The sequence below is a fragment of the Bufo bufo genome, chromosome 6 (assembly GCF_905171765.1).
Source record: "Bufo bufo chromosome 6, aBufBuf1.1, whole genome shotgun sequence".
Taxonomy (NCBI): Eukaryota; Metazoa; Chordata; class Amphibia; order Anura; family Bufonidae; genus Bufo; species Bufo bufo.
Genome location: NC_053394.1, coordinates 109,014,229 through 109,072,658, shown reverse-complemented (window position 1 = coordinate 109,072,658; position 58,430 = coordinate 109,014,229). Strand labels below are relative to the sequence as shown.

The window sequence follows — 58,430 nt, the reverse complement described above, 5'->3', positions numbered from 1 at the left end:
GAGGTAATAAACGATTAATATGGGGGCCCATCAGGGGCCATCAATCCTGAGGGCGTAAAGGATTAAGGGCAAGTTCTGGACGACCAAGTCCCCCCATCCGTTGGCGGTCAAGCAGATGGACGATGCCCTGATGACTGAGGAGACCGCGGGGAAGAGGATGCACTTGGACCAGGCCTTCTTTTCCTGGTTACAGGAGACCAAATGTGTGGTGGCGGAAGCGCTGGAGACTCAAACTCCCAATCCGACATGTCGGGGTAGGAATTCCAAGTGATTCACAAAAAGGGTGAAGATCCGAGAAGGAACGGAGAGTCTCTGTTCTTCCTTGATGACGGACCGTCAGGACAAAGGGGAATCCCCAGCGGTAGGCGATCTGGCGGTCCCCGAGTAATGTGAGGAGAGGCTGAAGAGGACTCCTTTTCTGGAGCGTGAACCAGGATAGGTCAGGAAACAATTGAACTGGAGCGCCATCAAAGTCAAAGTTGCGTAGAGATCTCGCCTTAGCCATGATGGATTCTTTAAGGGTGAAGTCGTGGACACAACAAATTACGTCCCTAGGACGTGCAGCAGAGCCCATAGGCTTGAGTGCTCTATGAGCTCTGTCCAACTTGATCTTATGCGAGGGTGGTTGTCCCAGGATCATGTTAAAAATGGCTTCCAGTGTAGCAAAGAGATCCTTGTCTCCGGAAGTCCCCGTACCCGGATATTATTCCTGCGGCCTCGGTTATACAAGTCCTCTAAATGCCGCCCCATGCCCCTGAGCACTGCCGTTTGGGCAGAAATGGATTCATGAAGAGTGGATATATATTGCCTGGTGTCATCATGGGCATTTTACAGGGAGTCAACCCGGTCCACCACATGTTTAATATCAGTGCGAACTGCCGCAATTTCAGCTCTACAGGCCTCTGTAACTTCAGAAATAAGAACCAGAAAGTCCTCTTTTGTAGGGAAACGGCTAAAATAGCTCGCCCAGGGCTGTGGAGGTTCAGGCAGGGGTGGGGGGTCCATAACAGCAAGTGATGGAGGGCTTGGAGATCTGGCCCAGATGTCAGAAGGGAGAGGAGAGCTGCTGTCCCCTTGGTCCAGCAATGGTGGGGCTGGGGGCTGCTTATTTTGCCAGGGCTCATGCAGGGGGGTCCCAGGAAGGCTAGATGTAGGGTCCCCTGGGGTAATATCTCACCCCCTAAGAGGAGCCACAGTACCTTTACGTGATGCCGCCCCCTGAGAGGTAAGTCCAGGAGCCATCATGGCGGGATCCCTCCTTCCAGCAGCAGGCCGAAAATCCAGGGCAGCCGGTGAGAGCCCCAGCCCAGGGGATCCGTGCGTGGACACTGCCAGCGGCAATACGGTCCCTTGGAGAGTTCCAGCAGGGGTATGTAGCGCTGTATCCCTCTCCCCGCTCAGAGCGCGGGAATCAGGCGGAGGGAGGAATGGCAGGAGGTCCTCTGTGCCTTGGTGCTGCGCGGTGGAAGCACTGGACCCGGAGCGCGATACCAGCACTGTTCAAGGGTCCTGGCAGGTGAGGGGGATCAGGGAGGGAGAGGGGTCTTCTTGGGAGCCACTTTTTTCCCCATATGATCCGGAACAGAGGAGTCGCTGGCCAGTAAGCTGCGGTGCGGGCAGGAGCTGATCTTTCAGGCAGCCATCTCAGCCAGTGTCCGGAACATGCCCCCCGGCCCCAAATGTTTTAACTTGGCAACGCCCCTGCTGTGCAATCCTGTGACAGGAGCAGAGTTCAGAGCGGGAACACTCACTGCCACAAGCTACAAGTTTATCGCTTTGAACTCACTCGTCTGTGTCTGGCCTTACAGAATCCCTGTCCATTTTTGGCCTGGACTAGTAGGGACCACCTGTGAAAATAACAAAACAGTCCTTACAAATTTGGGTCTGACTACGTGTTTTTTCATTGTTTGGGAGTCCATGGGCGGTCCTAGTTAATGAGTGTATAAAAAATAATACAGCACATGCTGTCAATAACTTCAAAGGCCCCCACACTGGACTTCTAATTCCAGAATGAGCATATACAACAAATACAAGTGAAACCATACTTGGCAATTCCCACCGAACACCTATGAAGCATCTGGAGAAAAAAAATAGACCTCCCAGAAAAGTTGGCAAATTTTCCTGGAAAGCAAGCCACTATGAATTTTTAACTGTGTGTGGGACTGGGATGCTGCGTCATCAGGCTCCACCCCAATGCTCAAATGTGCATTGTGGGGCTGTGATTATTTATAAAGGGTGCGTGGTTTGTGTAATAGGGTTAAGTGCTTGCGCCTGTGCCTCTGCTTCGAATAGCAGCGCAAGTGCAGAGGCGGTGTGTCTGGTGCAGCTGCTGTGCATGCGCCACTACACTTCCGGGTCTTCCATTGCCGACAGAACAGTGCAATCAGAAAACCTGTGCAATAATCTGCCTCCCAACCCCACACTGGTCATCTGATCTGAGGTCTGTGGGAAGGGGGGGGGGGGGGGGGGCCACAGGCTTTTATTTTTATTTTTTTCACCATTCAGATACCACCTGGATGAGGGCTTGCTCACATCTGCGTGGGAGGCTCCATTCTAACCTTTGTTGCAGCTTCCGCTTTGTTTTTTCACCATACTCAAGGATGTGGCTAAGCGTTGATGTGCTGCAGATTTCAATATCCATATGGCAGGTCAATTTCAGCACGGAAAAAAAGAAAAGTGTACATGATATTTGTCTAATCTCCTACATTTTGAAACTCGGAGCAGAAAAACGTGTGTAATCCTAAACGTGCAGGTAGTCCAGACAGGCAGTCTGTAGATGTGCCAGATTCAGGGCGGACTGCAAATAAACCATACTGGGAAATTTCCTGGGGGCCTCCCGAGCTCTCCTTACGGGCACCAGCTGTGTACATAGCAATCTGATGCTCTCAGCATTAAAGGGAACCTGTCACCGGGATTTTGTGTATAGAGCTGAGGACATGGGTTGCTAGATGGCTGCTAGCACAATAAAAGCACACAGAGCTATGGGGACTAGATATTGCGGATGTGCTAGAGGCCATCTAGCAACCCATGTCCTCAGCTCTATACACAAAATCCCGGTGACAGGTTCCCTTTAATTAATACTAGGAGCATCAGGCACTTATATACCTGGCCAATGGCCGCAGGTGCCTCCCTGAATTCAGCTGTATCCTCATCCTCATGACGGTGACAAAGTTGAATACTGTGACAAAGGCAGCAGTATTTTGTGCTGCAATATGGTATTGCTGCCCCCCCCCCCCCCCCCCCTACTTGTGTTGCCATGTATTCTGTTTAGACCTGCCTACAACATGGGGCAACTTTTAGTTTTTTTCCAGTGCCACTTTAATTCCTCAGTCTGCCCCTGGACAGATTTATCACATAACCTAAGCCACTGTAATAATTGAGGCACATTTAAAGACTCCCGGTCTATATGTTTACCAGGGGAGGACTGGGAATCTAAAGTGGCCCTAGAAAAACCTAAAAGTGGCTCCATGTTGTTGGTGGGTCCAGATTGACAGAAGGTGGGACAACACAAGTAGACAGGGCCAGCAATATTGTAGAGCAGCACAATACACTGCCCCAGCAGAACCAAACACCACAGTGCAGCACAATACACTGCCCCAGCAGAACCAAACACCACAGTGCAGCACAATACACTGCCCCAGCAGAACCAAACACCACAGTGCAGCACAATACACTGCCCCAGCAGACCTAAATACCACAGTGCAGCACAATATACTGCCCCAGCAGACCTAAATACCACAGTGCAGCACAATATACTGCCCCAGTAGAACCAAATGCCACAGTAAGGCACTACATAATACAGAATATTGGCTTACTGAGATGCAGCAGTTATATTCCGGCTATGGGGACTGCTGAAGATATAGGCAGTCACTCCGAACGATGTGGATCCCCAAAATGGCTGACAATGACCTATTCCCAAACACCCATTTTTATCCCCCCTCAGCCGAGGGGTGGGCTGTGAGGGAACCTCCCTCCTTTCGGTCCGGCCTTCTGAGACGTCTGATATTATTCAGGTTTCTGCCCCACCTTCCCAGAAGACTGAGGTGGCAATATGAATCACGGCGATTCCTTGCTGTATGACACAAACTGAAAAGAATGGCGTGGTATTAAACAGGCAGGAAGTGCTCAAACCCACATGCAGTTGTGCATATATATATAGGGGAGCAAATCCTGCACTTGTGGCCCGTTGCTAATGACGATCCCCAGCAAAAATGCATACAGTGGAGGATGCCCGCAGCGAACCGACAGGTATGATCCCATAATCTGAGTCGCTTGGTCCCGGTCATACAGACACCAAATGTGATTGAGTTATGAATTCCAGAAGGCCAGATCCTGAATACAGAGAAATGCCTCCTGTCCAGAATGGCTCGCATAGACTCTGCCCGAAGCCCATGTCAGGCTGAACACAATTATTAGGGTTCTGAGGCTGTGGGTGCCATGAGGTCGGAGTTATGGCTTCTGATATTATTTCATTCATCTACTGAATGGGTTAGACTACCCACTGGTCTAGCAGCCAACATGTCTAGGGTGGCTGTGCATTTTAAGTATCCCCCCTCCCCCAAGTCTTCATTAGGATGCCCAAATGGTTTTCAATTAGCAGGCCTGTGCTAAATGGGGGCTTCCTCTGAGAATGTGGAGTGTCTCACCTGGTCTTCAGACGGGCTGGCATCTAGAGGCACTATTTGCATTAGCTTAATAGATCAATTAGCCACTGCTACACAATTAGCTATTGATAATGTAAGGCTGCGTTCACACGGGCGAGTATTCCGCGCGGGTGCAATGCGGTAGGTGAACGCATTGCACCCGCACTGAATCCTGACCCATTCATTTCTATGGGGCTGTTCAGATGAGCGGTGATTTTCACGCATCACTTGTGCGTTGCGTGAAAATCGCAGCATGCTCTATATTCTGCGTTTTTCACGCAACGCAGGCCCCATAGAAGTGAATGGGGTTGCGTGAAAATCGCAAGCATCCGCAAGCAAGTGCGGATGCGGTGCGATTTTCACGCATGGTTGCTAGGTGACAGTCTATTCACTATATTATTTTCCCTTATAACATGGTTATAAGGGAAAATAATAGCATTCTGAAAACAGAATGCTTAGTACAAGGTCAATTGAGGGTTAAAAATAATAAAGAAAATTAACTCACCTTCTCCTCTTGTTCGCGTAGTTCTCCCGGTCTTTAGTTCTTTAAAAGATAAACTATGGGCTAAAGGACCTTTGGTGACGTCATCACATGCTCCAATCACATGGTCCATCACCGCGGTGTACATACATTACTTATCTTGCACTGATCCCATAGCTGAAGTCACAATTCTGCAGGCTTCAGAGCTGAAATCTCTCAGCATACCCTGCTCACTGTCTGCACAGAACTTATGGAAAGTGCAGTCTCAACACGGGGGTAGGACAAACTTATGGAACACGAATATTTATTTCCAAATATTAAAATCACAACATATTACAAAACAGCAGTCAGAACAATGACATGATCGGAGGATTACTCTAAAAGGGCTCTTTCACACGACTGTATGGCTTTTACAGTGTTTTGCGGTCCGTTTTTCACAGATCCGTTGTTCAGTTTTTTGTTTGGGCTGGGCATAAAATTTTCAATAGATGGTTCCACAAAAACGGATACGGAAGACATACGGATGCATTTCCGTATGTGCTCTGTTTTTTTTTTTGCGGACTCATTGACTTGAATGGAGCCACGGAACGTGATTTGCAGGCAATAATAGTACATGTTCTATCTTTCAACCGAACAGAAATACGGAAACGGAATGCATACAGAGTACATTTCGTTTTTTTTTGCGGAACCATTTAAATGAATGGTTCCATATACGGACCGTATACGAAACGCAAAAAACGGCCTGTAAACGGGGGGAAAAAAACGGTTGTGTGAAAGAGGCCTAACTGCTATGAAAGGATGAAATGAAGATGAGAGTAACGACCTAGACCAAAATATAATTGCACCCATGTCAGACACATTAAGTTAGGGACTCAAATTTGTAGGTTGCAGCAAGGCCCAGTAGCTTAAAAAGGTAGAAAGAATCAGGTGTGTTAAAGGTGTCATCCACAGGAATGGTGGGGCCTTAGGGGGTGAAATGCTTGCTGATTTCCAAAACTTTGTCCGATGCACAACGAAGTCTTTTTGCAGAATTCGGATATGCTGCCATGGATGCCAGATGCATCTGGGTGGAATTCCACATTAATGAAAAAGTGCATATCATGAACTTCATGGGAGCGTGAAAGGTTTACCTTAAATAATGACATTAAAGATGGTATGTACAGAAAATGTAACAAGGGATGTGAGATCTCATTAGTCTGCAGGAAATTTGGAGCTGATCTCTTACCACTGGGACTAGGTGCTACATCCCATATTGTAATAAGTGCAAAGGTCATGAGGAACCTGAGATATCTACCATTATACAGATGGGGGCACATGAGCATCGCGTGTTCAGCAGACACCCTGGTGCCTTCCTTCCCAACCATTTTCACAATTATACTACACGAGGACGGACAATGGATTCTTGCTTTGATAGCTTATATAGAGAAGACAGCCATCATTAAGAACATCAGAAAGTATGAATATCGAGTCTGAAGCTGACCTTAAAGGGGTTGTCTATGGATACATTGGTGGCATATACCAAGGATATGTCATGGATATCTTCATGATGGAGTGATCCCTGGCCATCGCTAGAATGAACTGGCAGCAGTGCGAGGTGCCACTTCTCTGCCTATTCCAGTAGCCGTCCACGTGGATCCCAGCGCCAACCACAGTCGGACAGTGGTGATATATCCTGGTGATATGCCACCAATGTATCCCAAGACAACCCCTTTAATAATTAATGGCATTGCTCTTTTAATCCATTTGTCTCAACAAATTGCCCACAGCTATGCCAGGGTCCACCACACCTCTCCCACTCATTACCCAGGAAAAATGGCACTGTCAGCAGGTTAGGGCGGGCAACCTAGAAAAGAGTGGCATATGGTGTCGCTGTGGGTCATCTTATGCAGAACCTGACTACATATCAAGTAAATTCTGTGTCTGACACCTCAATAAATATATGCTATGTCACAATTACATTGTGTGCAAGCTGAATTTACACCTCATTATTCCTCATCCCCAAATGTGTGGATTATATACAGATAACATGGAGGATTTGTATATGAGAGCGCCAGCCCTGTGTCTCCTTCTGCTTCTCCGGGTGACGGATGCTGCCTGGTACTGTATGCCTATCCTATGTAGGTAATGCCATTATATTCTCCGTCCTGTCACTCTGGCTGGTCATTGTGGTCGCTTTCCTCTGAGGTCGCGCTCTCTGTAGACTGGGCTCTGACTTTCTTCTTTGTCCTGAGAGATTTCTTGGACGCTGACAAAGAAGAACATTGTCATGTCAGAATGGCTGTGGTTACATTGGGCTATGCAAGCTGCAGTATCAATTCTGTCCAACAGAGGGTGCTATAAAGAGACAAAACATTCATTCATACTTTTCGGATGCCTATGGACATGTGATAGTATCAGCGTGATCGACAGGGACTACACTAATCCTTCTATTCACTCGGTAAGTTTACTTGCCCAAATGTGTACATTATTCCAGTAGTGGAAGATAAACAGCTGTCAGACATGTATGACACCGCTTATCTCTATGCAATAATAGTAGAGATTGTGACCTGTCAGGAGACCTCAGGAAACCATTGACATAACCAATAGACATAAAATTGTAGATTGATCCCGCCTCAAAAAAGTCATATCTTTGGCCTGCCTAAGGGGACTTTCACACTTGCGTTTTTCTTTTCCGGCATTGAGTTCCGTCACAGGGGTTCTATACCGGAAAAGAACTGATCAGTTTTATCCCCATGCATTCTGAATGGAGAGCAATCCGTTCAGGATGCATCAGGATGTCTTCAGTTCAGTCTTTTTGACTTTTCAGGATGGAGATAATACCGCAGCATGCTGCGGTTTTATCTCCGTCCAAAATTCCGGATCAGTTTGTCCGTATGACAAACGGACAGACGGATCCGTTTTTGCAATGCATTTGTGATCCGTATCCGTCTACAAATGCTGTCCGTTTGCATGCAGATTGCCTGATCCGGCAGGCAGTTCTGGTGACGGACCTGCTTGCCGGATCACTCTGCCACAAACTCTTCTTGTATGCTTATAGCTGTCAGAGTCCCTGATAAATATCTAAACGAATTACCGTGAGGCAGGCTCTTCTTCCATCTGGCTTTCTCTGGGCTCCTCTCGTTGGGGTAACTGTTTCTCAGCCTATTTGCTGGGGTTGGTTCTGATCTTTCCATTTCTCCCTGTAAAACAGAGATGAATGATATCCTCCTGTGTTCATGCAGCACATACCACATACATAGATATACATACACTGCACACTATACACAGTATACATAAACACAATACATCTATACCAGGGGCGGATTACCCATCTTGGGCGCCTTCCCTCCATTTTCCCCGACCATCTCCCCTTTCGCATTCTGCTCCATATTTATTTTCTTCTGGTAAATATTAAAGAAAACTATACCACACATACACTACTAACAGTTAGGGATATTCAGCTTGTGGGTGAACCTAAAATGCACTCTAACCTTTACAGGTGAACTTAATGTGACTTTCTCTAAACTTTTGAATGCACATGTCCAACTGTTCAACATTTCAGTACTTTTTGCACAACTTGCTGTTCTCTAACAAGCAAAATTCACAACAGGTGTTTGATCCATGAATCCCCAATAAATTTCCTGGTTCAATTAGAATTGGTATTTAAACAGTCCTCCTCCTCATCATCATGCTGTTCACATTTTGACATCATGATACCAAGACGACACCTAACAATTGATCAACAGTATCTTGCCATTGCAAGGCTTCAAGCAGGATGTTCTCAGACCGAAGAGGCCACTGAGCTTAGGGCTCTTTCACACTTGCGTTGTCCGGATCCGTCGTGTACTCCATTTGCCGGAAGTGCCCGCCGGATTCGTAACACCGCAAGTGAACTGAAAGCATTTGAAGACTGATCCGTCTTCAAAATGCGTTCAGTGTTACTATGGCAGCCAGGACGCTATTAAAGTCCTGGTTGCCATAGTAGTAGTGGGGAGCGGGGGAGCAGTATACTTACCGTCCGTGCGGCTCCCGGGGCGCTCCAGAATGACGTCAGAGCGCCCCATGCGCATGGATGACGTGATCCATGCGATCACGTCATCCATGCGCGTGGGGCGCCCTGACGTCACTCTGAAGCGCCCCGGGAGCCGCACGGACGGTAAGTATACTGCTCCCCCGCTCCCCACTACACTTTACCATGGCAAACAGGACTTTAGCGTCCTGGCAGCCATGGTAACCATTCAGAAAAAGCTAAACGTTGGATCCGGTAATGTGCCGAAACGACGTTTAGCTTAAGGCCGGATCCGGATTAATGCCTTTCAATGGGCATTAATTCCGGATCCGGCCTTGCGGCAAATGTTCAGGATTTTTGGCCGGAGCAAAAAGCGCAGCATGCTGCGGTATTTTCTCCGGCCAAAAAACGTTCCGGTCCTGAACTGAAGACATCCTGATGCATCCTGAACGGAATTCTCTCCATTCAGAATGCATTGGGATAATCCTGATCAGGATTTTTCCGGCATAGAGCCCCTGTGATGGAACTCTATGCCGGAACAGAACAACGCAAGTGTGAAAGAGCCTTACGAGAGTCACAGAGTGTCATCAGCAGGTTGCAACAGAGACAGAGAGAGACTGGAAGAGTCACAGAAAGGCATAGAAGTGGACGTCCTCTGGTGATGCAGGTGACTGCACTGTGTATGGGGCATGGACCTGGCGCTTTGTATAGTGATGCATGTGGATGCACTGTGTATTGGGAATGGACTGGGAGCTTTGTACAGTGATGCATGTGACTGCACTGTGTATGGGGCATGGACTTGGCTCTTTGTATGGTGATGCATGTGACTGCACTGTGTATGGGGCATGAACCTGGCGCTTTGTATGGTGATGCATGTGGATGCACTGTGTATGGGGCATGAACCTGGCGCTTTGTATGGTGATGCATGTGGATGCACTGTGTATTGGGCATGGACTGGGAGCTTTGTACAGTGATGCATGTGGCTTTACTGAATATGGGGCATAGACCGGGAGATTTGTATGGTGATGGAAATGACTGCACTGTGTATGGGGCATGGATCGGGAGCTTTGTATGGTGATGCATGTGGCTGCACTGTGTATGGGGCATGGACCTGGCGCTTTGTATGGTGATGCATGTGGATGCGCTGTGTATGGGGCATGGATCGGGAGCTTTGTATGGTGATGCATGTGTCTGCACTGTGTATGGGGCATAGACCGGGAGCTTTGTATGGTGATGCATGTGTCTGCACTGTGTATGGGGCATGGATCGGGAGCTTTGTATGGTGATGCATGTGTCTGCACTGTGTATGGGGCATGGATCGGGAGCTTTGTACGGTGATGCATGTGTCTGCACTGTGTATGGGGCATGGATCGGGAGCTTTTTAGGGTGATGCATGTGGCTGCACTGTGTATGGGGCATGGATCGGGAGCTTTGTATGGTGATGCATGTGTCTGCACTGTGTATGGGGCATGGATCGGGAGCTTTGTATGGTGATGCATGTGGATGCACTGTGTATGGGGCATGGATCGGGAGCTTTGTAGGGTGATGCAGTGTGTATGGGGCATGGATCGGGAGCTTTGTATGGTGATGCATGTGTCTGCACTGTGTATGGGGCATGGATCGGGAGCTTTGTATGGTGATGCATGTGTCTGCACTGTGTATGGGGCATGGATCGGGAGCTTTGTATGGTGATGCATGTGTCTGCACTGTGTATGGGGCATGGATCGGGAGCTTTGTATGGTGATGCATGTGGCTGCACTGTGTATGAGGCATGGATCGGGAGCTTTGTATGGTGATGCATGTGGCTGCACTGTGTATGAGGCATGGATCGGGAGCTTTGTATGGTGATGCATGTGGCTGCACTGTGTATGGGGCATGGATCGGGAGCTTTGTATGGTGATGCATGTGTCTGCACTGTGTATGGGGCATGGATCGGGAGCTTTGTATGGTGATGCATGTGGCTGCACTGTGTATGAGGCATGGATCGGGAGCTTTGTATGGTGATGCATGTGTCTGCACTGTGTATGGGGCATGGATCGGGAGCTTTGTATGGTGATGCATGTGGCTGCACTGTGTATGGGGCATGGATCGGGAGCTTTGTATGGTGATGCATGTGGCTGCACTGTGTATGGGGCATGGACCTGGCGCTTTGTATGGTGATGCATGTGGATGCGCTGTGTATGGGGCATGGATCGGGAGCTTTGTATGGTGATGCATGTGTCTGCACTGTGTATGGGGCATAGACCGGGAGCTTTGTATGGTGATGCATGTGTCTGCACTGTGTATGGGGCATGGATCGGGAGCTTTGTATGGTGATGCATGTGTCTGCACTGTGTATGGGGCATGGATCGGGAGCTTTGTACGGTGATGCATGTGTCTGCACTGTGTATGGGGCATGGATCGGGAGCTTTGTAGGGTGATGCATGTGGCTGCACTGTGTATGGGGCATGGATCGGGAGCTTTGTATGGTGATGCATGTGTCTGCACTGTGTATGGGGCATGGATCGGGAGCTTTGTATGGTGATGCATGTGGATGCACTGTGTATGGGGCATGGATCGGGAGCTTTGTAGGGTGATGCAGTGTGTATGGGGCATGGATCGGGAGCTTTGTATGGTGATGCATGTGTCTGCACTTTGTATGGGGCATGGATCGGGAGCTTTGTATGGTGATGCATGTGTCTGCACTGTGTATGGGGCATGGACCGGGAGCTTTGTAGGGTGATGCATGTGGCTGCACTGTGTATGAGGCATGGATCGGGAGCTTTGTAGGGTGATGCATGTGGCTGCACTGTGTATGGGGCATGGATCGGGAGCTTTGTATGGTGATGCATGTGTCTGCACTGTGTATGAGGCATGGATCGGGAGCTTTGTATGGTGATGCATGTGTCTGCACTGTGTATGAGGCATGGATCGGGAGCTTTGTAGGGTGATGCATGTGTCTGCACTGTGTATGGGGCATGGATCGGGAGCCTTGTAGGGTGATGCATGTGGCTGCACTGTGTATCGGGCATGGATCGGGAGCTTTGTATGATGTGTAAACAAAGAGGAATAGGGTAGCACTGAGTTCAGGAGGCAACTGCTCAGCTTCTGTCTGGGTGGATTCTTGACAAACCTTACCAAATGCTACCGTAGCACACGAAGTAGTAGGAAATAACACTCCACCAAAATTCAGTAATACAGAAGCTTTATTTACCCATGGCACACAACAGCAATGTTTCAACTTCACAATGGAGTCATTTTCAAACTCCTAAATGACTCCATTGTGGGCGAATAAAGCCTATTCTTGTTACAGTATTTTGGTGGAGTACCATTCCCTGTTATTTTGCACTATTGTATGATGTGTATGTGGCTGCATGGTATATGGGAGCAAGTGACAATGGTCATGCGTGTGGGTGCATTGTATATGGGATACATGTGGCAGGCACCTTCTATGGTCATGCATGTGGGTGCATTGTATATGGGATACACGTGGCAGGCACCTTCTATGGTCATGGATATGGGTGCATTGTATATGGGATACGTGTGGCAGACATCTCCTATGGTCATGCATATGGGGGCATTGTATATGGAATTTGTGGCAGGCACTTTCTATGGTCATGGATATGGGTGACAGGCACTTTATAGGGTGTGTCTATTCATGGTGTATCTGTATGAAGGTTACACACACATCACATATACCACATTATATGTCTTGGTTCCAGACCTCGCTGTCTGATGTGTCTGATTCTTCATCCAAGCCTTGTTGTGGGGATTGCACATCTCCGATTTGTTCTTCATCCTCATCTGATGACACAGAACAGGAAGGTCATACAGTTGACTTTACAGGCAGAACGAGACTCCAGCAGTGACTACGTAACCATTGGATGTTCTGATAATATTACATTATTTGTCATATGGGAAGTAAAAGGATATCTATAGAAAACATGAGCTGTCACATGTGACATCCTCAAGGTGCCCATATACTTTCTAATAGGTGTTTGCTAGATAGCATTTCCCCCCGACTTCTCCCCACATGCATGCTCAGCTGGGGCCAAGTGTGCATGTCTTTTCAGAGAGGAGTGAACCCTTGTCTCCCCTGAGAAGAAAAGGATCGAGCAGTAAAATTCAGCATGCACGATCCTTCTTTCCCCAACATTATCTTCAGGGGTAGTGGTCCAGCCCCACCAGAATTAGTGGGTTCTGACAACTTAGTTTTTTCTTATAGTATGTGTATGAAGGTCTTTTCGTTCAAGAGGGGTGACTTCATTCCAGCATTGATTGCTTGGTTGGTTTTCAGTGGCGGCTAGTGCATCCCTCTCCTGTTCACTCACCTGAGTTCCGGTGTCTTTTGCGTCCCTTCGTTAATTTCTTTGCAATAGACAATTCCTTGTCTGCTTGTGAAACCACATTGAAGTCCTGAAAAGAGATTCAAAGGAGGCCATAAAAAACAAATTCAGTTTTTTTCAGGGGGGGGGGGGGGGGGGGGGGTTGCCTTTCTTGTTCATGGCAGTTTCTGGTATTGTAGTTTCACCAGAAAACTGCTTCTTTAAAAAATGTTCTCTGGTGTTGGAATTTTAGACATTTTCATGTGATATGGATCCAGGGATCTGTGTCATTACCATTAGGGGGCTAGGCAGATTATAGGCTCCTAAGGTGTTAGAGCCTGATGGTGCCATCTGTGACATGGAGGGGGATGAGAAATGTGACATGGAGGGGGATGAGAAATGTGACATGGAGGGGGCTGAGAAATGTGACATGGAGGGGGCTGAGAAATGTGACATGGAGGGGGCTGAGAAATGTGACATGGAGGGGGTTGAGAAATGTGACATGGAGGGGGGAGAAATGTGACATGGAGGGGGGAGAAATGTGACATGGAGGGGGGAGAAATGTGACATAGGGGGGTGATGTGACATGGAGTGGGAGAAATGTGGCATGGAGGGGGAGAAATGTGACATGGGGGGAATGAGAAATGTGACATGGAGGGGGTGAAATGTGACATAGGGGGGTGATGTGACATGGAGGGGGAGAAATGTGACATAGGGGGGTGATGTGACATGGAGGGGGAGAAATGTGACATTTCTCGCCCTCCATGACACATTTCTCCCCCTCCATGTCACATCACCCCCTGCTTTTTACATCACCCCCTTTGTGTCACATTTCAACCCCCTCCATGTCACATTTCAACCCCCTCTATGGCTCATTTCTCCCCCTCTATGGCACATTTCCCCCCTCTATTAATGTTGTGCAAAAATAAACATTATGCTCCTCACCTGGGCCTGTTCCGTCTGCAGCAGCTCCCATTCTCCTCTGTGTGGTCCTGGTATCTTCTCTCTGTGCTCGCGACAAGTTGTTGAGGACCTATCCCACTCAGCCAATCAGTGGCCGCAGCTGTGTCAGTGATTGGCTCAGCGGGAAATCACTGCCCTGACACGTGACACAGCTGCGGCCACTGATTGGCAGAGTGGGAAAGGTCCTCAAACAACTTGTCAGGACTCGAGAGCCCAGAGAGAACATATGAGGACCACCACACAGAGGAGAACAGCCGCAGGAGGCCGGCGGCATGCAAGTGATTAATGAAAAAAATAAAAAAGTTAAATTTTTCCGCTTCCCCTTCTCAGCGCCCTAAGGCGGCCGCTTGGTCTGCCTTATTATAGCACCGGGCCTGCCTGCAGCCAGCAGACAATGCCTGGAATCGGCCAGACAAAAACTGCTGCAACCGGTAGTGGTAGGATCTCTGCAGGACCCCATTATAGTCAATGGGGTTCGGCAGGAAGGCGGTAGTATCCTGCCCTGCTGGATTCGGAGAACTTCAGCAGGCTGTTCTCTGCCGGAAAGCTTTGCTGTAGGTATTAAACTAACCTAACAAATATGTAATACCTATGGCCATCTTGGGATCAATAGCTGGGGAAACAGATCTGGTTATGATGAAAGGCTGTACAAATAACATTTATCAGTGCTAGTCAAGAGACACCAGTCAGGAACAATCTGCACCTTGTGACGGAAGGGTTTAGGCACTAATTGGGCTGTACAATACAGATAAAGGAAGACAATAATGCTACTGATACAATGCTGACTGAACAGTCCATCCTCGTAATAGGATGTTTGCTTGCCACCCTAGTTTTAACATATTCCAGACTGAGAAATAGCGCCTCTCTTAGCCATAGGCTGTGTTTGGTATTGTATTCACTTGAATAGGGCTGAAATGCAATACCAGAGACAACCAAAGAAGAATGGTGCCATTTCTGGTGTAAAAGAGGACCTATTTTTCTAATCTCTCTGACTCTCTCTGTCTCCTATCCCATCAGCATTTCCCAAGCCTTGAATGGCCAGTTATGGAAATGACACACCCAAATCACAGAGCGAAAACCGCCTGGTATGGTGCTGTCCGTTATAGCATCAAATTTATACCCAAAAACTAAGAATCAGGACAGCAATTATATAGCACAAAGTAATACATTTTATTAAACATATAGTTTTTAAAACATTTGTTGAGATCACATATATATCAGCAGCTTTAAATCACACAGGAATAATATCCACAGATCTGTCACTATTAATAAATGTGAATTATTAAATGTGATCCCTTGAGAAAGCGACCGCGAAACACGTGTCGGGATCCAGGACTGTCTTGGTCTGTATACCTTACTGCATTTCCTCCCTTATGTATTTACTTAGGGCTCATTCAGACGGCCGTATGCTGTCCGCAAAAATACTGAATGCTATCCGTTTTTTTGCGGATCCGCAAAAAAAATGAAACATGTCCTATACTTGTCCGTGAAAATCAGGACATGGCCCCATTGAAGTCTATGGGTCCGCAAAAATACTGAATGCTATCCGTTTTTTTGCAGATCCGCTTTTTTGCGGATCCGCAAAAAAACGGATAGCATTCAGTATTTTTGCGGACAGCATACGGCCGTCTGAATGAGCCCTTATTCTGAGGCACTATGCACTTTATTTATTGATCTAGGGCTGGGGCTTATTGACACCCACAGCTTGGGGGAGTAATTGTAATTCACATTTATTAATAGTGACAGATCTGTGGATATTATTCCTTTGTGATTTAAAGCTGCTGATATATATGTGATCTCAACAAATGTTTTAAAAACTATATGTTTAATAAAATGTATTACTTTGTGCTATATAATTGCTGTCCTGATTCTTAGTTTTTGGGTATAAATCAGTTATGGAAATGGATTGATTTCAGTGGTGCCTTGACTATGTGACCTTCACTCCATTGTAATCAATAGGTGGACATAATGGACATGTGAAAACTTACTATAACTTTATCTTTTGCATCTTCTTCTGCATCTTTCATGTGTCCCCCTTTAGCTGCCAATGTGGTATCTTCCAGTCCAGTTCCATATATGTGGTCAGAGCATGATGCCTTGATGGGAGGGGAGGTATTATATTTGGATGTTGGGCTTGGCATTTGACCTTCAGAACTATGCCTTTGTTCTTTCTTAAAATCGTTTTGATAGGTGTGGTGATTTCTTCTGATGTCAGAGAGGTCAAGTGGTTTATCTGGATTCTCCTCTTGTTTCTCAGATATTGACTTGGCCTCTGCACACTTGGATTCTTGTTCTTCCCAGTCTTGCGCCCCCTCTTGGCAATTTATGTGCTTGTTGTTCCTCCAGTGTGCACTTAAAACTTGCATCAGGGACATTTCCTTGTCTTCTTGGCTTTCTCTTTGCGGACATTTTGGGAAATCTCCTCTCGAATTTGGTATCCTAAGTCCTTGGCCGTGCTTGGTTAATAGGTAATGAAGTTTCTCTCTATGGATTGCCTGGTTTATTCTGTTCTTCAGTCCCTGCTCTCTGACATATAACATGGCTCCTTGTATCTCTGCCATTGCCACCTTTTCTTCCAAATTATCTTCAGGTTGTCTCCTTTCTAGAGGAGTCTCTCGATGTTTGTCCAATAACCTATGAGCTGCCCCCTCGTTCTGCAACACAGTACCACATTGTGCCAGATGCTTTTGGACATAGTGTTGTTTCAAAAGGGTAAATTGTTCTTCTGAGAGGACATGTTTTAAGGGTTCAAGCGGGAAAGGGGGACCACATGCTTCCATAGGGAGCTCCTTGGAATGCCTGTGAATGAGAAAAACAAGATACAGTCATCATGAACGAATGATCCTATAAGGAATCTCAATGTATGGGAGCAATCATTAAGTGCTATAGACTGGTAGTCTCCAACCGCTGTGAAATCTCAGCATATTGGGTATTATAGTTTTACAACAGCTGGAGATCACTACTACAGTATATGTATTTAAATGGGGTTCTCTGAGATTTCTATATTGATGGCCTATCATTAGGATAGGTCACCAATATCAGATCAGTAGGGATCTGGTTAATACACCCCGCCAATCAGCTGTTCTGAGGTATCTCCGGTGCCCAAAATAGGAGACTGTGAAACACCCCTGCAGTAACCAGTTGTTTAGTTTCACAGCCTATTTTTGGTGCAGAGCGACTGTGAAACAGATGATCATTGGAGGTGCTGGGAGTTAGACCCTCACCGATCTGTTATTTATGACCTATCCTAAGGACAGGCCATCAATATAAAAAGCCCAGAGAACCACTTTAAGAAATCCATGATATTTAGGCTCATACTTGCACTGTAAAATTTGTTGCACAGTCTTACCTAGTATATGGCTTATACCCCGACTCAGCACCTATATACTTACTGCCGACAAATAGTTTCACAGGCAAGGGTGTGGACCTACTGTGCAAACTAACCAGTTTGGCTTTGGTCTATCCCTAAGGGAGTTGTCCTGTAAACTCCCTGGTTTTCACCCGTTAACCCCTATACAGGGATGTGGACTTCGCTGCAGGTATAAGTTTTTCATAAAAGCCAACAATTTGGTGGTTGGAAAAAGAGGAATGGGTAAGAGGTTTACTTATCTTCCATTTATTGACATTGAGAGAATACATGCTCAGCTACCTCTCCATTGTGTGCAAGGCTCATCCTTGTTATGGCAGTGGGCATGGACTCACTGTACCCACTAACTGGTTTGACTTTGGGTTAAAAGGGAGCTGTCTTGATTGTTCCCTGGTTTTCACCGTTTAACCCCTATACAGGGATATGGACTTAACTGCAGGGAACCAACCAGGCTGCTACCTCCTGGAATATTCCCGGTGTAGTTGACAGCTGAACCACAGTGGTCAGAGACACTGTTGCAAGGCTAAAAAGGGACAGGCAGTATTCATAGTCAAAAACAGGCCAAGGTCAGGGCAGGCATGTATACATGAAAAAGGTCAGAGTTGTCGGCAGGCAGCTGAGGATCAGAATCGGTAAACAGGCAAATGTTCGATACACAGGCAGACAATCTGAATAATACACCTTCACTGCATAAACTAGTAAGCCAGGAACCTAAAGCTCAGGCACCCTTCCACTAGTAAAGCAGCCTTATATACTCAGGGGCAGCAATCCACAAAGAAATGCAGGCCTTACTTGGGAGGAAGGTGAGCGGAATCGGAGCGCTGGCTGGACAGAGAGGTCAGCTGGGTGAGTAGCTCAGCACCTATGCCTGCAAGGAGAAGGCGGGCCAGCGGCGGGCACAAGACACCAGCGTAACAGTAGTCATGCAATGTCACCCCATAATTTACACCTGCCAGCATATAAGAAGCAGGTAACTTACATTTCATGGTTTGGGCTGCACTTATGGATGGGTGGTGGTGGTGGTGGCACATTGGGTCCATTTTTGGCTTCTGGTCTCAGTACAGCAATGGTTCCATGAAGTTGGTTTGATATTCTTTGCTGTTTGTGGGTGCTTAGGAACAGTTTCTGCACCCCAGACATATTCTGGAAAATAACATACAGCGAAATTAGACCCTGGTCCAGACATGTTGAATAATAAGCAGTAAGGCAACCAGGGAGCAGTGTTTGCATAGCCTATCACTACTGAAGGGGGTGTTACTGACCCGGATGCCTGGGCACCCTGACATATTGATAGAAGTGTTACTTGGGAACTGAATGACTGTATTATATGACACTATTTTAGTATATTAGTAACATAGAAACATAGAATGTGTCGGCAGATAAGAACCATTTGGCCCATCTAGTCTGCCCAATATATCTGAATACTATGAATAGCCCCTGGCCCTATCTTATATGAAGGATGGCCTTATGCCTATCACATGCATGCCTAAACTCCTAGTAGAAGTATCAATAGAAAGTACTGTATTATTATCTGCATTATTATGTTCATTTTCTATCAGTATTCACTGTATGGCATGCTGTTCATAAATCAGTCATTCAAAATAAACAGTTCTGAAACTTTTGGCCATATATTAAAGAATATAATTATTGCTTATTAGTGATCACACGTATCATACCATGTCAGACTGGCGAGCTTCGTAATCCAATCCCTTCAACTGCTTCACTGATGGTGACAGTCTTAGGACGGCTGCACAAGCTTCTGACATAAGAATGTAGAATCAAAGCGTTATAACATCATCAAATCTTTATTCTAGTCGACACATTTGTCCTGTTTAATGTGAATAACATAGTAGTTGGTGTATTCCACTGACAATCTAATGTCCATGGTGGTAAATCTATTGCAGCAAGCAGACAGACTGTAGATCGACATTGGACTAGTTCAGTTTCAGGGTAGATCCACATGGCACAGAAACGCTGCAGAGTTGCCACTGTGGATTAGCATGGGGCAATTTCACAGAATTGTATACCAGCCAAGTAGATTCAATTTAAAGATATCTCTTTCAGACACGGTATAAATTGACCTGCGGTATAGGTTCTAAACCAGCCATGTAATGCATCGAGAGGACTCCTCCTGGAGTCCTCTCTTTTATGTGCACACGCTCAGGAGTCCTCTCAATACATTAAACAGCTTGTTTTCGGATGCACAGTGGGGGAAGGGGGGTGAGTATAGAGATACAAAAGACTGATCTGAACTGAGTAAGGCTACTTTGCTGGATCCGGCAGGGTTCAGTAAAAACGCTTCCGTTACTGATAATACAACCGTCAGCATCCATTATGAACGGATCTGGTTGTATTATCTTTAACATAGCCAAGACGGATCCGTCATGAACTCCATTGATAGTCAATGGGGGACGGATCCGTTTTCTATTGTGTCAGATAGTGTCAGAGTTAAACGGATCCATCCTCATTGACTTGCATTGTGGGTCATGACGGAGCCGTTTTGCTGCGGTTTGCTCTCCAGTATGAGAACGCAACCGAACGGAACGGAATGCATTTTGGAGCATTCCATTCTGTTCAGTTACGTTTTGTCCCCATTGACAATGGGAACAAAACGGAAGCGTTTTTTTCCCCCCGGTATTGAGACCCTATGATGGATCTCAATACCAGAAAATAGAAACGGCAGTGTGAAAGTAGCCTAATAGAGTAATTTTTCTGTTGCGTTCTGATACGTCAGAAGAACCGATAAATAAAGAAAAAAATTCTGTAAAAAGAACGGATCCTGCTTATAAGTTATGCATTTGGCATCCATTTGAGCCATTTCCGTCTCAGATCCGTTTTTGTTTGCATTAAGTACTTTTCTTTCCTGTCTAAAAAAATGGATCTCAGACGGAAATGCCTCAAACGGATGCTAAATGTGCATAACTGATGTACAGGAAAGTTTTTTTTTGTTTTTGTTTTTTTCAGTTTGTTTTTACAGGATCAGCTTTTTTTTTTCTTTAGATTTCTTTTCTTCTGATGGATCAGAAGAACGAAAAAATAACAGTAATGTGAACTGTCCCTTACAGCGGTGCTATTCATGCAGTACTCTAGTTGGGCTGGTCCATGGTGACAGGTTCTCTTTAAAGCCACATTGGGTTGAGTTATTCCCCGCAGATGCTGAAAGCCTAGGCAAAATCAACATTTAACAGATTTATTGCAGATCCACTGAAAAATCTGCATGGGATGTTCTATCGGTGGGTGTGTGGAGTGTAGGGCCTCCGCCAATCAGATATTGATGGCTTATCCTGAGGATAGACCATCTATATAAAATGAATGGACAACCCCTGTAATTGTACAGAAATACCAACCTGTGAGCCTCACTTGGTCATGTCACTGAGTAATCGGGTGCGTCTTTAGTATATAGGTATTACCTGATTGTGGTCTGGACCTTCTCTATTAGCAGCTGTCACTCAGTAGGACTTGGTGTGACCATAAACTACATAGTCACCCACTGACTTCATGTAATAAAGGACCAACGGGCAAAGCTAATACATTGGGTTATGGAGTTACTTCAATCCCTCTGTCATGCTTCTCCTCCTCAGGATCTACCCTTGACCTGACAGTGTATTTATTTTGCCGGAAGTGTTCCTTTAAAGTGGCCTTGTGTACTCTGTGACCTGAAAAGACTTTGAATAGTGATTATTATTATTATTATATCACTTCCAGTTAATGGAAATTTGTTTAGACTGGCATTAGAAATTGTGGTAACATATGGTCTGATAGGTTACATACATGTATGGCATGTATACTGGTGTGTATCTATCTTGTGTATTTTATCAGTGCTGTATGGGGTAGGTAATATAGGACTCACCTTCAGGAACTTGACGTTCAGGGATGGTTTCTGGTGTCTCCCTGTCTTTGTTTGTCTTTTCGGTGCCGTTTTTCTGATTTGCCGTGGAGAGACCGGGCTGTTGTGCCTCAGAGGTGACATTATTTTCAGGGGTCTGACTCCTGGATCTGCTCCTCTCACTAATGACACCAGAATAAAAATAAAAAAACTATGTTTCATCTTTTAATGTTATATAATATAGCATTTTTATCATGTATAAAATGATATTGTATAATTTATATTATATGACATTGCAAAAAGTGGATCATGTTGCCCCAATTCCTGTGCAACACTTTGTAGCCCGAGGTGTGACTCTCTATGGGTTGGATTGTTCACAAAGGTTACAAAGTGGCCTACAACTTGTTCTCCCCAAAAGGAAACAGTGAAGTTTTAGTATTTTCAAAATGTTACCATGACTTGTGGGCGATGCCACCTATCAGATATTTAGGCTGTGTGGATCCCATATTGGAATACAGTGGAATACCCCTTATACAACACAAAGTTTGGTACTATTTACTTGCAGCTCAAAATATAAGGGGTTCCTGGGAATGAACTGAATATGAAATAATACATGTACCTTATTATTAGTGAAAATGTCTGTGTTTCTGAAAGCAAAGGGATTACAGACGACAAACGATGGCCCATTACAGACTGGTGGAACCTGTTGAGCGTAACCTGTACACACCCTTTCTTCTTATTATTATATGTTAGCATATGGATGGATTCCAAGTAAAGTCTGCTGAACTGTGTCCTGGTGCACCACGACTGAGCAGTATACCACCATCACACAGACCCAGGGAGTGGTCTGGCCATAGACCCTACAGGGCAATTTCCCAGGGTGGGCCGATGTCCAGAGGGCCACCTGAGTCCTCCTCATGGCCTCTGGCTGGATACATAATGGTCTGATGCTCTCATCATTAATGAATGTAGGAGCATTAGGTACTTACGTACCTAACCAATGACCACGGCTGCCCTTCTGAACTCAAGTATATCACCATCCTCAGGACGGTCATACAGTCACTCTGTGTGTATTGGGGCTACTGATCAGTGAACTTCTTTGTGGTACTGCTAGAGTTAACTTTTCCCTCTTGCTCACTGTCTAGCTGCTGACTAAAGTGCTGATCAACCCTCCTATTTTTACTGGGCTATTGGTTCCACCCCTTTGCCTGAGCTTTAGGTATTCTAGTGTTTGCTAGTCCTAGTGACGGTGTGCTTTTTCTGTCTGTCTGCTCAAGTACAAACTCTGCCTATTTACCAACTCTGATCTTCTGCTGCCTGCCCTGACCTCGGATTTGTTTTATGGATAAGCCACACAAACTCTGTCTGCCTTGATCCTGGTCTGTCTCCCGACTACGAATATTGTCTTCTCCTTTGGTGCTTTGCACCATTGTCTCTGACTCCTGTGGGTCAGCTGCCAACTACACCTGGACTATTCCAGGGGGTACAGAGGCCTGGTTGGGTTCCTGCAGCGAGGTCCACATCCCCGTATGGGGGTTAAAGCGTGAATACCAGTGAACTGCCAAGACAGTGCCCTGAGGTTTAGCCCAAAGTCAAAATGGTTAGTCCACGCCCACTGCTCATTGCAAGGATGAGCCTTGTACTGGCCCGCAATGGAGAGATAGCAGAGCATGTATTCCTTCAATGTCAATGAATGGAAGATATGTAAACCTCCTACCCATTCCTCTTTTTTCCCAACCATCCATAGTTGGCTTTTTTGAAGAACTTATACAGGTGAAACTCGAAAAATTGCAATATTGTGCAAAGTTCATTTATTTCAGTAACGCAACTTAAAGGGTGAAACTAACATATGAGATAGACTCATTACATTAATATCGTATTATAAGGTGAAGCTAATATATGCAATAGACTCATTACATGCAAAGCGAGATATTTCAAGCTTTTACTTGTTATAATGTGGATGATTATGACTTACAGCTTATGAAAACCCCAAAGTCACAATTTTGAGGTACCCTTTGCTCAGGGGGTATGGATTAATTAGCTGACTAGAGTGTGACACTTTGAGCCTAGAATATTGAACCTTTTCACAATATTCTAATTTTAAGTTGCATTAATGCAACTCCTTTTAAGTTGCATTACTGAAATAAATAAACTTTTGCACGATATTAAAATTTTCTGAGTTTCACCTGTACCAGATAAGGGGACATTAAAGGGACCGCCAGGACCTTTGATTAATGGCCTAGTCTTGGGATAGGCCATTATTGTATGATTGCTGGGGGTTTGACCTTTAGATCCCCATAATCAGCAAGAAAGCCGTGGCCTCCCATGTGTGTGGTCAGACAGCCGTGGCCCCTCATTGTTTATTCAAGCACAGCCAAATACAGTATATACAAATTTGTCCATGCCTTGAACTGCAGCTCCTTGAAATGGGCTGAGCGGCAGTAGCAGATGCAGCCACAAGGTTATAACAATACCATTAGCAGCTCACTAACAATAATTGCTACATCTTTGGCTACTGATGCATTGTTCAAAATACTAGAATGTAAATCAATCCAGCTTTTGCCATATTGGAGACAATTAATAAAGACTGAGGCCCATGTTGCCAGTGGTGTCCACCTTTTGTTTTTCCAATTGTTGTATAAGTACAAGTACAACATTAAAGATACTGGGAGTTGCCAGGCCTTGCTGAGAGTTGGAGTTTTGTAACTGCTGGAGAGCCACAGGTTGGAACCTATTGAGTTGGAGAATCCTTTCAGATGAAAGCTCTGTAAAATGATGTTATACCTTGAATTCATCTCCGCACATTTGATTTTTTTCAGCTCATCCAAGAGGCTTTTATTCTCTTCCTTCAACAAATTAATTTCATTGGCTGCAAAAGGAAAAAAAAAGTTGGTAAGGCGTTAAATCTGAATCTGTCCATTGCACATTCGCATTAGCGTTTCTATTCCCACAAATGGTACAGCCACACGGTCAGGTTTCCTGATGCAGTTTTGGAAGCCAAAACCAAGAGTGAATTAAAAAAAAAAGAAGAGAAATTGTATGTGTCCTTAATCATTTCTCTCCTAATCCACTCCTGAGTTTAGCTCCTAGGAAACCTGTGCATGTGGCCAGTGGCGTAGCTAGAAATGACTGGGCCCCACAGCAAATCTTTGAATGGGGCTCCCATCCCCCAGTAATTTTTTTCGCAACCCCTTCCTTTCATGCAACCCCCATTCCTGTGGCTAGTAAGGATCACTCTCTCAGACCAGGCCCGGCAGCTGTTCCATCCGTTTTATACACAGTCTATACTGTATATAATTTCATTGTGTAATACTGTTGAGGGGGCCCTGACAAAATCTTTTAGTCCTCCTCCTCCTCCTGGATGGGACCCCATTCTGGGTCAGGGCCCCAAAGCAGCCGCTTCCCCTGCTTCCCCTATAGTTACGGTCCTGCATGTGGCTGTACCCTTAGGCTGCCATAGATCAAATCTAACTTGTACTGAATTCTGTGAAACCCAACCGTCTAGACTCTAGAGGACAGTAGAGACCAGAGAATATGCATTTCTTGAAGCCTGGGGGACTTGGTGACTAATTGACAGCCTCATAGTTTGCAAAAAATTGTTGAAACAGACATTCTGAGGTCATACATCAGTTCTTGGATGATCTCACCACACAAGGAATGGGCCAGGTGAACAAAAGGTTTGCATAAGATGAAAGCTAAACATGCATTCAGTCCAATATGTAACTCCTTATGACTGGACCTTATCAGAGAATTTACACTGAAAACTGCAGGCATTTATTATTTGCTATTTTGGGTTTATACATAGTGATTATTGGTACAATCCAGGCTGATGTAAAAGCTGTACTGGCAAAATCATTAGACAGACAATAGTTCCTATGCAGGTGAAAGTCGAAAAATTAGAATATCGTGCAAAAGTCCATTTATTTCAGTAATGCAACTTAAAATTAGAATATTGTGAAAAGGTTTAATATTCTAGGCTCAAAGCGTCACACTCTTGTCAACTAATTAATCCATACCCCCTGAGCAAAGGGTACCTCAAAATTGTGACTTTTGGGTTTTCATAAGCTATAAGCCGTAATCATCCAAATTATGACAAATAAAGGCTTGAAATATCTCGCTTTGCATGTAATGAGTCTATCGCATATATTAGCTTCACCTTTAATAAATGAACTTTGCACGATATTACATTTTTCGAGTTGTACCTGTACATGTCGGGTTGTGATATGCGCATGGGTGGTCATAGATGGATTGAAAATTGGCAAGTTGACCCAACTTAAAGGGGTTGCCCAGGATTAAGAAAATGACCTTTTTTTTCTGTGCCACACCTGTCCACTATTTACCTCAAGTGATTTAATTTTCCGTACCAGACACACCTCATGCATAGGTGTGGTGCTGTTTCTAGAAGAAAACAGCCATGTTTTACTAATCCTGGACAATTCCTTTCAGCTCTAGTCATCTTCTCCCTATATGGCCTGATTTCCTCATTGTCAGCTGAGTTAGAAAATGTGTGCCCTGCCTCAACAGCTCAGTACTACATCCCATAAAACCAATCAGGATTATTTTCCTATAATGCAACCTCTTGATGGTCCAGAAAATGTTTCTCATGTTTATTCATAAACAGGATTTAGAAGAGAGACAAAAATGAATCTAGTGGAGGGTTCAAGTTCTGAGAATGTACTCACTTAGAGACGAGATCTGCTGAAGATTGTGGAAGTGACAGTTTTCGAATTCTTGTTGCTTCTTTTTTGCTAGTTCTTGGGTCACTGTGCATCGGTCACACAGGCCGGCCCTTAGTCTGAATAAACAAACCAAAACATGAAAATCTGATGCTAAGCCTTAATAAGTATATTTCTTTGTTTAATGTAAAAATGGATATCTATGCAGAGAGCACAGAGGTGAAGGAACAGGCCTAACACTTGAAGTACTGATGAGAAGGTGAATGAATAGCAAACTCACCTGTTTTCAAGCACCTTAATGTTTTCATTCAGCACTTTTTGCTGTTCCCTTAGTAAGTGGTTCTTAGAAAATAGCTCCTCAATCCTTTGTGAGTCCCTAAAATCAATTTAAAAAAAAGATAAAACTGTTACACTGTTAGCTAACAGCTCTATACCTATCTAATCTATATACCTATAACAATATATGTATGAGATTGAGTTGAGTTTGACAGATTGACAACGTATAAACTACTAGTGGTGCTTGATCAATTATCACATAACCAAGGTTAGAACCAACAGATTTGGTTTAGGGCCTATCCTAAGGGTGTTATCGTGGCAGTCCCCTGGAATAGTCTCTAATTGACAGCTGAACCATGGGGGTCATATACACCAATGCAGGGCACCAAGGGGTAAGGCAAAATAGTAGTCAAGGACAGGACAAAGTCAGGGTTGGCGGAGTACATGCAATACGGAAACCAGTACAAGGTTAGAGCAGACAACATAGGATCGATACGGAGGTCAGGCACAGGTCAGGCAGTGGAGGGTTAGAATACAGCAAACGGGCAGATAGTTGGTACACAGGCAGACAACAGAATACAACACACCTTTGCAGGAACCTAGAAAGCTAAGGAAGCTATTGCTCAGGCACCCTCCCACAGAGGAGGGTGTGTTAAGTACCCCAGGGTTGCTCATGCACTGGCCCTTTAGGAGCCAGAGGGAGCACACTCCCTACGGGAAGAGGAGCAGGGAACTGTGTACAGGAACAGAAGGCAGTGAGAGGTGGGTAAGGGCCACCAGGTGAGGTGTGTGTGTATATATATATATATATATATATATATATATATATTTATATACATGTACACTTTAAAGGATAAGGCAGAAGTCTGGATGCACTCTTTTAACTGGTATAAAATTGACTTTATTGCATTATTTGGTGGCACAAACTTTTTCTGCCGCCATTTTGACATCTGCGATGTTGAATTCAGCTCTGTTTTTTTCCAATAAGAGGTCTAGCCTGTAGTTTTGTGTGTATGTGTGTGTGTGTGTGTGTATATATATATATATATATATATATATATATATATATATATATATCCTTTTTTTGTATCTAAAGTTTTTTTTAGGAACCATAATGGGAGCAAACAATATGCCTGCAGTGCACTTTTTATTAGGTAGAGGGAGCAAGAGGGTTGTTTTAAGTCTCTGACTGTACTTCAGTTTTTTATTCAGATAGTAATAGTGTTCCCCTTCCCCCATGAGAACATTAGTGGGATCTCATAAATGAGTGAGGTATAATAGCTGAGAGAAATAGTGGGGTACAGTGTCACTCACCGACACTTCTCCATTGATAATTCTGTGAGCTTTGCTTGCATGCCTGAAAGAAAAGAAGACACAGTTATTAACTTCTAGTTAGAAAGTTCAAATGATTTTTCTCAGTAGAGGTAAAAATAGCAAATAAGAACTGACGATAGACATGAAAATTATGATTCAAAAACATACATGCTAGTGTGTTTGGCATACGCATAATCATTAATGCAAATCAATTACCAGTATGTTAAACGTGTCAGCATATGGTTAGTGAATGCCAAATATACACTCTCTCATAATTACACAATAACTAGAAACGATCAGTTGAAAAATTTTTAAGCATGTCCTAAATTTTTTTTATGGATTTTGATTGATTGGGTCTAATTATCTTCATTGATGGTCAAATAATTTTCTTACATCATTTCTAAATTGGTTAATTTTAAAGGTCATCCATATTAAAATTTCCAACATTTTATGGTTTTCAAAGTCACAGGCGACCAACCTAGATGGCAGTGAGTGATTTTGGATGCCGTATGGCAGGTGAGTAGCCGTTGTAGAGGTAGAAGTCTGTAGCAGATTTTCTTGCATGTTTATCAAAGGAGTGGTTAATAATTGGAGTAACAGCATTGAAAGGACACACAGAGCATTGCAATTCTCCTCATACTATTCATGAGGAAAGTTATCGGCCATTGTAAGGATCTGTTCCCGCTGGTCTTATGCTCTGTTCATCAGGGGTTATATTTTTGATGGCAAAAGTAAAGTAGTCCTCAGCCATGCCGTCAGGAATACTAGAACTGCGACGGAGCCCATTATAGGTCAGTAGGATCCATCAGGATTGTTGAGATCCATTTGGGAACATATCTATCATAGATGTTGTTGCTCTGTTATGAAAAGAAGCCAAATGGACAAATTTTTCATTCTCAGACAGAACAGTATAGTTCTTCATGATTGAGTAAGGCTACTTTCCGGCAGAGGATCTCAATACTGGAATTAACAATGCAAGTGTGAAAGTAGCCTAAGATTTCTATGTCATACTTTTCTTTATGTTTTTTGAATGGGGATCACAGAATGTAACTCATTGATACCTTAGTAAGAAGTCTCGGTGCCCATGGACCCACTAGAGCAGAAAACACTATCGGGGTCATTTATCAAACTGGTGTAAAGTAGAACTGGCTTAGATGCCCTTAGCAACCAATCAGTCTCCACCTTTCATTTTGGACAGCTCCTTTGGAAAATGAAAGAAGGAATCTAATTGGTTGCCATGGGCAACTAAGCCAGTTCTGCTTTACACCAGTTTGATAAATGACCGCCTATGTGAATATAATCCACAGCAACCTTCCTTAGTGTTATCTTCTTCTGTCAAGTTATTAAAAATTCTATTCAAGAATTTGGTGTCTTATTGGTGCTCCTTGGGTCCACTAGAAGGTCTCATCTCTGATCCAGAATCTACCAGGACATAATATTATTAATGTTTAATAGGTTATTTGTGAATCAGCCCATAATAGATATATCCTAGTAGCAAGTTCTTGGCCCCAAAGTCACCTTCAAATGAAGTTATCTTCTACTGGACCTTTTGCTGAAGCTTGGACAAACCAGGGTAAGATGTGTGACAGCCAAAGTCCATGGTGTACAGTGTTAATTTCTTTTATAAGCAAGTATATTGTTCTGTGATAATTTTGTAGGATTTGCCCATACCCGTTTTATGGGGTAGGTTTTAGAAGACAACTGTTTGTTTTACAAACCTTGCCAACTTTCTATAATGATTACTTTAGCTTCCTTGTTTATAATATGGGCAGTCATGTGTTATCCAGCAACAACTTGTATACCTCCGGTGTTTTAAACTCTCTGCCACACACATTGCAAAATGTCTGCTCATTAACGAGAAAATATTCAGTGCCCAACGACTTGTGACACGTGACAAACCTGTCTGTCAGGTTTCGGGCTTTTCACAATCTGAACAGCTATTTGCACTTCAACTTACACTGTGTTTCTGTTGTTTGAAAATGTGACATTGAAAGAAGTCCCAAATACTTGTTAACTTCCATGTACCTTGGTCTGGTTGGAGGTGATGAAACGTCTGGTCACACGTCACAGATGACATTGGGTTATAGGGATTAAATTACAGTGTTGTTCCCAAAATCAACAAGACATAAACTAAAGAAAGACCTATCTATGGTCATCTTCAAACTGCCCTAAGTGGACCCCGGTTAAGCTGGGAAAGATCATTTGACCTGAGAGATGTGTCTGTAGCACATTTGGAGTAATATTCTCACTATTCTCAAGGACATGTGGGTGGAAGTACCACCATACTATGCTAACATCTCAACCAGTGTTCAAATGATTACCTAGAACTTGAAGAGATTTGGTTCTACACTACAAATGAACTCATAAACTTTTAGAGGATCTTCATGAAATGAAGTTCATATTGCTCTAGATCAGTGGTGGTGAACCGTTCAGAGACCGAGTGCCCAAACTATTGCAAAGTGCCAACACGGCAATTTTACCTGAATACTACAGTTCAATAGTATATCTTCCATGTACTTTCTCATTTAGCTATAATAGCCTCCATAGACTTTTTTCAGGGTGCGGGTGCCCATAGAGAGGGCTCAGAGTGCCGCCTCTGGCACCCATACCATAGGTTCGCCACCACTGCTCTAGATCCTAGTTAAGTAACCAGTGGGGATTTAATGGCAGATCGCTGACAGGTCCTGGGTAGATTAAAATGCCTAAAGCTGACCATACAATAGCCGTTTCAGTTTTCTAAATGACTTGTCTTTAAAGGGACTATCTGAGATAATTAAAAATCTCAGAATACCTTTACACTGTCTTAAAATGCAAAAAAACATGATATAGTCACCTGTTTCTCCAGCACCGTTCTCTGCAGCTCTGGTCCGGTACTCCCGCCCATCTTTGCTTATAAACAGCAGCAATGAGGTGCCTGAGTACGTCACGTGACTTCTGATGCCAATCTTTGTCCTCAGTGGTCTACAGCTGAGGACAGCTACTGGCTGCAGCAGTGACTTGCGGAATCCAGGCATGTTAACGCTGTGGCATCTGGCGGAAGTTCTGGACCAGCGCTGCATCGCACACCGCCAGAGAAACGGGTTAGGATATCATGGTTTTTATTTTAAGATATTATAGGGTTGTCCAAAAATTTTTATTACTTCAGTCTACTCCTGCAATGGTTGGTCTGAAGCTTGTGCAAGATTACAACTCCATAAGTTATAAAGACAAATTGACAACCTGGTTTTCTATAGAAAGGGTGTGAATCTGTGTTTGGCATAAACAACTTTAAAAGTATTATCAACATCTACATCTGACAAGGACTGGAAAAAAACTGTCCAACAGATCAGATGAGATATTTCATAGATCTACCTAGTGGTCAGTGTCTAACGCTGTCTTCTGTCTCACATAAAAAGGGTGATTTACACCAATAAGTGATCAAAATCAGTCATTATGGATGACAAAAATCACTAGTATGTGGACAGCTGGAAGCATCGGTTCATGTCCAGCCGAATTCTGGCACTAATGCCGGAAACAATCCCGCCAGGTCCCATTACAGTGAATCTGGCCCTTTCCGGATATGCCGGATACGATGAACTCTGGCAAGCTGCTCCTCCTCCCAAACAGCCTGTCAGATTATTTTAACGCTAGTGTAAAACTAGCCCAACTGGGGCTGCCTCGTCTTGATTCTGTTATAAAACTGACTACCTCATCCTTCCCTGATCTGATGACTAAAGGTAGCCATACAAGGTTAATCAAAATTGGTGACTTCAACCAAAACCACAGTTCAGTGGGTGAAATTTTACAATAAACAATTGTTATCGGAAAGAAGTTGCTGTGTTTCGATTTTTATGCCCTTTCTACGAAAGAACATAGGGGGTCATTTACTAAGACCGGCGGTCTAAAACGCCTATATCTGCTGGTGAGTCCGACGAAGATATGAAGAGGCGCCGGCATTTACATAGCTTCGGCACATCCAGCACCAGTCTAAATGACTTCTCCCATATACATACATGTTCAGCACAGCCAAACATGTATATGTATTCAATGGGGAAAGGGGAAAAAGCTGCTGCCAGACACTTCTGGGGACAGCTTAGCTCCCAGAAGAACAAAAGGATCGGATGTAAAGATTCGGGAACTCCCCACAAACATTAGACTGTTGACTGAACCCATCAGTTTCTGAAGGTTTGGCTAGCAATACACTAATGTGCATGGGGGGCCTTGAGACTAGACAGTCTGTTGCAGATCAATCACAGTGACTGATGCTGGGTAAATACATTTGGTGCAAATTTAAACTAGTCTAATTTTACATCACAAATTAATTGGCCCAATTTTGGCGTACATTGTCACATCTTAAGATGCCCCACTCCAGCTACCTCTTGTTGGACAAGGTGAAAAAAAATCATGTAATAAATTTCATGCAAGGCATGTACACCAAATTATGGGTGTAAATTCTGGCACATTTTGATTTAGTAAATCTCCTCCATTATTTCTGTCAAAATGCTTTTCGAATGTTAAGCACCTTATAAAAGAGGAACCTATGACCTAAATATGGTCTTTTCTTCTCTGTCTGAAAACATTTTTAGCAAATCCTTCATAACTGCACCATGTTATTACTACAGTAGATCTGTAGCTCACCAAGGTTGCCTACCGTTACCAGCTCTAGATGACACATTCTGAACAAGGAACTGCCTGTTCTAGAGTGCGAGAGCCTTGAAAGGTTTTAGATGAAACATAGTGAACATCTGCCAGGTTCTAGAGTAGAAAAGACACTTTTCCTAATCTGGAATACATTTGTACAGTTCTAGACTAATAGTCTTCAACTAGCTGTTGCGAAACTATACGGGTACGGCCACGCGTTCAGGTCTCTTGATACGTATTTTGGAGACCTAAATTAGGTATGAATCATAAAAGGAGAGAAAGTATTAGGGGGAGACAATATTTCTCTTTTTTTACCCACTCCTAGTTTTGGCTTCAAAAACTGCATCAAGAAACCTCAACTTGTGGCTGTACCCCAACTCCCTGCATGTCCCGACAGCTGAAGGCTGTGACTGTCAATTTTTCCTTTTTATTTCTTTAAAGGGCCAGTCTAGTTTTTGTAAATTTAGCAAAATCATTGTGTAGTGAAAAAGTATGTAGCGGTAATACATTTTGTTTTTCCATTTGCTGGTTTTCAGTGTATGGGAACATTCTTACATTTTCTGTTTGAACAAGCTGGTGAGGGTGCCAACACATGGCAGCAGTATGAAATAGTATTTTGGCAATAGCACCTGCAACCTGATGGATTCACTGAAACGACTGGCACACATGTAACACTCCCTCATATTTCCATTAATGTTGACCGGAACTGACGGCTTCCATGGGGTCGGAAGACCGTTTGTTGTGTACCGGAGTTTCCCAAATTTCTCCTGACAGGTGAACAAAGAATCAGGTTGCTGGATTCCAACATTCCCGATCCTTTTGTTCTCAGTACGAACTAGAATCTGCCATAGGCCATTTCTCTTTCAGAACACATGTATGCTCGGGCCAAACCAAACGTGTATGTCTGTGTGTGCGTGTGCGTGTGGAGGGGTTCAAGATGAATAGATGTTGGCTGAACAAGTGTATGGTCACCTTCAGTCCATTATACTAAAGATATTGGAAGGCGTGCTTTGGTACTTTACTCTCTATGTAAAATACAGGCAGAAATCACTCCAAGCTGTAACACACACAACATATTAGAACACAACGCGTTTCAGTACAACTTTTCTCTTGTTAGTCTACTGTACTAAGAATATTGGAAAGATTACTCTACTTCAAGACTTTTTCTATGCAAAATACAGACAGGATTCCCATCATGCAGTAACACAACGTGACATATTAGTACTCAATGCGTTTCAGTCCACCTTTCCTTCTCTTAAGGCCTCTTGCACATGAACGTATTTTCATTCCGTTTCCCTTCCGTTTTTTTTGCGGACCGCATGGGGAACTATTCATTTCAATGGGTCCGCAAAAAAAAAAAAAAGGAAGGTACTCCGTGTGCATGACGTTTCCGTATTTGCGTTCCGCAAAAAAATAGAACATGTCCTATTATTGTCCGCATAAGGGATAAGGATAGTACTGTTCTATTAGGGGCCAGTTGTTCCATTCTGCAAAATAGGGAATGCATCCATTTTTTGCGGACCGCAAAATACACACGGTCGTGTGCAAGAGGCCTAAGGGCTCATTCAGACAGCCGTATGCTGTCCGCAAAAAATTCGGATCAGTTCAGTATGTCTGCAAAAAACGGATTGCCTTCCGCATTTTTGCGGACCCATAGACTTCAATGGGGCCACGTCCTGATTTTCACTGACAAGTGTAGGACATGTATTTTTTTGTTTTGTAGAGCCATGGAATGGAAGAAAAGGGCCCCATAGAAGTCTGTCAATATTGTAAAGAAATATTTATTTATTGAAAGTCAACTCCTGAACTCTGCTTGCTGTTAGTGAATGGGAAGCAGCAAATCAGTCCAGAACTAATACTTTTCACAGCTGCAGATCCGTTACCGTTGTATTCAGTATGTACAATCTTCTGTGAGCTAAAGTCTGAACTCTAGACTGATATATTTTACCTGCACTGTTACATTGTAGCAAACTATCAGGCCAGGACAGAGATTTTGTGGCGCTGATAAATTTCACTCATAGAGGATTGTCTGCACTGGATACAATTCTAAGAAATGCTGAGCTGCGGGGCTGTGAGGGCACACTGGGGGTTGTAGTTCCTCTTCAGCTGGAGACCCACAGGTCAAAGATGACACTTTTTGGAGAAGTGAGAATGTTATAATAAACTTATGAAGCAATGTAATAACTGAGCATCTGAAGCCACAGAAACCCCAGGCTCCTAACAGCACGTGACTGAGCGGTGAGACATGTCTCTTCATGAGCACTTCTCCTCCGACCTGTCTGAACGCACAAGAGAACAATGCAGTCTCACCACTGGCCTTACTCGTCTAACCAACACAGCTCACTGCACTCTCTTTCCCAGGACATTTTTCTCAAGGTTCTTTAACGTGTCTCATCCTGTCCTTGGAAGACAAGACAAATCACTAATATCGCCCGTGGCCTTGGAGATGATTCTAGAAGTGGTGAATGAGGTTTATACAAAGTTTGTACAAAATACAGTATAACAAAAACAAGTATTATGAAAGGGAATTGTAACTGGCTGCTTTCCCTTTAATGGAGCTGTGCTGCATTTTCCCTCCACATTGGGTGCCTGGGGCGTCGCTTTGGAGACTAAGGCCTCAGGCACACGGCCGTGGCCGTATTGCAGCCCGCAAACAGCGGGTCCGCAATATTCGGGCACCGGCCGTGTGCTCCCCACATCACGGAGCTGCGGTGTGGAACAGAGGCACGGAACCCCGCGGAAGCACTATGGAGTCTGTCCGTGCCTCCGCACTGCAAAAATGTAGAACATGCTCTATTTTTTTGCGGTGCGGACGGATCACGGACCCATGCAAGTTGAATGGGTCTTGATCCATCCCGGCCACCGCACAGAGGTTGCCCGTGTATTGGGGACCGCAAATTGCTGTCCCCAATACACGGAACAGCCGCACAACGCCCGTGTGCATGAGGCCTAACACAGTAATGGGTCAGTAGCATGGAATCAGTGCTGTAGCCTCTTCATTCCTAGAGTTGGTTAAGGCCCTAAAAGTCAGACCCCAACTAGTCCTAAAGTGATGTCATATCCCAACAGTATGCCATCACTTTACAAGACAGGAATTGCTCTGATGCTTCTAAAATAAAAAAATGAAAAAACTGCAAAAAGTCTTGGTTTAAAAAAAAATTATATATACAGTTTTGTGTATACAGCTGTCAAATTGTAATGCAGTCATGTGTTACTCTGTCCCATCTGTCCCCCTTCTAGGTATTCTACAGAGAGTAGAAAAAGGGGCAGACGGAAGACTTGACTGCAGGATCAGGCTATGATAGAAGATTACTCATGAAAACTGTTTGCTAGGGCCTCTACATAACTCCAGCGGATCCACCGCCAGCCTTAAGACTGGCGTTCAAAACGCCAGTCTTAATAAATGTGCCCCATAATTTGATAACATAGAGTTAGCATTAGAACTGTTCCATATAGTTGCAGAAGACTGCTAATAGAATTATAGAGGACAGCGGGGCTTGTCACAGGAGAGAGATGTGGGAACTGTGCTGTAATCACTGTATTTCCTGACAATCCTCACCTAGTACTTCCTTCTCATGGATCTCCTTCAGTCTGTGCAGAGCTTCAGCAAAGCTTTCAGTCGCCATATTGCCACTTGGATGCGCCGTACTTTTTGTTCACAAATCCTCGTTATAACCATTCAGTTATTGCCCTTAAAACAAAAGGAGATAAATATAGTAATTATTACTACTGACCTCACAAACTTCACCATTGCTCCCTAACCAGTGGCTTAGGTGCAACCTTTGGCTCCTAAACATCCTAGGTGTGAGGTGCCCTATAGCCATCATATCTTTTATTTATTTAATTTCTTAAAATGCATCTTAGTACTTGTGAGTATAAGACATTTCTCAAGTCTTATATGTTATTAGAAAACATTTGCAGCAATCACACCTTCCAGCAGTCTGTACTTCCCTCTTATCTGCATCTAAATGTCCTCAGTCCTCCAGAAATGTAGTTTACAGTAATACCATAAATAGAAGAAACAGAGGAGGGGTATGGAGCTGCAGTATTTCTCCCTCAGTGTGCTGTGAGAGGGGAGGAGGAGCAGCAGTAGATGGATAACACAGCACAAATCACAGTTCAGACACCACACCATATAATGACATCTCTCCAAGGTCGGATTGGCCCACAAGAGCAGCAGAGGATCCTCCATGGGCCCAGGCTTTGGTACCATAATAGGCTCTAAAGATCCTCTGGTGGTCCTCAGAATCTCCTCTGGTGGTCCTCAGAAAACCCAGTCTGACACTGCGATGCGACTGAATATGAATTTATAAAGCTCCATATTACCTCAATATAGTCTTTAATAGGCTTCTGAGCTCCCCCAATGGTGACTGCAGATAGCCAGAATTTTATCATTTAACATTATAGCTATATGATGAGCAATAGGGGATTTGGAGCTGTGTATCGGAAAAATGGCGCTTCAAATGGATTGTCCAACCCCTAACGCAAATTAATTAAGGGCTGAAATGTGTTTACAATAGAGAAAAAAAATACACTCAACTCTTCCCAGCATCCCCATTCTGGTTCAGTCCTCGCCACGTCCGGTTCCCTTGTGGACTGGAAATGTGGCATCCTATCTGTCATCCTGTGCACTGCTGCAGCCATTCACTGGCCTCAGGTGACACGTGACTGCTGAGGCTGGTGAAAGGCTTCAGAGGTGCACGGGACGATAGGTGGGAATTCATACTTTTTTTCAACAGGGACTGGAAACACTGGGTATCATAGGTATATGTGTATTGGATAGCTGTGAGGGAGACAGTAGAGATAACTTTTGTTCGGCCCGGCTATTGAATGTTTATGGCCAGCTTTTATTTTTAGGAAGTCAGGGGGGCAGGGGACACCTTTATTGCCACTTGCATTAGCATTCTGGTGTTTTCTTAAGCATTTCTCATCTTAGTCAATAGATTCTTAGCCCTACTTGCATTTAAAAAAAATTCACTTTGAGTCTGACAATTTGTGGTTTAGTGACTCAGCGATGGCTCCAGGGAATCCTGTTTCAGAGAACGGGTGAAGACCCTGCTATGTTGCCAGGAATTTTGTGTTTGAACAAGCTGGTGAGGATGCCAATGCATGCCAGTAACATTAGACTTTATTTTGGCAATAACAGGGCACTTACAACCTGATGGATATATTCAGTCTAAGCATTAGCATGCAGATTTACAACGCGTTTCATTCCTTCTTGCTTTTTCTTGCTTCCTTTTTATTATTGCTTTCAATGGTGACACCATATCTGCATATTAAAGACTCTCATTTCTTTATGATCCACACCAAGCAGTAATAAATATATGACTAATTAAAACCCAACGCATTTCACTCTAGCTGTTCTTGTCTTTAGTCTTTATGTACTAAGGACATCAGGGCTACTTTTCAGACATTTTCAACTATGTCAAATACAGACAGCATTCACACAAATTACATGTTCAAACGCAATGTGTTACACTCCAGATTTTCTTCTCTTTATTCTATTATACTCCGGATATTGGAAGGACTATTTCTGAGACATCTTTAAGAGTCTTTTTTTCTTTAGGGAAACTGAACTCCTGGTTATCCTGATGAAATATTATCTGGGTTATGACGATACGCTGTTTGGAGCAGGTGAGCATTTATCCTGTACACCCTGTGTGTCATTTGACCCATTGTAAAGAAATCTGACATAGCAGAGAACTTGTTATTTCACTTTATGTTGACTTTCTGGTTGAACTTGTGAGTATTAAAGGTTAACCACGCCTTATATTTACAGTAATTCCACAAAAATTGTAACGCATCATAATTCTCAGAGATATCCCTATAACTTACTGTTCCCCACCTATATCTACAATTATTATAATTAACCCCTTGTTTTTAATAGGTATCTCCAAAATATTATCTATGATGTATTCCAATAAATATTTTGATAAGAAATGTGCCAACTTAGACGGCATCTAGGGTCGGCGGAGGGGGGGCTGAGGCTTCACGGAATTTTTCTTTCAACCCTTAGCTTATGATCAGGCCTATGGACGCCGTGCTTGCACACTAGGAAAAAGTGCCAGCATCTCTGGTGGCTGAGACCGTGGGAGCTCACATAGACTCGCGCTTTTTTCTATAGTGTGCAGGCGAGGCCGCCGCTGCTGGTGGTCATAACCATGGAAATGAACATTGTATAATGTGATGGAAAAATTAATCCAGCCAGCAAAGGAAGCAATATGGATAATAACATTAGTAAGTGGCTTGTATTAACTTTCCCTACATGATAAATGACACTTACTGAAGTGACACAACCCCTTTAATTATAGACCTAAATGTGCATCATATGCATAGACAGCAAACTCACTTAGACTGTGCAAGAAATGGGAGAAAAAATGCACAGCACCAGTGGCGTACTGCCAATATAGGCAGACCATGCAGCTGCTATGGGGCCCATGGCACGGGGGGGCTCGGAGCGCATGGAAGACCCCGCCCCCTACATCTGCACACATCTGTCTTCTGTTCCGTCCGGGTAGGGCCCCCATCCCACCCACTGTGTGCTCAAGTAGCACCTTCCCCTGACCTGTCCATGATCCAGGCTTCATCCCAGGCACTGCTGCACTGACTGCACACTGGCCAATCAGCATTTAGCAGAGCAAAGCTCCTGCTGCTGATTGGCCAGTGTATTGCTAGCAGCAGGAGCAGCGCTCAAGCAGACAGGGCGCGGCAGTTGTATACCACGCTCACGTGCTGCCCGCCGCCTGCCTCATCTGCTACCCGCGGGACTGAAGAACCTCTCCGGGCACTCTGAAGTTCTGAACACAGCCAGGCTCTGCTTGCTGATAGAGGACAGTGTACCCAGCAGCACATCTCCACTTGCAGTGGGGAGGGGGGCGATTGGTGACTATACACACTAACCATCAGCAGCAAGGAGTTAAAAGGGTTATCCAACCTCTATAATGCCCAGGCACCTTAGCTACCTCATTCCCCGGCACCGCATCGATCCTGATGCTGGCACGGCCACCACTTCACCCGCCCTCCGCCGCACGAATGAAAACATCCAGCGAAGTGGGGGGCAGTCAATAGCAGGCCACGAGGGGAACTGAAGGGAATACATCATCACGGGTGACGCTAGGGAGGCTCATTTCCGTTGCGGCCAGCCCCCTCGGGCATAAGTATTATCTGTATGCGGTGCCCGGGCATTTTGGGGGGCCTAATAGGGGTTGGATAACTCCTTTAACCCTTAGGATACCAGAGGTTTTTTCGTTTTTGCATTTTCATTTTTCTTCCCTATCTTCCTTGAGCCATAACTTTTTTATTTTTCCGTTCACATATCCATATAGAGGCTTATTTTTTGGCGGGAGAAGTTGTTCTCTAATATGGCATACAATGTAGTGAGAAGCGGGTAGAAAATTCCAAATGGGGTGGAATTGGAAAAAAGAAAACGTAATTCCTCCACCGTTTTATGGGTTTTGTTCCTACGGCGTTCCCCGTGCGGCAAAACTGACCTGTGCCCTTAATTCTCCAGGTCAGTAGGAATACAACGATACCACATACACTCACCTAAAGAATTATTAGGAACACCATACTAATACAGTGTTGGACCCCCTTTTGCCTTCAGAACTGCCTTAATTCTACGTGGCATTGATTCAACAAGGTGCTGATAGCATTCTTTAGAAATGTTGGCCCATATTGATAGGAGAGCATCTTGCAGTTGATGGAGATTTGAGGGATGCACATCCAGGGCACGAAGCTCCCGTTCCACCACATCCCAAAGATGCTCTATTGGGTTGAGATCTGGTGACTGTGGGGGCCATTTTAGTACAGTGAACTCATTGTCAAGTTCAAGAAACCAATTTGAAATGATTCGAGCTTTGTGACATGGTGCATTATCCTGCTGGAAGTAGCCATCAGAGGATGGATACATGTTCTCATTCTGTTTACGCCAAATTCGGACTCTACCATTTGAATGTCTCAACAGAAATCGAGACTCATCAGACCAGGCAACATTTTTCCAGTCTTCAACAGTCCAATTTTGGTGAGCTCGTGCAAATTGTAGCCTCTTTTTCCTATTTGTAGTGGAGATAAGTGGTACCCGGTGGGGTCTTCTGCTGTTGTAGCCCATCCGCCTCAAGGTTGTGCGTGTTGTGGCTTCACAAATGCTTTGCTGCATACCTCGGTTGTAACGAGTGGTTATTTCAGTCAACGTTGCTCTTCTATCAGCTTGAATCAGTCGGCCCATTCTCCTCTGACCTCTAGCATCCACAAGGCATTTTTGCCCACAGGACTGCCGCATACTGGATGTTTTTCCCTTTTCACACCATTCTTTGTAAACCCTAGAAATGGTTGTGCGTGAAAATCCCAGTAACTGAGCAGATTGTGAAATACTCAGACCGGCCCGTCTGGCACCAACAACCATGCCACGCTCAAAATTGCTTAAATCACCTTTCTTTCCCATTCTGACATTCAGTTTGGAGTTCAGGAGATTGTCTTGACCAGGAGCACCCCCCTAAATGCATTGAAGCAACTGCCATGTGATTGGTTGACTAGATAATTGCATTAATGAGAAATAGAACAGGTGTTCCTAATAATTCTTTAGGTCAGTGTATGTATAGGTTATTAATGTCTAAATAGTGTAAAAATAAATGAAAACTTTGAACAAAAATTCTTTTTTTTACATCACCATATTCTGACCCCCATAACTTTTTTATGGTTATATCTACATTGTTTTTTTTTTTTTTTGGGCAAATGGGGGTGTGATGGGGGAGGAGCCAGGGCAGGAGGTGGGATGGGCCAGGGGTGGGTAGTGGGTGGAGTTAGGGGGCCCAATTCAGATTCTTGCTATGGGGCCCAATGATTTCTATGTTTGGGGCCCCAATAAATGGACTGCTCAGTACTCCTGGATCCTTTAATCTGACCCTGGACGTGTCCTCAAATGGAATGTGACCCAGCAGTATTGTCCCGCTTCGGGAAACATCACTGCTTTTGCTAGGGAGCCTGAATGGAGCGATGGGGCGTATCTGAGTATGGATTTTTCCACAGGCCGGGTGGAAATAAAAAAATATGGTGGAAAACCCCTTTAAGCCATGATACTAGATGTCCAATAACATTAATGATGTCAGCACCACCACTCAACAAAATTATATGTGACAGACAGTCTTTAAAGGGCATCTCTCAGGAGATTTGCATGTGTGACACTGGCTGACCTGTTACGTGTGCGCTTGGCAGCTGAAGTCATCTGTGTTGGTCCCATGTTCATATGTGCCCGCATGGCTGAGAAAAATGATGTTTTAATATATGCAAATGAGCCTCTAGGAGCAATGGGGGCGTTGCTGTTACTCCTAGAGGCCCAGCTGTCTCTGCAGTTGCCATGCATTCTGCACCTTGATTGACAGGACCAGGCAGTGTAAGGGCTCATTTTTGCTGAATGTGAAGACATGCAGTAAAGAAACGTATCCAATTTTGTCGTTATCTGTCCTTTTTTTTTACGTATCCATTTGACAGATGTGCATATGTTTCTATACGTTTGTGTCTGTATTTTAACAAAAAAAAGTATATGTTTTTCTGAAACCCTTTTTTCAATAAATATTTGAAGCGTATCAAAGGGGGTAGGAAGTATCTGGAGAAAAATGGATAAGTTTAACGGATAATAAAGGCTTCGGTTTTGCATTCCATCTGTGAATTCCATTATATTCCATTATAAACAGAACCTATAACGGAATACTGCCCTAAGCGTGGTATGCTACGCTACTCTGTCCTGCAAAAAAGCTTACAGAAACATAATTACAGAGTCAAAAGTATGCACCTGTTAACTACTTTTGCCCATTTATAGTCTATGGTTATGTCAAGCCAAAAGTTTCTCTAAGTTTTTTTCGAAAAGGAGAGAGCAGAGCCTCTAGGTGTAATGACAACGCCCCCGTTGCTCCTAGAGGCTCATTTGCATATATGAAAACATCAGTTTTCTCAGCAATGCGGGCACATATGAACATGGGACCAACACAGATGCCTTCAGCTGCCAAGCGCATATGTAACATGTCAGCCAGTGTCATAGGTACAAATCTGCTGACAGATGCCCTTTCAATCATAACTCTGTACTGACACACTATGTACTGCATAAGGAAAAACCTAGAATGGCTGCCAATATTACTGCCCAGAAAATAAACAGATTTGCTGGTGTACAAAACAGGGCTGACTAAATGTTGAATACATGTAGAAGCTCTGCCTATCTGAGGAGAATTCTGCTCCACCAGTACAAGGGTGTAGCCCGACCACCAGCACCAGGGCCGGTTTTAGACAAAATGTGGCCCTGGGCAAAATCAAAAGAGGGGGCCCACATCTTGTAATAATGTGGTAAAATCACAGTCCGACATACGACACCCCCGCCGATCGGCTGTTTGAAGAGACGGCGCGTGCTGTTCACTGCTGCTGTCCCATAGACATACAGCAGCAGAGCAGGACGAGAGAAGGGAGACGGCACGTGCACACAGCGTCTCCTCAAACAGCTGATCGTCGGGAGTGCCGGGTGTCAGACCCCCACTGATCTAATATTGATGACCTATCCTAAGGATAGGTCATCAATATGAAACAACCCGGAGAACCTCTTGAAGCTACCCCCAATACTGTGCCTGTTGTGCCCCCCCCCCCCCATGGCTCTAATGTACCCCTGTAGTGCCCCCCCCCCCACTAGTTCCAATATATGATGCTTCCCCCCATAGTGCCAATATATATATATATATAATATTCTACCATAGTGCCAGTATGTATATAATGCTCCTCCATTCCTTCCCAGTAGTGCCAAGTATATATAATGATCTCCTTCCCCCCATCCCTGGTGCCCCCAGCAGTGTGGACATTTTGTATATATAAAAAAGAAAAAAACGGCGATGCAGACCACAGTTTTATCTGTGCCTTGTGTTGCTGTGTCCTGATGCATGCGGTCCCAATGTCATCACCACTCCTGCTCCGGGTCTCACATGAGGACGTCATCATGCGAGACCCAGAGCAGGAGGTTGCAGTGATGTCATTGTGGCTTCTTGCTCTGCTCTAATGCCTCACAAAGTAAATACCTATAAATTACTACCAGACCACTTATAAATCAATATCAATTTATTACATGATTGCAAAAACATATATAACATACATAATTAAAAAGGCGTATAAGTGCAGGGAAAAGGCTGCATCATCTGGAGGAAAGACACAGCGGGTACAGAGTTCATATACACAGGCTGTCCAAAAAAAAAGTCGCCACCAAAAAAAAGCCTTTAGCTTTGATTACGGCTCGCATTCTCTGTGGCATTGTTTCGATGAGCTTCTGCAATGTCACAAGATGTATTTCCATCCAGTGCTTCATACATTTTTCACCAAGATCTTGCATTGATGATGGTAGAGTCTGACCGCTGCGCAAAGCCTTCTCCAGCACATCCCAAAGATTCTCAATGGGGTTAAGGTCTGGACTCTGTGGTGGCCAATCCATGTGTGACAATGATGTCTCCTGCTCCCTGAACCACTCTTTCACAATTTGAGCCCGATGAAACCCGGCATTGTCATCTTGGAATATGCCCGTGCCATCAGGGAAGATAAAATCCATTGATGGAATAGCCTGGTCATTCAGTATGTTCAGGTAGTCGGCTGACCTCATTCTTGGAGCACATACTGTTGCTGAACCTAGACCTGACCAACTGCAGCAACCCCAGATCATAGCACTGCCCCCACAGGCTTGTATAGTGGGCACTAGACATGATGGGTGTATCACTTCATTTGCCTCTCTTCTTACCCTGATGCGCCCATCACTCTGGAACAGGGTAAATCTGGACTCATCAGACCACATGACCTTCTTCCATTGCTCCAGAGTCCAATCTTTATGCTCCCTAGCAAAATGAAGCCTTTTATTCTGGTTGCCTCACTGATTAGTGGTTTTCTTACAGCTACACAGCTGTTCAGTCCCAATCCCTTGAGTTCTCTTCGCATTGTGCGTGTGGAAATGCTCTTACTTTTACTATTAAACATAGCCCTGAGTTCTACTGCTGTTTTTCTTTGATTTGATGTCACCAAACGTTTAGGTGATCGCCGATCACAATCATTCAGGATTTTTTTCCCGCCACATTTCTTCCTCGAATACGATGGGTTCCCACTATCCTTCCAGTTTTTAATAATGCGTTGGACAGTTCTAAACCCAATTTTAGTAGTTTCTGCAATCTCCTTAGATGTTTTCTCTGCTTGATGCATGCCAATGATTTGACCCTTCTCAAACAGACTAACATCTTTTCCACGACCACGAGATGTGTCTTTCGACATGGTTGTTTAAGAAATGAGAAGCAACTCATTGCACCAGTTGGGGTTAAATAACTTATTGCCAGCTGAAAGATAATCGCCCCTGCAGTAATTATCCAATAGGAGGCTCAGAACTATTTGCTTAGTTAAATCCAGGTGGCGACTTTTTTTTTGGGACAGGCAGTGTATATGTCCATATACACAAAAACATAAATTCACAATAAAGTGCAAGTGCAATTATATCACATAACAATCAAATGGACAAAGAACAGTTACCCATGCTGTGCTCCCTTAAGGATGGCGCCAGCCCCGACGCGCGTTTCGGCGAACCTTCGTCCCCCAGACTCCCATGATATCCAGGGTGTTGTACCCTGATATTTCCCTGGCACTTACATTGAATCCATACTTCTTCACATGCATGGCTGGACTTTTTCTTCTTCATTACTTTACTTCACTGCTGAGCTCCGCCTCCTGTTCTCGTTACATGATGGTGAGGTCATTGCAGGTCCTTCATCCCCTCTTCTCTGCTGAGCTCCGCCTCCTGCATCTGACATTATGGCAGGTCCTGTTAGCACTGTGGTAATGATTTCTCTTATATGTGAGGGAGGAGACCGTACACTGCATTGTAAAGTGCAGCTGTTCAGCTGTCCACCCATTTACTTCCTCCGACGTTCAGCTGAACAGCAGCATTGAAGCAGGGGGCCTCTTAGACAATGGGGGCCCTGGGCAATTGCCCAGTTTGCCCCCCACTAACGCCGGCCCTGACCAGCACAGCCCCTTACAAGCTCTGCCCATGGTTACTATTTGTAAGATGGAGCACCTATGACATGGGATCAGGACCATGGGCTGTAAATGGAAAAGTCACAGAAAAGGGAACTGATTGTTTTTCTAGTTTCTGTAACAGCAATTTATTTCAGGGGAGAGTGACTACTACCCATATGTGGCACCTCTACACTCACAGGGTCAAAATACTGTGCTGATTAATATCTTTATAGGGGTCAGGGCTCTATTCTTGGGATACAGAGCTCCATATCCTCTAGTCCACGGGTGTCGAACACAAGGCCCGCGGGCCGAATCCGGCCCGCCAGACCTCGTCATGTGGCCCGCGCAGCGAGCGAGCTGGCGGCTGCGGCTGGGCACAGGGAGATAAGCGCTTCCATTGTGGGCTCTTATTACTGGGGGCTGTTATTACTGGCACAGAGGGGCTCTTATTACTGGGGGCTGTTATTACTGGCACAGAGGGGCTCTTATTACTGGGGGCTGTTATTACTGACACAGAGGGGCTCTTATTACTGGGGGCTGTTATTACTGACACAGAGGGGCTGTTATTACTGGGGGCTGTTATTACTGGCACAGAGGGGCTCTTATTACTGGGGGCTCTTATTACCAGGGGCTGTTGTTACTGGGGGCTGCTATTACTGGCACAGGGGGGCTCTTATTACCGGGGGCTCTTATTACCAGGGGCTGTTGTTACTGGGGGCTGCTATTACTGGCACAGGGGGGCTGCTATTACTGGCATAGGGGGCTATTATTACTGGCACTGGGGGGGGCATTATGGTGGGCTTTATTACTCCCCCATGGTATGACCATCTAGTAGCAGCACCAGCCTCTCCCTGCTCTGCTATCCCTCTGCACCTTCTCCAAATACTTATTATGAAATCTTTCTCATTAGGATAAAACACCTCATCAGCTCCACCGAGCCCCCGGCCAAAGTGTGGAAGTGGCGTCCGAGATCCCCAAGGGCCAAGCCAAGTAACTGTAAGTTTTCCGGCCCTTTGAGGGTGACCAAACTGCTGATGCGGCCCCCGATGAATTTGAGTTTGACACCCCTGCTCTAGTCTATACAGACATACTGTAACATTGTGTATACCTGTGGCTACCACTAGAGGGAGCATACTGCATTCTATTTATACATTGAATAACACAGTCAGCGTAAGCTTCCCTGCTCCCTCTAGTGGTAGCTGCAGGCAGCCAAAGTTTTATATATAGCTTAAAGGGGTTATCCCATGACTAATGTAAAAAATGAAAATCAGACAACATATAGTACATGACAACCTCTTTCTAACAAAGCTAGAACCAGCCGTGTACCTCACATGGATCCGGAGATCTCCCCATTCATTGCTCTGCTAGATTTATATCAAGCTGACAGCTCAGGGGGAGTGTCTTTTCTGCTGCAGCTAAGTAGGCGTGTCTCAGCTCTCCCTGTCACAGCTCAGGAGGCGTGTCTCCGCTCTCCCTATCACAGCTCAGGAGGCGTGTCTCCGCTCTCCCTATCACAGCTCAGGAGGCAGTTGAAGGATGAAATTGAGCATGTGTGGCCTTCTCAGTGAGCAGGACAAAGAAATAAGGAAAAAAACCAGCTTCATCATTGCAAGGAGAATTGCTGTCCCTACCCTAGTTAATTCTTGTAATGGCTCTTTTTTAGGAGGAGGGGTAAATCGCTCGCTGGTAAATTTAAAGGGGTTCTCCAGGAATGAGTTAAAATGACTACCAACAACCTGCCCTAGTTAGGGTGGCCAGATGTCTGGTTTTAGGCCAGACAGTCCAGTTTTCAGGCTCCCTGTCCTCCGTCCAGCGCAGAGCCTGGACGGACACAGGGATGTCCACCCTTTCAGTAGCTCACGCTCAGACAGCATCACTGCGTTGTCTGAGCGTGAGCTGCAGAAACTGACTGAGGCTTCTCTCACCCCCCGTCAGTCACTAGAGCCGCAGACATGGCTCCCTGTGACTGACTGAGGGGGAGAGAAGCGCCCCGGGCTGCCCCCAGCTCTACCCTTTCCTCCCGTGTGTTTTTCCGGCCGGCGGGTGGGTGTGTGGCTTCACGTGGTTTGGAGGCGTGATCTGTTGTGCTGTGGGCGTGGTTTGGGGCATGGTCTTTGAGGTCCGGCTTTCTAGGTTGAAGCCAGTGGCCACCCTAGCCCTAGTATATGATCAGGTCTAGTTGTCACGACTTGCGGAGCTGAGGGGCCTGGCCTCCCCACACACTACACTGCTTTACAATAGAGGGTAATGATATGATCCTGCCTATGATAGGTCATCATGGCTGAGCAGCCTGACAGGTACAATTACCAATATGTACTATATGTAAGTTCCAGAGAGTAGTGTGTAGTGAGGACTCGCTCCCTCACCCCCTACAAGTAGTGCAGGCAGTCCTGCTCACATTCTAGGACAGGTTGCTGGCGGCCATTTTTAATCATTCCCAGAGAACTCCTTTAAGCTGTTTTAGGCCGAACGTATGAAGGGTCTACTTTATTGGCTACTCTTTGAATGCAGAATTATTATGTATGTAGTTTAGTTTGAAGATTTATGTTAAGATGTTCTTCAATAAAGCTGGCCACAGAATAACTGGTGTCCGTAAGTCTTATTTATGGGCCACTTTGAGGGTTAGCAGCGCACGTATGTTCTACAATCCCAATCTTTGATTATGTTTTAATGACCTGCAGACAAAGACAGTTTATTCTTTCCCTGCTTTGGTGGCAGGGCATTGCCATTCCTTTAGTGACATTTCACCTGCTCGGAGTACGAGTACAAAGCTCCTCTTATGTGACGGGCCTATACTTCTGCATTCCTGTGGGGTAACACTCAAAAAGTCATTGCCAACTTCAGTCTTGTTTAGTCACATGGCTCCTGCGGCAGCCATAGGCATTTTTTAACCCTTGATTGCTGGTCCTAAAAGGGTTGTGTAGGATTAGAAAAAAACATGGCTGTTTCTTCTAGCAACTCAGCCACGCTGGTCAAGGGGTAAGATGTGGTATCGTGGCTCAGCTACTAAGTCAATGGGGTTCAGCTCCAATACCACACAACCTGGCACTGGTTTTGGAAGAAAAAACTCTAAAGCTCATCCGTTACCATGAGTTCTGCTGCTACAGGGACAGAAGTTTTACCATAATCCAAAAGATTTACTTTGAACGTCCTGGACCCTGAAACAAAATTAATGCCCAGCCCTCCATTAAATCACCTCACATATCCCTGGATCTAACCATGCTCTAGAGAACCTGTATGCATTATAAAATATAAGTACTTGTATGAGTTCGTTCCAGCATTAATACATTATTGTGCTATATGAATACATGCATGAGTGGACTGTGGGCCCCAGGGTGTTAGGGCCCGGTGAACTGTGACTGCTACCGTGAGGTCCATATACTACAGTCCATGAGGTGCTGTTACCAGTGGATAGGTTTTATGACTATGGCCAGGATATCCTCGCGTAGTAAGTGCTGGGTGCATCATCCAGACGTACAGTGGCCTGCTGTGATGTGCTCCTCAGTATCTGGGCTTAGTGTGTTACTATATCACATGTGCCTAGTACTAGGCTTTGTGTGGCCTCTCATTGCCTTTGGATACGGCACAGCACTGCTTCCTCCTATCTGCCCATGTAACATCAATCGAAAAAATGCTTGTGATACACAAAAATACTACAAAAATTATTGAAGGATATTAATTCAAAATATTATATCTTTTTTTATCTATCTATCTACCTATTATCTTCCAATCAGTTATGACACCATGCAATAATAACTAATGCCCCATTTTCCACTTGGTTCCATACGTCTTATTTCTGAGCCACAATTCCCAATATACCTCTTAGTACATACATAGTACATAGTCGCCCGTTGACACCCTCTGCATATGCCGGCTTCTACCAATTCTTCCCATGCTCATGCATTATTTCCAGATCCCCCAGGTCTATCACAGATCAGTGCTTTCCATCATGACCATCCCATGCTGATTTCAGTGGTCGGGCAGGTGTTTCCCTCTCTAGCTCCTACCTTGCAGTCTTGCTGTCCTCTGTATCTTGCCTTCCCGTCACCTCCAGTGTCAACAGGTAGCTGCAGACTATAACTGTAAATGCACAGCACACGTCACTTACATGTCTCTTCTCACAGACGGCTCCAGTCCTTCAAGCCTTGGTGTCCACCTTCAAGTATGAGAAATTGGAATAGTCTCCACAGCCTGATATCAGCTGGTAGTCCGACTGCACAGACACCAAACACAGAAATAAAATAAATTAGTCTTTTTTTTTTTTTCTTTTTGACAAACCTGTCGAACAGGTTTAAGTTCCTTCATCCCTGCAGCAGCAACGAGGCAAACCATACTGAGAGTGGACAGACCGGTCGCGCTGTTTCTCAACAAAGCTGCAGAACTTGTATAGTGCTGGATGGAATAGAGATACGATTGTACTATGGGAGTCTAGAGGTGGAGGCTTTGTGTAAATGCAGGAACTGGGAAAGTTTGTCAAGAGGTAATGCAATCTATATATTAAAGGGCTTTTACCCTAAAATAAAAAATATAAAAGTCATCCTCCTCTCTCAAGTTCTACCCAGCTCCTGGTGACAACCCATATGGTCCTGTTTCATCTTCCAGAGGAGTAATAAGCCACCTTTCCCAGTGTCCTAGATGGCAAAGACATGAAGTAACACATTCCCGCTCCAGCATTACTATGTAACAATACAGATTTGCCTTTCTGGAGTCTTGGAAAATTGAAAGACAACCCCGGTGGCCTCCTAGAAGGGTGGTCCATTTGCCCTAGTATAGTAGTTGAAGGGCCTGTCAGCAGATACAGTCAGGTCCATAAATATTGGGACATCAACACAATTGTACCATTTTTGGCTCTATACACCACCACAATGGATTTGAAATGAAACGAACAAGATGTGCTTTAACTGCAGACTGTCAGCTTTAATTTGAGGGTATTTACATCCAAATCAGGTGAACGGTGTAGGAATTACAACAGTTTGCATATGTGCCTCCCACTTGTTAAGGGACCAAAAGTAATGGGACAATTGGCTTCTCAGCTGTTCCATGGCCAGGTATGTTCATTATCGCAATTACAATGAGCAGATAAAAGGTCCAGAGTTCATTTCAAGTGTGCTATTTTCATTTGGAATCTGTTGCTGTCAACTCTCAAGATGAGATTCAATGAGTCACTATCAGTGAAGCAAGCCATCATTAGGCTGAGAAAACAAACACATCAGAGAGATAGCAAAAACATTAGGCGTGGCCAAAACAACTGTTTGGAACATTCTTAAAAAGAAGGAACGCACCTGTGAGCTCAGCAACACCAAAAGACCCTGAAGACCACGGAAAACAACTGTGGTGGATGACCGAAGAATTCTTTCCCTGGTGAAGAAAACACCCTTCACAACAGTTGGCCAGATCAAGAACACTCTCCAGGAGGTAGGTGTATGTGTGTCAAAGTCAACAATCAAGAGAAGACTTCACCAGAGTGAATACAGAGGGTTCACCACAAGATGTAAACCATCCGTGAGCCTCAAAAACAGGAAGGCCAGATTAGAGTTTGCCAAACGACATCTAAAAAAGCCTTCACAGTTCTGGAACAACGTCCTATGGATAGATGAGACCAAGATCAACTTGTACCAGAGTGATGGGAAGAGAAGAGTATGGAGAAGGAAAGGAACTCCTCATGATCCTAAGCATACCACCTCATCAGTGAAGCATGGTGGTGGTAGTGTCATGGCGTGGGCATGTATGGCTCCAATGAAACTGGTTCTCTTCTATTTATTGATGATGTGACTGATGACAAAAGCAGCAGGATGAATTCTGAAGTGTTTCGGGCAATATTATCTGCTTATATTCAGCCAAATGCTTCAGAACTCTTGGACGGCGCTTCACAGTGCAGATGGACAATGACCCAAAGAATACTGCAAAAGCAACCAAAGAGTTTTTTAAGAGAAAGAAGTGGAATGTTATGCAATGGCCAAGTCAATCACCAGACCTGAATTCGATTGAGCATGCATTTCACTTGCTGAATACAAAACTGAAGGGAAAATGCCCCAAGAGGACAGAGAATCCCCACCATTAGGGGTCGTCTCTGGGCTGAGTTGTATCGTAGGGTGATCTTTAGGGAAAGGTCTCCCCACCCCACTGTAATTTGAAATCTGCTTGGTTGTTATACAGTCAGGTCCATAAATATTGGGACATCGACACAATTCAAACATTTTTGGCTCTATACACCACCACAATGGATTTGCAATGAAACAAACAAGATGTGCTTTAACTGCAGACTGTCAGCTTTAATTTGAGGGTATTTACATCCAAATCAGGTGAACGGTGTAGGAATTACAACAGTTTGCATATATTGTTAAGGAACCAAAAGTAATGGGACAGAATAATAATCATAAATCAAACTTTCACTTTTTAATACTTGGTTGCAAATCCTTTGCAGTCAATTACAGCCTGAAGTCTGGAACGCATAGACATCACCAGACGCTGGGTTTCATCCCTGGTGATGCTCTGCCAGGCCTCTACTGCAACTGTCTTCAGTTCCTGCTTGTTCTTGGGGCATTTTCCCTTCAGTTTTGTCTTCAGCAAGTGAAATGCATGCTCAATCGGATTCAGGTCAGGTGATTGACTTGGCCATTGCATAACATTCCACTTCTTTCCCTTAAAAAACTCTTTAGTTGCTTTTGCAGTATGCTTTGGGTCATTGTCCATCTGCACTGTGAAGTGCCATCTAATGAGTTCTGAAGCATTTGGCTGAATATGAGCAGATAATATTGCCCGAAACACTTCAGAATTCATCCTGCTGCTTTTGTCCGCAGTCACATCATCAATAAATACAAGAGAACCAGTTCCATTGTCAGCCATACATGCCCACACCATGACACTACCACCACCATGCTTCACTGATGAGGTGGTATGCTTAGGATCATGAGCAGTTCCTTTCCTTCTCCATACTCTTCTCTTCCCATCACTCTGGTACAAGTTGATCTTGGTCTCATCTATCCATAGGACGTTGTTCCAGAACTGTGAAGGCTTTTTTAGATGTCGTTTGGCAAACTCTAATCTGGCCTTCCTGTTTTTCAGGCTCACCGATGGTTTACATCTTGTGGTGAACCCTCTGTATTCACTCTGGTGAAGTCTTCTCTTGATTGTTGACTTTGACACACATACACCTACCTCCTGGAGAGTGTTCTTGATCTGGCCAACTGTTGTGAAGGGTGTTTTCTTCACCAGGGAAATAATTCTTCGGTCATCCACCACAGTTGTTTTCCGTGGTCTTCAGGGTCTTTTGGTGTTGCTGAGCTCACTGGTACGTTCCTTCTTTTTAAGAATGTTCCAAACAGTTGTTTTGGCCACGCCTAATGTTTTTGCTATCTCTCTGATGTTTTTTTTTTTTTTTTAGCCTAATGATGGCTTGCTTCACTGATAATGACAGCTCTTTGGATCTCATCTTGAGAGTTGACAGCAACAGATTCCAAATGCAAATAGCACACTTGAAATGGACTCTGGACCTTTTATCTGCTCATTGTAATTGGGATAATGAGGGAATAACACACACCTGGCCATGGAACAGCTGAGAAGCCAATTGTCCCATTACTTTTGGTCCCTTAACAAGTGGGAGGCACATATGTAAACTGTTGTAATTCCTACACCGTTCACCTGATTTGGATGTAAATACCCTCAAATTAAAGCTGACAGTCTGCAGTTTAGGCCTCATGCACACGAACGTTTTTTTTCACGGTCCGCAAAAACAGGGTCCGTAGGTCCGTGATCCGTGACCGTTTTTTCGTCCGTGGGTCTTCCTTGATTTTTGGAGGATCCACGGACATGAAAAAAAAGTCATTTTGGTGTCCGCCTGGCCGTGCGGAGCCAAACGGATCCGTCCTGAATTACAATGCAAGTCAATGGGGACGGATCCGTTTGACGTTGACACAATATGGTGCCATTTCAAACGGATCCGTCCCCATTGACTTTCAATGTAAAGTCCGGAGTCCCTTTTATACCATCAGATCGGAGTTTTCTCCAATCCGATGGTATATTTTAACTTGAAGCGTCCCCATCACCATGGGAACGCCTCTATGTTAGAATATACTGTCGGATATGAGTTAGATCGTGAAACCTCATTTCCGACAGTATATTCTAACACAGAGGCGTTCCCATGGTGATGGGGACGCTTCTAGTTAGAATATACTACAAACTGTGTACATGACTGCCCCCTGCTGCCTAGCAGCATCCGATCTCTTACAGGGGGCCGTGATCAGCACAATTAACCCCTCAGGTGCCGCACCTGAAGGGGTTAATTGTACTATCATATCCCCCTGTAAGAGATCAGGGCTGCCAGGCAGCAGGGGGCAGACCCCCCCCCCCCTCCCCAGTTTGAATATCATTGGTGGCCAGTGCGGCCCCCCCCCCCTTCCTCCATTGTAATAAATCGTTGGTGGCACAGTGTGCGCCCCCCCCTTCCTCCCTCTATTGTAATAATTCGTTGGTGGCACAGTGTGCCCCCCCTTCCTCCCTCTATTGTAATAATTCGTTGGTGGCACAGTGTGCGCCCCCCCCCCCCTTCCTCCCTCTATTGTAATAAATCGTTGGTGGCAATCATTGGCCCCCCTCCCTCTATAGCATTAACAACATTGGTGGCCAGTGTGCGGCCTCCCATCTTGCGCCCCCCCCCCCCGATAATTGGTGGCAGCGGGTTACTAGCAATAGTACAAGATTCATACTTACCTGGGAGCTGTGATGTTCGTGTCCGGCCGGGAGCTCCTCCTACTGGTAAGTGACGGTTCATTTAGCAATGCGCCGCACAGACCTGTCACTGTCACTTACCAGTAGGTGGAGCTCCCGGCCGGACACGAACATCACAGCAGCAGGTAAGTATTAATCTTCTACTATTGTACTATTGCTAAGTAACCATGGCAACGAGGACTGTAGTAGCGTCCTGGTTGCCATGGTTACCGATCGGAGCCCCAGCGATTAAACTGGGACTCCGATCGGAACTCCGCTGCCACCAATGATGATGGGGGGGAGGGGGGGGGGGAGATGGGAGGCTGCACACTGGCCACCAACGTTGTTAATGCTATAGAGGGGGGGGGGCAATGGGGGGCGCACACTGTGCCACCAACGATTTATTACAATAGAGGGAGGAAGGGGGGGGGGGGCGCACACTGTGCCACCAACGAATTATTACAATAGAGGGAGGGGGGGGGGGCGCACTGGCCACCAATGATATTCAAACTGGGGAGGGGGGGGGGGGTCTGCCCCCTGCTGCCTGGCAGCCCTGATCTCTTACAGGGGGATATGATAGTACAATTAACCCTTTCAGGTGCCGCACCTGAAGGGGTTAATTGTGCTGATCACGGCCCCCTGTAAGAGATCGGGTGCTGCCAGGCAGCAGGGGGCAGTCTTGTACACAGTTTGTAGTGTATTCTAACTAGAAGCGTCCCCATCACCATGGGAACGCTTCTGTGTTAGAATATACTGTCGGTTCTGAGTTTTCACGAAGTGAAAACTCAGCTTTGAAAAAGCTTTATGCAGACGGATCTTCGGATCCGTCTGTATAAAAACTAACCTACGGCCACGGATCACGGACACGGATGCCAATCTTGTGTGCATCCGTGTTCTTTCACGGACCCATTGACTTGAATGGGTCCGTGAACCGTTGGCCGTGAAAAAAATAGGACAGGTCATATTTTTTTCACGGCCAGGAAACACGGATCACGGATGCGGCTGCAAAACGGTGCATTTTCCGATTTTTCCACGGACCCATTGAAAGTCAATGGGTCCGCGAAAAAAAACGGAAAACGGCACAACGGCCACGGGTGCACACAACGGTCCTGTGCATGAGGCCTAAAGCACATCTTGTTAGTTTCATTTCAAATCCATTGTGGTGGTGTATAGAGCCAAAAATGTTAGAATTGTGTCGATGTCCCAATATTTATGGACCTGACTGTATAGTTTTATGTTACTATTTTACAAAATACCATTAAAAATGGTCTTTGTGTTGAGCTGTATTTTTATTGGTATAATTTTGGGATACATTTAACGTTATTCCATTGAGCGGTGACGTGACCAAAACCAATTCTGTCATATATCGTATTTGTTTCTCACTGTGTGGGATAAGTAACGTCATATTTTAATATTTAGGTCTCATGGATGCAGTGATATGAGTTCAGTTTTTTTTTTTATTGTATACAGTTTTTTACATTCAAAATGGGAAACATTTTTTGGAGCTTTCAATATTTGTGACATGCACCTGCTTAGGAATGGGTTAAGGCCTCTCAATTTGGATCCTTATTGATTGCAGTGGGGTCCTGTGGTGATCCGGCTGATTTCCATCATAAATGCAAGGTTTTGACCAGACGGTATTTGCGCTGGATCTTTAAAACGGAGATATAAATGCAGCCTTAGGTTGGCCAGTTGCTTAACGCCAAAAAGGAAGACACTCAAGTCCACACCCCCAACTCCACCAAGCCACACTCCTTCTCTCAGTAAGGCCTCATGCACACGGCCGTTATCATATTTTTTTGCGGTGCGGAACCACGGAAAGAAACACCATGGAAGCACTTCCGTTCCATGACTCCGTTCCGCATCTCCGGGATTGCGGACCCATTCAAGTAAATGGGTCCACATCCGTGATGCGGGGTGCACACGGCCGGCAGCCGTGGATTGCCGACCTGCCATTTGCGGATGCTTGCGATTTTCACGCAGCCCCATTCACTTCTATGGGGCCTGCGTTGCGTGAAAAACGCACAAAATAGAGCATGCTGCGATTTTCACGCAACGCACAAGTGATGTGTGAAAATCACCTCTCATGTGCACAGCCCCATAGAAATGAATGGGTCCGGATTCAGTGCGGGTGCAATGCGTTCACCTCACGCATTGCACCCGCACAGAAATCTCGCCGTGTGAAAGAGGCCTAAAGCCGGATGTCTGGCCTCCCTCTCTGTATTACAGGAGGTTAGTCTTGGGCCCTTGGTAAGGCCCCTTTCACACGGGCGAGTATTCCGCGCGGATGCGATGCGTGAGGTGAACGCATTGCACCCACACTGAATACCGACCTATTGATTTCTATGGGGCTGTTCACATGAGCGGTGATTTTCAAGCATCACTTGTGCGTTGCGTGAAAATCGCAGCATGCTCTATATTCTGCGTTTTTCACGCAACGCAGGCCCCATAGAAGTGAATGGGGTTGCGTGAAAATCGCAAGCATCCGCAAGCAAGTGCGGATGCGTTGCGATTTTCACGCATGGTTGCTAGGTGACAGTCTATTCACTGTATTATTTTCCCTTATAACATGGTTATAAGGGAAAATAATAGCATTCTGAATACAGAATGCATAGTACAATAGCGCTGGAGGGGTTAAAAAAAATAAAAAAATTAACTCACCTTCTCCTCTTGTTCGCGTAGTTCCCGGTCTCTTCTTTACTTCTTTAATGATGAACTACCGGCTAGGACCTGTGGTGACATCAGATCACATGCTCCAATCACATGGTCCGTCACCATGTTGATGGACCATGTGATTGGACCATGTGATCTGACGTCACCAAAGGTCCTTTAGCACACAGCTCATCATTAAAGAAGTAAAGAAGAGACCGGGAACTACGCGAACAAGAGAAGGTGAGTTAATTTTTTTTATTTTTTTTTAACCCCTCCAGCGCTATTGTACTATGCATTTTGTATTCAGAATGCTATTATTTTCCCTTATAACCATGTTATAAGGGAAAATAATAACATCTACACAACACCGATCCCAAGCCCGAACTTCTGTGAAGATGTTCGGGTTTGGGTACCAAACATGCGTGATTTTTCTCACGCGAATGCAAAACGCATTACAATGTTTTGCACTCGCGCGGAAAAATCGCGGGTGTTCCCGCAACGCACCCGCACATTTTCCCGCAACGCCCGTGTGAAAGAGGCCTAAAGGTTTTGCACTGGGGCCTGGAAGACTGGAGCAGTGTCTTGTGACTATAGATATATAATTAGAACAATTACAGGATTTCCCTTAATAATGGGTAGTCATAGATTTAGATTTTTTCACATATACGGACACCGGGGGTGTTGGCTGGCTAGGGGTTAAGTCTAGTAGCCTCAGGGTCCCATTGAGATTTAATATAATGGGATTACGGTACAGAATGGACTCAGTGGGGAGCGCAGGAGGTGATACAGCGTTGTAACTTGAAGCTCCTGCGCCCCAGTGCGAAATGTGTAACACGGTCCCCACCCACTATGTGCCATCTGTGATACCGGTGTCTTTTTATGAGGCTGAGAGGTCTTTGGACATACATAGGCACCAGCGCCCAGGCAGTACTCCTACCTCTTCACCCCTATGACCTCTTCAACGCGAACGTTGTGTGCCCGTATTGCGGCCCGCATACGGTGGGTCCACAATACATCATGGATGCGGACGCATTCACTTGAATGGTTCCGCAATCACGGAGATACGGAACGGAAGCACGGATCGGAACCCCACGGAAGCACTACGGAGTGCGTCCGTAATGTGTTTCTGTCCGTGTCTCCGCACCGCAAAAAAACTGAGCTTGTTCTATTTTTTTGCGGTGCTGACGGTTCACGGACTCCGTCCCGGCCACCGCACAGACGTTGCCCATGCATTGGGGACCGCAAATTGTGGTCCCCAATGCATGTAACGGATGCACAACTTTTGTGTGCAAGAGGCCTATAGCTGTGCTCCTGAGGTTATACAATGTTTCTCAGAGTCACACCATGTATTTGAGGCGCCGCTGAGCATTGCCTTGTGTAAGGTGATGCCCGGACACATCTTCATGTTCACACCCTGCTTACAGGTCTGACTCGTTTCATAAAAATGAGAAACATAACAGCTTATAAACTCCACCAACCACATGCTGGGGGTGCCGTAATGTATCATGGTGAAACTGTAACCCTATAGTTAAACTTCAGTGGTCACTTTATATAAAAGAGTTGTCTATGGTTAGGAATAACGGTTTGTTTTTCTTTCCAA

The 58,430-nt window shown here is 44.9% G+C and overlaps 1 protein-coding gene across 5 annotated transcripts; it reads right to left on the bottom strand.

Moving 5' to 3' along the window:
* Window positions 1–6,155: 6,155 nt before the first annotated feature.
* RBBP8NL (RBBP8 N-terminal like) lies at window positions 6,156–49,724 on the bottom strand. 5 transcript variants are annotated; one of them, XM_040434967.1, is made up of 14 exons: window positions 49,480–49,724; window positions 36,018–36,149; window positions 27,839–27,881; window positions 26,529–26,624; window positions 26,255–26,367; window positions 24,357–24,441; window positions 21,597–21,754; window positions 19,423–19,505; window positions 18,726–18,889; window positions 16,368–17,178; window positions 13,423–13,507; window positions 12,816–12,895; window positions 8,198–8,303; window positions 6,156–7,369 (listed from the first exon to the last, which is right to left on the bottom strand). In XM_040434967.1, exons 2-14 carry the CDS (start codon window positions 36,082–36,084, stop codon window positions 7,272–7,274), a joined length of 1,989 nt encoding a protein of 662 aa, XP_040290901.1. In that variant the 5' UTR covers window positions 36,085–36,149; window positions 49,480–49,724; the 3' UTR covers window positions 6,156–7,271. The 5 variants fall into 5 exon arrangements, with proteins under 5 accessions (XP_040290901.1, XP_040290900.1, XP_040290905.1 ...); XM_040434966.1 differs by having other exon boundaries at window positions 49,581–49,724; XM_040434971.1 differs by having other exon boundaries at window positions 19,423–19,502; window positions 49,581–49,724.
* Window positions 49,725–58,430: the final 8,706 nt, after the last annotated feature.

Coding starts and splice junctions, on each gene's coding strand:
- RBBP8NL (XM_040434967.1), bottom strand. CDS start 36,084: ATGGCGACTGAAAGCTTTGCTGAAGCTCTGCACAGACTGAAGGAGATC. Junction 24,442..26,254: donor TCAGCAGATCTCGTCTCTAA/GTGAGTACATTC, acceptor TTCCTTTTGCAG/CCAATGAAATTAATTTGTTG. Junction 19,506..21,596: donor TGAACGTCAAGTTCCTGAAG/GTGAGTCCTATA, acceptor TTCTTATGTCAG/AAGCTTGTGCAGCCGTCCTA.